General features: G+C 38.9%; 4 protein-coding genes and 1 pseudogene across 6 annotated transcripts in view; 2 read left to right on the top strand and 3 right to left on the bottom strand.

The window, feature by feature from the left end:
* The first annotated feature begins 7,465 nt into the window (after positions 1-7,465).
* On the top strand, positions 7,466-12,398 carry LOC121982493 (enolase). Its single transcript, XM_042535587.1, has 17 exons — positions 7,466-7,611; positions 7,777-7,840; positions 8,561-8,625; positions 8,828-8,875; positions 9,003-9,089; positions 9,202-9,282; positions 9,367-9,468; positions 9,543-9,623; positions 9,696-9,770; positions 10,801-10,863; positions 10,961-11,041; positions 11,141-11,335; positions 11,413-11,463; positions 11,537-11,625; positions 11,700-11,751; positions 11,823-11,879; positions 12,040-12,398. The coding sequence occupies exons 1-17, from the start codon at positions 7,546-7,548 to the stop codon at positions 12,118-12,120; spliced, it is 1,338 nt and encodes a 445-aa protein (XP_042391521.1). The 5' UTR covers positions 7,466-7,545; the 3' UTR covers positions 12,121-12,398.
* Positions 12,399-13,720: 1,322 nt separating this feature from the next.
* On the bottom strand, positions 13,721-19,449 carry LOC121982492 (uncharacterized protein At4g19900-like). The gene is made up of 5 exons (XM_042535586.1): positions 18,236-19,449; positions 17,391-17,540; positions 16,311-16,448; positions 15,225-15,419; positions 13,721-14,314 (listed from the first exon to the last, which is right to left on the bottom strand). Exons 1-5 carry the CDS (start codon positions 19,387-19,389, stop codon positions 14,128-14,130), a joined length of 1,824 nt encoding a protein of 607 aa, XP_042391520.1. The 5' UTR covers positions 19,390-19,449; the 3' UTR covers positions 13,721-14,127.
* Positions 19,450-19,748: 299 nt separating this feature from the next.
* Positions 19,749-23,244, bottom strand: LOC121982494 (sulfiredoxin, chloroplastic/mitochondrial-like). 3 transcript variants are annotated; one of them, XM_042535590.1, is made up of 5 exons: positions 23,122-23,244; positions 22,920-23,026; positions 20,521-20,554; positions 20,351-20,444; positions 19,749-20,058 (listed from the first exon to the last, which is right to left on the bottom strand). In XM_042535590.1, the coding sequence occupies exons 1-5, from the start codon at positions 23,198-23,200 to the stop codon at positions 20,043-20,045; spliced, it is 330 nt and encodes a 109-aa protein (XP_042391524.1). In that variant the 5' UTR covers positions 23,201-23,244; the 3' UTR covers positions 19,749-20,042. The 3 variants fall into 3 exon arrangements, with proteins under 3 accessions (XP_042391524.1, XP_042391523.1, XP_042391525.1); XM_042535589.1 differs by having other exon boundaries at positions 22,872-23,026; XM_042535591.1 differs by lacking the exon at positions 20,521-20,554 and having other exon boundaries at positions 22,872-23,026.
* A 43,907-nt stretch (positions 23,245-67,151) lies between these two features.
* Positions 67,152-69,938, top strand: LOC121980190 (annotated as a pseudogene).
* The window catches only part of LOC121982495 (LRR receptor-like serine/threonine-protein kinase RPK2), an 8,077-nt gene continuing 4,688 nt past the window's right edge, over positions 68,701-72,089 (bottom strand). The window contains exons 3-4 of the mRNA XM_042535592.1: positions 71,735-71,896; positions 68,701-69,847 (exon numbers count right to left, since the gene is read on the bottom strand). The gene's annotated coding sequence lies outside the window, so the exon portion shown is untranslated. The remainder of the gene's footprint in view (positions 69,848-71,734; positions 71,897-72,089) is intronic.

A 72,089-nucleotide genomic window follows, 5' to 3' on the forward strand; every position in this document is an offset into this window, starting at 1 on the left:
GACGAGCGGGAACGCGAAAGGGCACGCTTAAAGGTATACTTCTCAACACATAGATCTAGGAGTAGATCTAAAGTTTTGAAACTCATACTTGTATTTCATTCGGTTTTCCTTGCACGGATCTACGGCTTTGGGCGATTCGGGGTTTCCGCGACGCGAAAAGCGATTTTCGCGGCCCGAAGAACCCAACAGAGTGTCAAAGGTACTTTTCTGACAGGACCCTTCTCGGGACATATTGGAGAACGTGTCCATGCCTCGCAGAGCATGTACGTTGCCCACTAGGGCTCTATATATAGGGGGGCCATCACCGATGGAGATACGCGTTATTCACTGTTTGCGCCTACATTACTGGTGCTCTACTTTTCTTCTACACTTCTGGTAACTAACTTGAGTATCGGAGGACCAACGGCAGAGACTCCTTCCCTAGCTTGACACTGATGTTACTTGTTTTACAGAGCGGAGCGAGGTCTACAGCCGGTCAGCGAGGTCTACAGCCGATCAACATTTGATCCTTTGACACCTTAATGTTGATGACCTTGACTTTGACCTCCACATTGATAGTTGACCCCGTACCAGATGAGCTTCCCTATATCGCCATATCAGGTGTAAACAAGCTTTTGAACATATTAAACCTGTTACTCTTGTTTGATCTAATTTCTTCTTATTTTTGTGATCTTCTCTTTTTCTTGTTCTATGAGTTGCTTGCTATCATGTAATTTAGTTGGTGGTGCTGGTGTTTATAACAACAATTTCAGAAAAATATCATATCCTTAGCAACTCATATGTCAGTGGCATCACAATCTAAAAATCAAAACAAGAATGATTTTTCAACTTTTTATGTCATGACATCAAGTCTTTACCATAAGGATACTAGATCTTCCAATTAGTTATTCAATTTGACTAGGGAATGGAACTTGTATTAGGCACATTGGCAAGATTCCTAGCTTCAAGTTCTTTCTACCTCTTTCCTCTGGTTTAGAAATTCCCTCTACTTGAAACAAAGAGAGATTAATGGTTATTTACATCTTATGCTCACATAGAATTACTTGATTGAAATGTGAATAATGAACGGTTTGAATTTGCTATCGTAAACATGTTTACAATTCTTTTGGTAGATGAGATATTTAATTGAGAGATCAAAACCAAATCAGTCCATCAAACCATGCAAGAATGGAAGTAAATAATAAAACAACTTAAGCTAGCAAACCTCTGGTAGCTAATTTCCCAATCTAAAAGTTGGACATTTGCTTCAAAGAAACTATATAGTTTGATGAAAACTCCACCATGCTCAATATTTTTCTAGAGAATCAACTTGTAGCTACTACTTTAAGATGTCTTTGTTGGACCCCGTGGTAGTTTTGATGTGATCAACCAAGTTGGTTAGGTCATGCTGTGTTTGATCCCTGTGTCTGAGTGTGCAGGAGCTTAGGAGCACAGGAAGTCGAGCGGAAGACGCAGCTAGCGAGAAGGACGGCACGGGAAGGGAGCCGACGGGCTCGGTGCGTCTGAAGGACGAGAGAGCTGCGGAAGAGTACTCCGGTGGGCGTGAAGAGCGTGCGCGGCGTTCGAGGGGCGTTAAGCCGGGACGGAAGGCTGCTCGAGGAGAAGGTCGGGAATTGGGTTTGGGTGAGCCCTATTATGGTTGGCCGCAATCACCCAAAAGAACGGAGTTTCGGAAGCCAAAGCGAAGAAGAAAAGGAGTCAAAAGAAGCTGGAAATTACTGTAACAGAAAGTTACTGTAGCAGAAGTTACTGTAGCTTGAAGGCGCCTTAAACAAGCTTAAAGGCGCCCTTGAAGGCGCCTTCAAGTCTGTTCAAGGCGCCTTGAGCAGACCAGTTTGACCGTTTGCGTTGCGGATAAAGTTTTATCCGCAGATCGAGTTGGAGGCGCCTTGAACCCTGTTGGAGGCGCCTTGGACTCTCGGGATAAGATTTCCAGGGCCTATATAAAGGTCCCTGGAGCTAGGAATTCAACAACTCAAGCAATCAATCTGTAAGCAATTCCTAGCAGTAGTTCTGAGCAATTAGAGTGTAAAAGGCTTCTCCGCCTTCAGAGAAGGAGAATTTTCTTAGTGCGCTTTTCACTGCCCTGGATTAACAACCCTCTTGGTTGTAACCAGGTTAAATTTCTGTTTCTGTTTTTACTTTCTGTCTTTATTATTTTACTACTGCATTTATTCTGAGTTGATATCCGAAGAGGGTAGTTCTACTTTTTGTTTACAGCAATTCACCCCCCCTCTTGCCGGTCTCTGCTGCACCAACAGTCTCTCCATGCAAATGCATAGTATTAACAGGGTTGAAGATCATACATTTTCCAAAAAGGCGAGTGGGGAATGTTCGCGAGTGGGACGCCTTCCGAGGGGGGAAAGCCGCTAGGATTCTTCGCGAGGGGGGAAAGATGATAGAGTTCTTTGTGAGTGGTGAATCCCTCACGAGGGTGGAGAACACCTTAGCGAGAGGCAATGACACAGCTAGGGTGTTGCGAGTGGGGATGCCTTCACGACAGGAAAGAACATCACAAGATCACCGCGAGAGAGGATCGTCGCGCTAGGGTTTTCAGTGAGTCGAGAACATGGGTAATGTTGAACACGCTTGGGTTTTTGTGAGTGGCAGATTGATATTTGATAAATTTATAAGGTTATTTTTGTCTCAATGGGTAAAAATTGAAGGGTAATTTTGTCCAAAATTTTTTTATTAATCCCCAAATTAAGAAAACCTCACTTTTCTGGAGGTTTTTTGATTTTAGGTTATATGCCCAAATTATTGACATACTAGGCATGTTTCATGACTTGGGAATCACCGATTACCTAAACCAAATAAGGTTTTTGTTGATAACCTTGGATAGATAACCAAGGTTATCAACAATAACCTCAACCAAATGCACATGAACTTAGAGTTGTCAAAATTCCTACAGTACACCACAACTGAGGTTCAACCCTTAAATGTATGGTTAATCGCTTGAAGGGTCTAACTGCTGCACTCTTTGCCCCCGGAGCATAAGGAGTTCTAGTTCTTTCCAGTATGTAGGGTTATAAATAAGTCATACTTTTAGGATATTCAAACGTATTTGATAAGATAATCGAGTCAAGCTAAGTCAATCTTAAAATGAATCAAGTTGTTAAAATGATTGTTTAAATTTAGTTCGGTTTTTTTACAAGCTTGAACTTGGTTCGATTAAATATTATCAATTTCTAAATTTAAACTGTTGGTGCAATCAATCTTCAGGGTTTTGATGTTTGTTTGATAATATGTTTAATGAAGTCCAAGTGGTCAAGATGACTAAAGGCTTGATGGTGGTGAGTAGTTTATCAAGTGACTAGCAAGTCTAAGTAGTCAAGGTGATTGAAGACTTGGCAGTGGTGAGTAATCTACTGAGTAACTAGCAAGTCCAAGCGATCAAGTTAATTGAAGGCTTGATAGTGGTGAGTAGTTTACCGAGTGACTAACAAGTCTAAGTGGGCAAGGTAACTAAAGACTTGATAATGGTGAGAAATCTACTGAGTAATTAGTCCTAACTAGAGGTTATACATATGAAAAGTCTTGGAGGAGTAAACTTCAAGTAAGTGTGACCACAGTCGACCGGACCTGCAAATCTTGAATATTGTTAACACTATTTTTCTTTATGATTTTATATCTATTGATCTAATTAGTGTTGCAGGAAAGTCTTAATCAATTAGGTTGATCATACACTAAGCAGGATTAAAGAAAGTCCAAACAGATCCGAAGGACAAGATGTTTGACGAGTAAGATAATGTAAGCTCCTAGAGTGGAGTGGTGATGTCGTGTCCCAGTCAGTACAACCTTAGAGCACCCATGTCAGTTTCCCTATTACTATATCTAAACTTTAGGGTAAATAACTCACTTTATTAAATTTAGACAATCATTTTTCACTACACACTACATCAACTACCCTAAAATTTCTATTATTTTCAATTTTTTATTATTTTCTTCTCTTTCTTCTATTTTTTATTATTATATTTATGAAATGAGTAGAAGGAGAGAGATTGAAAAGAAATATTATTTTACTTTTTAAGATAGATGTTTCATTCCTTAAATTTAGACAATCACTATTCATCAAATCTAAATTTAGAGAATAGATAGGGCAGCTGATGTAAAAAATTTTTAGCTACTCTATCCAAAATTTAGGGTAAAATCTTTGGATATGATAGCTAATGTGGATGCTCTTAGGCGATAATCCGACTCAAGAAACTAAAGGAGATTTCTAAGTCGAGATGAAGACAGTTTTACCTGTCAAATTAATGCATGCATACTTATCTGTTTCTAACTCTATTTTGCAGGATCATTATTATTATACTGTACTAATTTTGTTTTGCATAAAAATGAAGTTTGGCATGATCCAAAAGTTCAATCAACTGAACCACTTGGTTCAATCGACCAATCATATCAGACTCAAATTGAGTCAAAGAAGGAAATATTGGTTCAGTTGACCGATAGAATGATCAGTCGACCAAACATTTTTGGTAACTAGAGATCAGATAAGATTGGATCACACGAGAATGGAATAACAGAGTTTAGTCGACTAAACATGTGATCGGTCGACCAAACACATTTGGTCAGAAAAGATCAAATTAGATGAATAACAAAAGGAAGTCAATCGAACAGGTATTCAGTCGACTGGTCCAAGCTAATTTCATGGAAGATACGATCTAGACAGATCGTGAACTTAGACCCGGTGGGAAAATTCTAAAAGTCAGTCAATCAAAAAAGGACCAGTCAACCGAATAAAAAAGTTATAAAAGAAGCCTCGAGGTTTGGGATTGATAATCAATTCTTTCAAGTCTCATACTTTGTTCTACTGCATCATCCATGCAAGTCTTGCTACTACTACGCTGATAGATTCTCCGACAACCTGTTCTTAAACTTCATCTTTCACTTGTTGGTATTTTTGTTACTTGCATTTACTATTAAAGGGATAGTAGTCTATTATTATCACCTTCATCTCTGCACGCTCTCCTCCTTTTCCGAAAGCTTTTCGGAGAGGAGATTTTAGTAATTGCTCATTTGGAATGATCAAAGAAATTGAGAGTCTTGGAATAGTAGTCACTGGAGTACAAACTAAATAAACCATTCGAGTTATTATTCTCTTATTTTATTTTCTGCTACCTATCTCTGTTTTCACAAAAAGAAAGGTTTTATGACAAGCGATATTGAATTCCCCTTCTATCACGCTTTTTGATCCTATCGTTTCTTTGTTTGACAATTTTTAAGTTGGTTAAAGGTTTTTTTTTTTATTGGCTATATTGATAATTATTTTATTGATGAATATTATTTACAAACGGTTCACAATCTCTATTTATAAATATTAATGAGAATATATATAAATTTTGAGTTTATTTATTTAGTTTAATAAAATATTCAAATTATTTTTATTTAATTGATTTATATGTACTGAATAAATATAAATAAATTCTTTTAAGATGAACACTAAAATTGTTCATCAACGTTTGATTTATTTACAAGTAATACGAAGTCTTAGTAAGGGTTTATGGTTTAAGACTAATTATATTTTAGTTTAAATATAGTTAAACGTTAAAAATATTAGGGCTAATTATTAGAAACGTTAATTAAAATCATTACTGTTGCGGCGATAAAGGGAAACCCACCTATCACGGGTCAATTGATACGGTATCGGTCAAAGTCAAGGCGGTCAACGTCGGGACTTATGGAAAGAGTCTCGGCCAAAGGTGATTGTCTGGTTATTCCAGTCGGCAAAGGAGTGGCCGAGTGGATCATCCGGCCGTTCAGACAAGTGGACATCATGGGCCGATTGGACGAATGGACAACCCGTAGTTGGTTGTTTCAGTCGACAGAAAAATGAGCCACTCGGACTGCCCGTCTAACAGGAAAGTGATCCGCTCAGACCGCCCGTCCGACACAAGAATGACACTACGCAGGAGGAGATGAGAAAACAAAATAGAACACTCCGTTTATTATCATTAAATATGAAGAAGTCAAAACTAAGAAGAACACTTCATTTATCATTAATGCACAAAAGTCAATACAAAGAAGTATTTCTTTGACAATTAATATTATTAAATAATGATAGATGAACGATGTGTAAAAAGATACGTCAAATATGAAAAAAAGATAAACTTTATTTATTTTCAAATACTTATTCTCTCTTCCTGATTCTAATTTAAGCATCGAAAGATCAACATTAAGAATTCCTTTCTTAATTTAATTTAATTTTATAGAATTAAGCTATTCATCCGGTCAGTAATCATTCTATCCCCGACTTCCGAGCATTCTTCGTTCGGACAAGATTAATTACTAAACTAAATATTCAATTTAAGCATCAACAATCTTGTAACATCAACTTTTGTTTGAAAGTGAATTTCTTATTACTTTTTCTAGATTATTAAGCTCAGTCATATTTAAGATTTTTTTGAAAAAAAAAAACAAAAGAGAAAAGACCAAAACCATTCACATTATTATATTCTCGTCTCTTCTATCTTGAAATTCATTCAAATTTCAATGTCAAATTGAAGTTTTTATCGACTTTAATTTATATTAATATTTTTTTAATGCTCGAAGATGTCCTACATCATATTAAATATTTTTTTAAGTCAGCGAAACGTCATGGAATATTATAAAACCACAAAAAAATATATAAAAAACAAAAAAGGCCTACGGCTTCAATTTAATTTGCCAAAGTCAATAGAAGTATATGCAACATTAAGCATGCAAGATGATCGAAGCCTTTTATCTGCCAATTTTATAGAAATTCATTTGTTTTATTTAATTAAGAGTTGTATATTATGTTTTTTTAATCAAGCATTTTATTAAATTTATTTAGCTTTATTTTAATAGGAGTGATAAATATCAAATTCTCTATTATTATTTTACCTCCTTTAAAATGGCTTTACTTACAATATAAACTATTTTAAGTTTTAACTCTATTTTAAAATTTTCATACTTTATTCCATTGCTCTATTAAAAATAGGACTGATGATTATACTTTTTTTTTTTATATTATTTTTTGATATTGATTATGACGATAAAAAATGAATATGTTCGTCCTGGTTGTCAATCTGTCCCAATATTAATACGGTGATTATTAACCTTTGGAATAATGATTAACACATAAGATTATCGAGATTCGATCTCTAGATCTCGTGATGATAACATCAACTTTAAATAGATTCCGATAATAATATATATTTTTTAATTATAGTAATTTGTATTATAGATATCGTTCCTTTATACATGTTTATATTTTAAAATCGTCAATTTTTTTTTCTAATAAGTGGGGCCCACTTCTCACTCATGCACGGTGGGATTATTGTGGCTCCGTTCTAATTGCCCAATTGAAAGGGAGGTACGAGAATTGGTAGGAATAGTACGTGATCGGCAAGAGACAGGAACTGAAGCGGAAGCAGGAAAACCCTGATTCCACGGGCAGAATTCAACGGCGGCGATTGGTTTTCGCGACCCACTGCTTTCTCCGCCCTTATAAAATGCAAACCCCGAGGAGATCCGAGTCACTTGTGCCCTGCGTTGCTCCCGACTAAGAGATTAGCGAGAGAGATGACGACGATCGCAAGCGTCAAGGCTCGTCAGATCTTCGACAGCCGAGGCAATCCCACTGTTGAGGTGATCCATACACGAGATCATGCATCATCTTTTGTGTTGATCTGCTGATATTGCTTTCTTCTTCATTGATCTATTCTGGATTGGTCGCCCTATGGTTTTTTTTTTAATAGAAAATTTGATTTTGTTGGAGATTGAATTAGTAGCTTGATCCGTTCTGCTCATCAGGTTGATGTTTGCCTATCTGACGGAACTTTTGCTAGAGCTGCTGTCCCTAGCGGCGCCTCAACAGGTACTGTGCCTTCGTGCTTTATTGCCCATGTTCTTAAAAGTTGAGCTTCAATTGCTTGCTCCTTGGACGATCCGTAATATGGTGTAGGTTGCTCCATTGCATGGATTTTACTGGCTTTTCATTTATTACTTTAACGAGGGTTGTCTTTGCTCCGAGATCTAAAGCTACTGCTTGTTGTGGCGTTAGACATCAACGATCTAACATAGTTGCTGGTTCTCTTGTTGCCCCTGATGCACTAAAAGTTTTTTTTTTCCTGTTTTGAAATTGGATTTCCATTTTATAATAGATATAGAAGGTAAAGTTGACCCTGAAACAAAGGGATTCAAAATCTCAAAGGGACTGCTTGATTGTTCTTCTGTTTCTCCAAAGTGTATGCTGTTATGTTGACATTTGGTTTCCATGATGGCGGTTAATCACTGATGTTGCCTAAAACGCACATATGGTTGACCACTTCTTGGTACCCTAGTAGTTGTTCAGTTAAGACTTCAGCTCTAAAAATTCACGTTAGGAAGTTCGCCCCAAGGACATTCGACGAACAAGTGTCTTAATCAGTTGCATCCTTTTCTGGCATTCCTTCTGGCGTTTTGTCATTTTACTGGCCAAAATTTAGTAGATTATGCAAATTGATTCAAACTACAGCTTATTTATATTCATTTACGTATGATCAGAGTACATTGCTTTATCATTTACTAACTCTGTGCTCCTCTACTGGTGGTTTAGGTGTATATGAAGCTCTAGAACTAAGAGATGGAGGATCAGATTATCTTGGCAAGGGTGTTCTCAAGGTTGGGTACCTATCATATAAATTATAGGGTTATAGCCTTTTCCAGATAAGCTTTTCACATATTGTATGTTTTTTTGTTCGAGTAAGTTTGTAGACTAGATATTCAATAGATTGAACAAGTAAGCCCTTTTGATTTTGGTCTTTTTTTATAGATTTTGAGGAAAACACAAACTGATTGTATATATTGATTGTTTATGCTCTAGGCCGTCGCAAATGTAAATGCTATCATTGGACCTGCTCTGATTGGGAAGGTGAGTGCTAAACAATGTTACTTTTCTTATCATGAAGGATAATGAAAGTTACCCTGAGATTGTGTAGTTAATGTGCTGCTTTTGGTACCAACAGTTCAGAAAATTCATACTGCTATTTCTTTCCCAGGATCCGACTGAGCAGGTCGAAATTGATAACTTCATGGTCCAAAACCTTGATGGAACCTCCAACGAGTGGGGCTGGTGCAAACAAAAGGTATTATTTGTTGGTATTTTCCTAGTGTTGTAAATCTTAACTATGGTATATCAAACGACAGTATCAGGCTTCAAATAATTGCTGATCATTCTCTCACTTAACATAATTACAGCTGGGAGCAAATGCTATCCTGGCTGTTTCTCTTGCTGTGTGCAAAGCCGGAGCTAATGTGAAGAAGATACCTCTCTACCAGGTTTTGTTGATTTTCCATTAATTTTTTTCTTTTTAGCAAACTGGTCCATGTTTCTGAAGATGTGCTCTCCAATCTTTTGATCAGCACATTGCTAATCTTGCCGGAAATAAAACTTTGGTCTTGCCTGTGCCTGCATTTAATGTTATCAATGGTGGATCACATGCTGGTAACAAGCTCGCTATGCAGGTAATTCTTCACGTGAATCTTCATTAGGGTAGATAAAAACCCACTTTTCATTATTCATTTTGACTTTTAATCAGGAATTTATGATCCTTCCTGTGGGAGCATCCTCATTTAAAGAAGCCATGAAAATGGGTGTAGAAGTTTATCACAATTTGAAGGTACATAATTGTGAGTTTGCTATATTTTATATACGTTTCTTGCATAATGTACCATGTGTAACTGTATTGCAGGCTGTGATCAAGAAAAAATATGGACAGGATGCTACAAATGTTGGGGACGAAGGTGGTTTTGCTCCAAACATTCAGGTGGTTTAATTTTTATGTGGACACTAGCAATTTACTCGCAAGATTTTTTACAAAACAGTCCCGAAATATCCATGAACTTTATGAATCAAACTAAATATCCCTATCTAGAATTTTTCTGTCAATTAACTTTGAATTTGAAAAAATGAACAAATTGTTAGGAAATCAATTTATATATTCAAAAACAAGAAAATTTACATGTTTGTATCTTCGAAATTAAAAAAAAATCATATATCCTACTATGAAAAGTAAAGTATTATATAATTGTCTTTATAAGTATTTAAAATTTTCACCTATGCCACTACCTATATTATTTGCCCCATAAATATCAGAATGCTTTTTATCAACTTGAGATATAGCAATATCATCTATAACATTGTAACTTGCATACATGTGGCCGTTGTTAATATCTGTTGGTGTCTTGCTCTTCCTGGCTTGGTAGGATTGGTGGTCTATACACATGTAACAACCTTTTTATCTTCAGAGCACATTATTTCTTGTATGTAGGATGAGATCCACAATGAGGAGGGCTTTATAGAGGCTTTCCATTGAAATTTTGTTTTGTCAATAAGGATTGTGTTTCCTGTTACCTAGAGATTATTGTCTTTATGATATTTTGTTCCATTCTTGCTTTGTTAGGTGGATTTCCAACCACTCCCTAAATTCTAAAACAAATTCCCCTATCAAACTACTTTTAGGATCCATTATTTTCCTATGTTCTGTGTTTTGTTAACTCCTAAAAGCTTCCTAGGATATAAAGTAGTTGATGCATTTGGATGCAGTTGCATAAAGCCAGTTGAGTTGTACAGTAGATTTAGTTGGTATTCTGAATCTGTCATCTATACAACCGTAACAAGCAATATTCTCTCAATATATCTGTCTCACTTATTTCTATTCTACCATTGTGTTCATTTGGCGTCACAATCCAAGCAATCCTTGACCATCGCTATGGAGCTTATTTAGCTAACTAATGGAACTTGACCTACTAACTTAAAGTTACTGACCTATAATTGTTTTCTCCTGAATCATATAGGAAAACAAAGAGGGACTTGAACTTTTGAAGACAGCTATAGAGAAAGCTGGATACACAGGGAAGGTACCTCAAATTTCTTTATTTCCATGTAGTTTGTTCTCAACTAAGATGCTATGTTTGCTTAAGGGACTAAAAATTTGTTTTTCCTGGCCTCTGTTAGGTTGTTATTGGGATGGATGTTGCAGCGTCGGAGTTTTACAATGACCAAGACAAGACTTATGACCTTAACTTCAAAGTGGAGGTAGTTCTAGTTTTTCTTTTGAGATATCTCATGGTGATACTCTGGGCTATATATCTCGTGTCTCAGTAAGCTTCACAAAGCTTGTTTTCTTCTCTGTAGAACAATGATGGATCACAGAAGATCTCAGGCGACAGTTTGAAAGATGTCTACAAGTCTTTTGCATCTGAATATCCCATCGTATCCATCGAAGATCCATTTGATCAGGATGATTGGATCCATTATAGCAAGATGACTGAAGAGATTGGGCAGCAGGTGCAGATTGTTGGAGATGATCTTCTTGTCACCAATCCCACGGTAACTGTCAATTGGTCTTGCAAATTAGAACTCTAATATGAAGATTAAAATCCTTACCATTTGATAAACTATTCCAGAGGGTTGCAAAGGCCATAAGTGAGAAGTCATGCAATGCCCTTCTACTGAAGGTAACATCAACGTCGCTGGGATTTCTAAATTTCACAGTTTGTTTATAATAACCCAATTTCTGATTGTTGTCAGGTTAATCAAATTGGATCGGTGACGGAGAGTATCGAAGCTGTCAAAATGTCCAAGCGTGCTGGCTGGGGCGTAATGGCAAGTCATCGAAGGTATGGCTTGTAACACACCTATATACATATGACCAAACCCTATTTTTTGACAAATCCTCCACTTTTAATTTTAGCGGTGAGACTGAGGACACCTTCATCGCCGATCTCTCTGTGGGTTTGGCAACCGTAAGTCTTTATTATCTTCGATTACACAGCCATAGCTAAAAACAGCCTTATGAAGCTGTTATTGTCTCCAGGGCCAAATCAAAACTGGAGCTCCATGCCGATCAGAGCGGCTTGCCAAGTACAACCAGGCAAGTGATTTTCGATATAGTTTCAAATTTCTTTGATCTAGTGGTAGTTTACACATTCAACCCATAAGAAAATTACTAACAAGTTAATACAATTTTCAATTTCCAACATTATTATATCATACATAGCACTTCAACACACACTCTGTCGCGCTGTTCGCAGCTTCTTAGGATCGAAGAGGAGCTTGGCGACGCAGCCGTTTATGCTGGCTTAAAGTTCCGGGCACCGGTGGAGCCTTACTAGGTGACGATGCTAAATCAGCCCTCCCTCTTCTGATTTCCCCAAGTTTTGTGGTGCCCTACTCCTACGTAGTGGGCAGAATAAGTGGTAATTTTCATAATCAAACTTGAAAGATCGCCAATGGTGGCGTTTTCTCAAGGTATGCATTTGAAGTTTCTCATCTCTTTTTTCGCTAATGTGAAAACAGAAGGGAAAATGCTGTTTAGAAATTAAAACAGGTAGCCGATGCAATTGTACACTGTCTTATTCTACTTTAGAAGAGACTGTTTTTATATTTCAAACCCATCAGGCAGCAAACTTTTTCGTCGACTATCCTTTTGAAAAATGTTGTTTAGAAATAACACGAGAACAAATTACAGCACACTTGTGGGAACTATTCCGATGTCAAATTCTTGTCAGTGTTGAGAGTAGCTAGAGATGAACAACAACGTGGGAGAGGAAGGTTTTAACTAGTACAGACGGCCAGGGGGTAGGGCAAGTTTCTACCTTGGAGGAGATTCGATCAGGATCCCAAAATTTTTATTATCAAAAAATGGAAAGGAAAAGAAAAGAACAAGAAAAAACGATTAAAATACAGAAGAAAAAACAAACCGATTAAATTAAAGCAAACCGGATGGTGGAGAAAGGCAAGGAGAGGAAGGAGAAGAAAATCATTGCGGGCGGTGTGAAGCAAGGAGAGGAAGGAGAAGAAAATCATTGCGGCGGTGTGAATATATGTATATAGTTCTTCTCATTGCGTGCGGGCGGTGTGAAGCAAGGAGAGGAAGGAGAAGAAAATCATTGCGGGCGGTGTGAATATATATATATATATATATATAGTTAGTGATTTAATTTAGTTTTTTTCTGTGGGTCGGTGGCCGAATTAATTAATAATTAATTTCTAATAATTTGAATGATTAATTCTTCCAATTAAGTGGACTAATTGAAATTAGGTTTGAAATAAACCTAGTGACCGAGTACCATTGGGAGTATGAAGGACACTGGAAGTATCTTTATTGTGACAAAAGACGAACACGTTCGCTCCAGCGCCCCTGCACTGAAAGTGTCTTCATGATCTATATAGATCACGATAATAGTTTATCATTGTATCAAAACTCTCTTCAGTTGACCTACATACCTATCATAAAATGGAAACTATTATCATTGTGTCAAAACTCTCCTCAGTTGACCTACATACCTATCATAAAATGGAACGAGAAGCAGCGCATTAGTTAAGTATGATCCAATCCTACTCTGTTTTGTCTCACCAGACCTCAATGAGCAGATGGGAGAGCGATCCAGCAGCAAGTGACCCGTCACAACCTTCAGTCCTGAAAAGACCGACATATTAGACACATCACACATTCAGTTGACACCTTCAGCAACTACCAACAGCCCCCACACGTTCAATTAACAAGATCTTCGAGTCTTTGTGCTCGAAAAGACACGTTGAGCATGACTTTGACATGATTGAGCAAACTCAATCGCGGAACAGAGGCTCCAATGCAGACCTGCCAAGGGATCTGCCCGGCCAGTTTCCATGCTGATCAGTGGCTACACATGTAAAAGGGGCATAAAAACTGTACAAGTAAAATGGGGCATAGTATAGGAGGAATAGTCCGAGTTACAAAAACATAAATTTTGTTGTTGAATTGAACATTCACATACAAAAATTACAAACCAAGAAATACATGGCTTACAGAGGCAGCATGGTTTTTAAGAAAATTATCACCAAAATAGATCTATCACGTTTAAACAATTATATCTAAACTTCCTCAAATGGATGTGATTGATGCATGTTACCCTGAGAAAAATTCTGTTTCGCTAATGCTCAAAAGGCTATATTTTTGGCTACCGTGATCTTATATTGTGTTATAACTTCTATCTTGATTTCAGCTACAAGACAGGTTTTTGGCTTCGGTATCGCTAATGAAAGCTCTAAGATGTCCATAATTCAAGCATAGCATGACAGTAAGTCTGCTAAAGCTTCAATCGGGAGTAATGTCTTTGTAAAACTAGATTTTTGTCAGATCATAACACGTCGAGGCAATGGAGACAGTACTGATTCAGAAGTCTCTCAACGAGACTGTTGGGTTCTGGAACCAGCGCCGATGTAAGGGCATTCCAGAAGTGAAATGTTAACGACTCGTTCACCATCCTTTTGAACAGATTATCTTGTTCAGCCTTTTCAAATTCATCAACTGGCTCTGCAAAGTACCTGCATGATCCCAACATATAGAAAGTGATTTGACCCAGCAAGAGAAGATTCGTAATGTTTTAAAGTTGAATAATTTTTTCAGAAGATTCGAAATGGAAGGAATTATCAAACACCCATTTTTATTCATAGAAGGTTCATGAAGAAAAAAAAACTAAATAGTTGGAACCAACGGTTGATAGAGATCTCATTACCAGTTTGGATAATTTATAACATCATCATACTATGCCAGTATTTTTTTTATTCATTTATTTTTTTTTTGGTAATCTAGCTATCCAGCTCTTACGATTTGATTAATCCAGGAGGTGACCACTGCCCCCACAGAAATTTCCCATTGGCCATTATATTGATCTATATGGCCTGGTGACCTTGCTTAAAATACAATTAAAGATATAAAAATCAAACCAAATTTCTTGTTCGATATAGATACTTACAATTAGTGAGGTGCCATTGTGGTGTATCAAGTTGGATACTTACAATTAGGGAGGTGCCATTGTGGTGTATCAAGTCAGAAATTAACACTGGATAAAGTATTCTATTAATGTGGATGGCAAATTGATATGGTTGGAATGGTAATTAAACATAAAATCATAAGAAAATATTGTGTTTTTCTTGAGTTGAATAAGTAAAGTAATCCACTTGATTTGCAAAATTAAGGACTTTCCATCACTAACCATGCTAATGATTATATACTTATTTGATCCTGCACGAAGCCCCCGTGATTTACTTGTCAGTATCTTAGCCGAGGGGCCAGTGATACTGGGTTGCGTAAGGTGATCGTTGTCACCTTTGCCACATTTATAATTACTACCCTGTTTTAGCTTGATCATGATTGATACTTTTACCAAGACAAATTACTAGGTAGTTCATTATCAACAACAAATGAGGATTGATGACAGTAAGAAAGAAGCACCTTGTAATATCTGAAGAACTGACGGGATGAATTGCAAATTGAGGTTTTACATTTATCTCATGCTGTAATGGCGACTTGTTACTTCTGTCAGATATCCTGTTTATCACTCTTGTCATGAGATCTGCCCCATTCCACCGTAGAAGGGCATCATCATATGTTGAATAAAATTCGTTTAAGCACTCCAGCATCAAAGAACTGCAGAAGATACATTACAGCCTTTGAGAGAACTAATACAGATTGATCATTTTGCAGAATTTAATGAGCAATGAGTAATCCAAAACCTCATGTAAAAAAAAACAAACATTTTGTTTATTGGGCAAAAACAGAAGATATCTAATCCAAAAAGAAGGGGCCAGAGTATTTTGTGATTACTGATCTTCTGCTGACCTGTTAAGTCTATGCATAAATACCATTGCTGAACACCGAAAGGGAGGAGCAAATCGAAGAGCAAAGGAATAATGTTGACTATGAAATATCTGAGCCTGGTCTACAAACAAGGCAATAACTGTTGTTGCTAAATTCTCAGTTTATCCTCAGTATAACATACAAGATTGGGTGGCAATCATCAACCCTCTGTATCATTGTAGAAACTAGAAACCACCCTTACTTGTAATTAGCTCCACTGATAGCAATATATGCTTCCCATAGCTGCTATGCTTTGGCAGTAGATAGAGCATTAGCTTCTTGTTCTAAGATAAAACTGATTTTCCACAAATCTTTATGGGATGCATCAGATACACTAGCGTGGGTACTCAACAGGTTTAACTAACAGAGTACTGTAATCTGGTATATTTTAATAGGCGTTTAGAAAATTGAAGAAAACACATGATCATGTTAAATTAGTGTTTATTTTCCTTTATGATGCCAGCTAAAGATTTCCTCATAACAGTCATGTGCCACATTCTTAGTCCAGAATATGAATTTGGACAAATTGAAATCTAAGCATGCGCCATATAGACCAGATAGCTGTAAACTTGCAACAGATCACATGAAATAATGAAGATCAGTACAAATAGATCATCCAGAATGACTAATCAATATGATTTAGTATTAAGCAATTATAACTTTTAGTAATAACTTGAGTACCTGTTCTTTTCAAATGCCATCACTGCACCATTAAAGGCTGGATTTCCGGATAAATTATCCTCAATCGAAATAAAATTCTTCACTGAATCAATCGGGTTTAAAACTATGATATCTGAATCAAGGTATATGCCACCATACCTAGATTAGCATAGAACAAGTACATGTTAAAGAGGCTAAACAAAACTTTGCGTGAAAGAGTTTACCTTCTAAGGACTACATAAAATGAAGTTTAGAGAGGAAAGAGATTGGACACCCAATCCATGTGCACTAAAGGACGGCTTGCTGTGAATGTGGGAGTTGTATATACATAGCAGGAAAGCAGATAAGTGAGATGTATAGGCAGTTGAGTCTACACATGAGTTCAAATTTAATTAATCTGGTCCAATCTAGACAATTAAAAAAATGGTTTAATATAGGTAGCCTATTTCCATGTTTAATGAGGAAAAAAAGTGAAGTGTGTGATGAGGAATTTAAACAAGTACGATGATCATATTTTCATTAGATAAATCCTCTGCTACAGGGGAATATTACTTGTGAATCTGAAGTGAAATACCAGACTCTTTTGAATGGAAGATGAAGAAATTTGAGATTGATTTCAGTATTATATCATATTCTAAAACCATGATAGATTTAACTATATGTCCAAATAAGGCAAGCATCGGATAGCCCGTGGCAATATCAACACTGATGTATGGAAAAGGAATAGGGGTTATACAAGGACAATAGTGTTAAAACAAATGTAACTAGACAATGCAAGTATAGTTAATGGCAGTTTCCAAGGAATCACATTTGATAATAGTGATTGGTTGAATATTGACTACTTACTATTGCAGGTTATTTTTAATGTCCAGAGAATATAATACTAACTGAAAATAGGTTCAAGGCAAAATGGCTTAGGAATGCTACTTTAACATGGTAAGAGAAAAAAAAATTAACTACTCCAATATCCCAGGTCTCTGCATAGAGCAACAATCTCCCGTGGAAGAGATAACCCCAAAGAGAATAAAGAACTTTTATAGTTGCAAAGGCACAAAAGGGGCACAACTAATAACAGCATAATTAATAGAATAAACCACTCACTTATAGAGAGCAGCAAGACGGATTAGCTCACTATAGTGAACAGGATAATGCTTTGTCTTTCTCCACTGATACCACACAGATGAAAAGATGCGAGTCGGAGTATCTTTTAGAAGTTCATCAAGATTGGGCATGGCCACTGCAACTCTATACCTGTAACCAAAACCATCCAGTTACAGAGTTTCTTTAAGCAACAATCATTAAATGTTTCAAATTGTGTTCAGTAACTGCTTGAGCTTGGAATATGTCAACCATGAAAATTCATAAATATCAGAAAGTAAAACAAGTAAAATGGTGAACATTGATATTATCAGAAACATGGAGAGAGATGGTTACAGAGCACAAATTCAACTAAATCAAAAAAAGAGGAAAAAATAATGGTCACCTTTGTTATCATTGAGACCAGACGATTCTGTAACCATGAGAAAAAGTGATATTCAATTGCATACAAAATTCAGTAAGCAAAATCTGGTCCTGGCCGTAAGGTACTTTTTGAACATTAATAGACAACATCAGTAAAATCTCACTAGCATCATTAAACTAGGCCAATAAACACTTCCCTGACTACTAACTCGGAACTAAGCAGCAACTTTAGTTGTATATATAGTTTGCATGATGCATGAGTAGTGTAACTGCTTTATTTGTTATAAACACAAGAAGTCATTAGTTTCAATTTGGTATAGAATGTGATTCCAATTGAGCTGTTGAATAAAAATGTGAGTCTTGTCACTTTGAAACTGAAGAAAGGACTAAAGGGTTGACAAAGTGAAGTAGAAACAGACAATTTCCAAATAGCAAACAAACAGATAGAACTAATTAAGTCACTAGTGGTTATTGGAGATGAGTACCCTTCCATTACTAGGTCATCAAAGAAATCAAGCTCCACTGTCTCTGAGAAAACAACCACACAAGCATCAAAATGATGATGCAAAAGACTCTCCAGGCCCCGTCGATGCCGGATGCCATAAGTCCATGGTGGACTGTTCCACACCATGAAAACTCTCATCCTGCATTTGCCACTATAAAGAAACTGATCCATGAAGTCAGAGAATCTCAGGCGAGCATCTAGGCCAGGAAAGTAAGCCCATCGCTGACCATCAGCATGCACTCGACCCTCCTTCAGCATAGTTACCATTTTTCGTCCTTCCAAAGCTCCAACTTCCCTCTTCTTTTCCTCTGCTTCCATAGCTTGTCTTGCCTCAGTTCTTTTAGCCTCAGCACCACCACCACCACCACCACCTAAACGGAAAGGAGAATTCTCCAACTCCTTCAAGAGCACCCTTTGCACCAGTCGATCCCCTTTGGTCAGTATAGTCAGCCCGGGTCCGTCTGGATCCTGAAGCAAAGGATGGCTCTTGGGATTCAACAGATCGAGGTTCGACCTGAGCATCCGATCCCGCCGAAGGTAGTCACCCTTCCCCTCCAGCCACTGTGACCACCCCTTCCGCAGCGGCGAGTCGCCGGAACCCACTTTGAGCAGAAGGGCATCCTCCACTTTCCGGATCGAGTCTAACTTCAGCCGGATGTCCTCGTCAACGGGCTGGTCGTCCGATCCGAACGCGATTTTGCCCCTGTAAGGATGCTCTTTGGGAAACGAGAGCAAACGATGGGCTTCTCCATCGCGATCGGGCCTGCCGAACTGCATCCTGGCGACGCCAAGGGCGTGGTCCCAGAAAAGCCCAGAGCCAGGATCCTGCTGGGGTATGGAATCACCCGCCTCTTCCTCGACGACGTCGAGCTCGTCGATCCGATCGTCATCGGTGGCGGTATTCTCGTCGATGTCATCTAAGTTAGCGTCTTCGAACAGGGCCGATGCGTCTCGTTCGGAGTGGGTTTGGCCAGTGGGGAGCCCAAGGCGGAGCGAGAAGCCTGAGGAGGAAGAGGGGGAGGAAGAGAGACGGGAGTAGAGGACGGAGAGGGAGAGGAAGAGGAGGATGAGAGCGGCGGCGGCGGCGCAGAGCTGGGGGCCGTAGCCGGGTCGCCGCCGCGCTTGGCGGAGCATGGCAGACGATTACAAGCCGAAGCCCGCGGTCCGGTCCAAAGAGCCTAGGCCGGAACTGCTTTTTATTATAAACAAAAACAGGGGCAAAAATGAGAAAACAATTTTTTTTTCTTCTGATTTTTTATCAGATAGCGTCGTTCTTTTCTAAAAATCAGCCCAGAATAATCCTTAAAAACTCCTCTAAACAGATCAGTTTATAATAAGATTTTTCATCATCATAAACTCTTTCGAATACGAAAAATAAAACATCATTGTTCCAGTTAAGGAATATAAAAAGTAATAATATTTAATTCTGAAGATAAAATGATTTATAGAAAATCTTGCATTTTAAAGTTAGCCATAAAATAAGAGTGTACATATATACACACGTAATAATCACTCGTGATTGGCATTAATTGGTGATTAATTTGAAGATTAAATGTTTACTTAACAACAAAATAAACATTTGTTAGCTGATCATTTACAATGACAAAGTGCCATAATTTTACAAGCAAGTGAATTGCCGATAAAAATGTTCTTCTCCGTTTAAATTATGAACTCGACCGGAGGAGTTATCGACAACAAATACTACACCTAATTTGAAGTGGCAGTGTGTAGTTTGTACCCGAATTCAATGCTTCCACAATGAACTCCTTCGGTGGTTCTCTTTTAGTTCACCTCATATGATGCCTGAACGAGAAAACAAGTCTCTTCTAGTTATCGTTAAATATAGAAGAATATGCTTAAAAGAATAAAGAACTTGGGCAAAATTTAACCATGAAGAGAGACTAAGCTTGGCTAATGTTCAAACTAATACTAGTGATGGCAATTATGATTTTAGTCAGTGAATTGCGGACTGATAAAAGTTTGTATCAATTTGGACTAAAATATTTCGGGCATGTCCTTTGGGCCTCACAAGTTAAGTGTTTAGTTCTCTCATCCAATCCAAGTGGATCGGAAGAACCATGAAGAAGCATCTAACCTTAATGTCTCCTTTGTTCCGCGACGGACTTTACAACGAATGGTTGGGAGGCCAAGTCGCTGATGAGCCTCGTAGCGGTGGCATCCAGAAAAACCTGCAAAAAATGTTCTCTTTGATTAATACTCAATTCATAGGAAGGTTGGTGAACTGCACTTTTGTGGGATGACCACCGTAGTAAACTCCTTCCACTTCTAGCACATCAATCTGCAAAATATACTTGTATTATCAGGCATTTAGCATGTCTGGTAATTGAATCAAGAGAACTCATTTTGAGAAACCAAGATATTAGGTGATCTATACTTACACCTTAGACTTGCTATAATTTCGAGAATTCTCTAATCAAAATCCTACAAGAATAGATCATCCAATTATTCTACCAAGTAGTGATTAAAACTGAATGCTAGTCATCACGTATAATCAAATCCTCGTTCATGGTACATGTTAGTTTGCTTAATCTAATCAAGCCATAATGTTAATTTAGTCTCACCAAGTACAGCTTGTGTTATAGTCCATGTTACTGATCTGAAAATTATGTTTTAGTAACTTACAACTGAAAATGATATCCTCCCTGTATAGGAGCATGTAAAAACTCCAAAGCTCATTGGATTTTTGGTAAATAACCCTCTAGATTATGATATAGTAGTGCATATTAACCTAATAGATTCCACTAATCTAACTTATCGATATATGTTTCTTCACCTACTATTTTTTTTTCAAGAAAGGAGTTCTTGAGATCGTAAATTCATCATTATAATAAGTCGTGTTTGTCCCAATTATTTGAGATCATCTATATGCATTCATCCTTTCATTTAGTATGATTATATCACTTATAATATTCAAATAGATTCAGGAGATGTTTGGTTAAATGATGGGAATGACTATGGGTATGGATTTGATAGTAGGGTGGAATGGGAATAGGAATGGAAATGAAACCCATCAAGTTATATGGGTTTGGTTGATTCCCATAAATCTAGTAATCATTCCCAAAATGTCATTCCCAAACCCACAATCCAAATACTATCTTTTACTATCATTTCATTCCCTCATTCCCAAACCCATCAACCAAACACCCCCTCAGTTCTCGTAACTATAGAGGCAATTAGTGGTCTTTAAATATGTTCATACCATCTCAACTTATTTTCTCTAATATAATCTTCCATTTGAGGTGCTCTTGGATATTAGTATTTTCAATCTATTCTCTCATTTAATCCTATGTTAACATATCACACATCCATCTTAGCATTTTCAACTATAAGAAAACCTCTCTCTCTCTCTCTCTCTTTTTTTAATATTTCGCTTCCAAAGTGCCAACCACTTTGATCCATAAACATAACAGGTAGTACCACACATTTTGATCATCGATTCTTCATCCTATGAATAATATTTACATTAATATCTGCTTTGTCTTGAATAATAAATGAGATATTGAGATATATAACCAAAGTGGATATCAAGTTTTATCTAATAGAGAAGGAACTAAATGCTGCTTCTACAGGCAAGTTATGTAGAAACAAAGAAACCTAGAAAGTAGAGGCTTAGGTCAAACCATCTTTATGCTTACCACTAAACCTAGGAAAAACAAAGTCTATCAGGGCAGGATCTAAGTTGTTTCTTTTCTCTCTTGGTTAACAATGATTAGTTTGAGGTATACACTTCAAATTCTTTATCAATTTCACGTTAGCTAGAACATAAATGTATAAATGTATGATAGATAGAGAGTCAGATAGACGTATCAAGGCTAAAAGGCAGTAATTCAAAATATTCAATTATCCCGCCAGCATAACTTTCTTATTTCATCTGATTGTACCATTGACTTTTTCTCAAGAAAATAACATAGTTATTATTTGAAATGTATATTTACACATTATATGGATTGGAAACATTTTCCTTCCACTACATATTGCTTCCTCCTATCACTCTAGCAAACTATATCTATACAAATATATCCTCTTCAAATGTTCAGGAAGGTGCCATGAAAAATCTAACTGATGACTAATGGGGGGCACACCTCTTTTCAAGTTTAGAATCAAGACATGCACTTGATCTTATTAATTGCAACAAATGAATCTACTCTTAGTTTATGTTCTCCACGATTACAACAATGTATGATGAGAAACACAAATATAAATTTAACTTGATTACAACTATACAGTCTATGCTAATGGTATTCCCTGACCATGGATTGTGCACAGTCTACATGATAATGATTATAAATAATGAAAACATGAGTCTGAGTAATATAACATGTAGAAATGATTCTACTTGATCAATAACTAATAACTCCAATGTCAAAAGCCTTAGCAAACACTCTGCCATTCTCTTGAAATCCTAAGTGAATAAGAAAGAACACTTCCCAAAATCTACAATGATCAGCAAATAATCCCAATCAAGCAGCTGTTAGCCCTAGCGAGTTTGTAGGAGTGGATCAACACCCCCAATAAATTTTATAATATTCAGCTAGCCATCTGGAGAGCCGCAAAAGGTTTGAAGAATTAGAAATATATTATGTATATATCCTTACAGGTTCCTGGAGACCAATTAATCTGATACTCTCCATGAGTTCCTTCACCTTTAGGGGGTCGTTCGCCCGCGTCCGCATCAGCGGCCGCCTAATCTTGTCAAGGGGTATCTCCAGGATCGTTGGCCCTCCCGATTTCGGCTTCAAGAACGGAACCCCTGTACCAGTTCGTTAATCCCATCACGTACAATCGGACAAAGGAAAAAAACGAAACCAAAATCCAGCACGAGTTGATGATGAGCAGAGAAGAAACCATTAGAGGAAGCTCTAATCGGGCGTAGGCAAAAGCTGCGGGGGCCTGCGTGCGGAATCGACAGGGCGAAGGTCGCCATGGCTGCGAAGGATCGGATCAAGACGAGGACTCGTTTGCTTTCAGTTATACAGGATTAAAAACCAGCCCCAGTAAGCGGTTCGATCGACTCGGGTTCTCGAATGGGGACGGTTCGGTCGGATTCATCATCTCTGGCGTGTCGGATGTTGGTCCATACACGCGATGGAGTGGCGAAGATGGCGTGGGGCCTACAGTTGACACTCTGATTCCGCGCAAGTAAGAGAGGGGAGTAAGAGAAGTGAGAGAAGCAAACGAACCGCGCAATCTTTATTGTGTTAACTATATTAAAAGTAAATATGACTGTGCACTGGTGAGAAATTTATTAGAGTCCAATACTTTTTGATTATGTCTTTTATTTTTTTAAAAAATTTAAATATTTGATGACAATTTGAATATTCTATTGTAATATCATGACGTCAAGAATTTACTAGTTTTCATATACATGATCATATAATCATGTCATAGAAAGAGGATCAACATTAGTCTGCTCGAAATATAATCCTCAGTACCACCCAGATCCAGTCAATAGAGAGAGGGCATGTTTTGCAACGTTTACATGATTGATTCATCTTCCTCACATATGCTGTAATAAAATGAGTTATCAAAACATCAGTTGCAAATTGATGCTTTCATATGATAAATAGGCATCCAAGAAATTTCGAGGTGGAAGTGAGGTGATCATGAGCGAGCAAAGAGAAGAGCATTCGGGAGCAACAGAGGTTTTGGTTTGTGGATCTTGAGAAGAGTTTTCCGAATCCATTTTGTGATCACTCTTCCAACGGCAAATGCTTAAAGACAGATGACCAAGTTTTTCTCGTGAGGTCATTGTAAGTTGTTGTCGATTTTATTCTGTGTTTGTTTCATGTTATCAAATATATAATAATGGTATCAGAGTCATTTTTGAAAGCATGGAGAAATCGCGACGTTGCGATTTCAGCTATCTCTGCCAGAATCGTTTTCCGAATCGCGATTTCCACCCGGCTACATGAGAATCGTACAGTCCTCGGCGGCGTAGAGTCATGACAGAGGAGCGCCGGCGATCACACTTAAATACAGGCGAAAGTTGATCGCGAGAAGTCTCGCGTTTGTCATGAGAAAGCTCGCATTTTGTTTGTCACGAGAAGAAGATGAACAATATTTATTATTCATCCATCAATTAAGAAATTTTTTAATTTTATTAAATATGCATGGAAAATGTTATTTTTTATATGAATTTTTAAAAAAAACTTGATTCTTGTTTTTTTAATTAAATGCATTTATTGATTAACAATTAATGTACAAAATGCATATTTAATTAAAAAAGGAAATTGAATTAAATTGTGGTCCAATTTGATCCCATCAAATCAGTTCTGATTCAAATTATTAGTTGGTTTAATCAAATTAGTTTGATTTAATAATATCTAGATCTGGTTCAAACCATTCGTTGGTTTAACTAGAATAGTTTATAATTGAATTAATTGGGATAATTTGATTACATGTGCAGGGCTAATCAAATCAGGCCAGATTCATTCCAAGAGGCCGGATTTGATAAAATAAGTCAAAATTGTCAAATGCGTCAAGATTTAAAATGTATTAGAAATAAATCAAAAGAAACGTAGATAAGATATCCCTATCTAATTGGATTAATTCTGATTGTAAAATAGTCCGAACACAACAGTTAGTCAACAAATTCAATGTGTTAGTCAACTGAGATTCCTTAAATAACGAAAATTTATTTTTTATATTGGCTTATGTATTCGATATATATTTGTTCCATGTATATGTGGGAATTGAATTAATCGATTTTTATTACTGGTATGTCGATTTTATACTGACATCATTATTTTTAATTCCAGATATCACGAACAATACACACGATGACTGATCATATCTCATTGATTTTTGGTACGCTCTAATCAACCTCTAAGAGGGATTTTCTTTGACATATCAGTTACTTTGTGCTTATATGTAATTTGATGGTCATATCTCATTGGTTTTTGCAGTAAATCTTTGGAGGAGTTTGTGCTACCAAGTTTTGATTATTTAAGACCTGCAGTAGAGCTGAAAACAGTACGAAGAGTGATTGTCTCATTGTAGGTCATAATGGCATTGGCAGCTTTGGTTTATGGTAGGTTGCTTAACGTTGTTACATGTTTAAAATAGTTAATTTATTAAACCATGTCTGTTAGTATTATATATTCGTTCCCCTATTTTTGAATAGTAGACTTTGTGATGCTTAAAATTTTCGATTGTGGGCATCATGAGTATATTGTGCTTTGATATTTTATATTTTTGTTCTTCAACATGATCGTCGATGTCAATTTTGTAGTAGTTTTTGTGTCAATTTCTTGCTCTTTTTATGTTTACTTTCATAAAGTCCTTTATTTTCCAATGTTTGTTATGTAACTCAATTTTCTTGTATTGTGAGCAAGTTTGTTTTCCCTTAGGAACATATCGAAGAGGGTACTCCTTTTCATATTTTTGAATCCAGGCAATTTGATCTTTCAGATTCTTCCAATTGGTATGTTCAATTTTCACGATGAGATCAACACTTCATCTTGTCAGAATATGAAGCTCATGCAAGAGACTTCACATCATCGTGTTGCTGAAGCTGCTGCAACTCCATTGCAAGATGATAATGCTATGTGGATACTGGTTTTTGCTGATACAGATTCAGATCCTCAGGTGGTTAATCACCCCAAAGGACGACATCCGACTTCAAATGCATCTTGGAGGCCAGCTCTTTTAGTGAGAAATATAGTAGTCATGGGGCACATGGTGGATTTTAGGTACTTCAAATTCCTTGCATCAAAATCAAACTCTTATTCTCTAAATGCCACCAATGAAATTGGAAAAGGGTTTTCACCTGTCAAATTTGCATTGCAAATGATTCTACTATGTGAACAATAACATGTTTGTTTGTCAGATCTGTTGTTGTTGATTCTACTATGAGAACAATAAAATGTTATTTTCATATCAAAGAAAGATTAGTTATTTGTTGTTTAAAATTGGTAGTGATTAGACTACATAAAAGTCCTGTAATATGCACTTGCATATCATTTATCCTATCAACCAATAGTTTCATCCTTGAACTGCTGTGTTACTAGCAATTTTTTTTCTTTCATAGTAGCAAATATTTGCTAAGAGTTTTATAGAGATGATTTCACAAACATGATTTTATGAGCTATATATTAAGAGGAATGCAATGGTGTGAGAGAGGATTGATAACAAATAAGAATAAGAGATCCATCAGAGATATGCTTTTCTTGTCCTGTCACATTTAATTTGGTTACAATAACAGAACTCTCTACCTTAATCAGCCTTGGGAGCAATGTGAATCATTTCCCAGTATTTAATTCTCAAGTGATATTAAGTGCATCAACAACATCAAGGATAGCTAATGTAGCACCAGGAACAATTCACAAGAGAAAGGACAGTTGGATTAATTGAAGAATGTCCATTACATGGGGATTTGAACCTCTTTGATAAACCAAAATGAAGGCTAATTTCCCAAAGGCTAAGACAAGGTAACCTAGTCTAACAAATATAAAATGCTTTTTAAGAACTTAAAACAACCTTTAAAAATTCGTTACTGAAAATAATTTAGACTCTAGCCTTTAATTGGAACTGGTTCAGCATTTTGTTTAATGAAAGACATTTGATTTTGTTTGCTTCAAAGGCTTCCAAATACATGATTTCTCAATCATACTAGTACAATCACCTTATTCTTATTGCTTAATAGAGGCTTTCATCCAATTCTTTATTGCTCTAAGGAAAAAGCTTGTATATTTGTTGGCTATTTTACTGAAGTCACACCTTGATTGATTTGCATAAAATCCCAAGCTAGAGCTTGTGCAAACTCAGTTACTTGATAAAACAGTGAATTATATATATTACACTGAGCGTATTTATTTATCAATATTGTATTATTGTTGCAGGGTTTCTTCTGTAGATGTATCTGACGGTTATGGATGTTAAGGCAGAAGATAATGTAAAACTGCTCAAAATTCAAAAGATTCAGTGATCGTCAATGCAATGCAGACTGGTGCAGTTGATGCAATTTTTCACTAGCTAACCTTTATGATGGTTCAGCAAAAATGCTTTATTTCAACAGATACTTCCAAATTAATTACATGGATAAAAAAATAAAGAATTGTGATTAATTATATTGATTAATTGACAAATGTGTCTCAGGTACAACAACGTTTTTAATGTTCATCTTGAGGTCTAGCTAATAATAAGAAAAAATGTTCTCGAGGAGGAGGTCCTCCTCGATATCTGCGGCGAATTCGTCGACCTCGGCGTCGATCATTCCATCATCTTGTGTCGAAGGGATCACTCTGAGGAGGTCCTCCTCGAGATCGGCGGCGAATTCTTCGACCTCGGCGTTGGTCACCCCATCATCTTGTGTCGAAGGGATCACTCTGAGGAGGTCCTTAAGATCGGCTTCGTAAGCTTGGAGTGCAGCATCTGTCATCAGATCATCCGAACAGATCTCGCTGAGGAAGTCCTCGATCTCGGCCAACTGGTCATGCTGCTGCAGCGGACGCATCTCCGACATAGTCTGAGTCATCTGCGGAATCGGAAAATCGTCTGGCTGCTCATGATATGACTGCGTCGGAAAATCATCTGACTGCTCATGATATGACTGCGTCTGAAAATCTGGCTGCTCATGATATGACTGCATCGGAAAATCGTCTGGCTGCTCATGATATGACTGCGTCTGAAAATCTGGCTGATCATGATATGGCTGCGCTGTCGTCGTCATCTGATGCCAATATTGCTGCTCCAGCGGTGGCTGATAGCTGCTGAGGAGGTCCTCCTGGAGATCGGCGGCGAATTCTTCGACCTCGGCGCCGGTCGTCCCATCATCTTGTGTCGAAGGGATCACTCTGAGGAGGTCCTTAAGATCGGATTCGTAATCTTGGACTGCAGCATCTGTCATCGTATCATCCGAACGGGTCTCGTTGAGGAAGTCCTCGATCTCGGCCAACTGGTCATGCTGCTGCAGCGGACTCATCTCCGACATAGTCTGAGTCATCTGTGGAATCGGAAAATCGTCTGGCTGCTCATGATACGACTGCGCTGTCATCGTCGTCAACTGAGGCATCTGATGCCAATATTGCTGCTCCACGGGTGGCTGATAGCTGGCGGCGGAAAATTGAGCCTCGTTGATCTCCTGAATGTCGCGTTCGATCTGAGCCCAATGCTGCTGCAGTAGATGAATGTAGCCGACGCATCCAAACTCAGGGTTACGTATGCGGGCCTCCGCCTCGAACGCCAACGACTCCGCCTTCCTCGTGCGCTTTTCGACTGGTGCGCTCTGTAGAATCTTCTTGATATTGTTGCACGAGTAGACTTGACTGATGTAGCCGAACGACGGGCTGGTCGCCGGGAAATACGGCGCGAATATGCAATTCGGCAGACATCTGTGGCGCATGTGATTGCACGCCGCACACCCTGCCGTCTGAGTCTTCTGCTGCCCCATTTCTAACGGAGACGGACGGAGGCTGGGACAGCGGCAGCGGCCACCGGTCGGACGGCGAGGCTGGGACAGCAGCAGCGGCCACCGGTCGGACGGCGGCAGCGGCGACGGCGACAGATCGAACGGCGGCGATACCGACAAACCTAGGGAGCGAAAAGCCTAACCGGAGCGCGGGAAGAAAAGCGAGAATAAAAAATTCTGACGGTATAGCTATATATATATATCAAGTTATATGCGGAATTCTGATATCCTGCGCGTCGCACAGTGCGTAACTGTGCGCGCGCAGGATATCCGCGCGCTCCTATTATTTTTTTTTAATTTTTTTATTTTTAAAAAATAATATTTCTTTAAATATAAATCTTAAATATATTATTATATTATGTAAACATATTATTATACCTGTAAATGTCTTATTTTTTTTAAATTTTTTTACTGAACACTATAAATTTAAGTTAAAAAATCTTAAGTTAGATGTAAAATTTTTAAAAAACTTTAAATATAAATTCTAAATATATTATTATACCCATAAATATAATATATTTTTAATATAAATCCTAAATATATTATTATATTCAATAAATATATTATTATACCCCGTAAATGTAAATTCCAAAATACATTATTTTATCCCATAAATATATTAGGTATATTTTTAATTTTTCTTTTATTTAAATATTATAACCTAATTAGAAAATTTGAATCATAAATATAAAATCTTAAAATTTTTTAATTTGAATATTATAATCTAATTGGGAATTGTGAAGTCGATAGAAAGTTAAAAAAATTATATTAAAAAAAATTAAAAAAGTGCTGCGTGGTGCACACGCGTGTATATATATATATATATATTATTTTTATTTTTTAAAAACAAATAACAATATATATATATATATATATATATATATATATATATATATATATATATATATATTGTTATTTGTTTTTAAAAAATAAAAATAATATTAAAATTAGGTAAAAAAATTAGATAATTTGAAAACATATAATTTCTGTTTAAAATTTTATTTAAAATTTAATGGAAAATTAAGACATAGAAAAAAATAATTTTAAATTTATATAAATTAAAGAGATTGTTTTTAAATGAAACTAAATTCGTTTCAGTTTTATATAATCATCCTTTGTCGAAGGGATCTTATTGAGGAACTCCTCGAGCACAGCGGCTGTCATCACCAACTTGTCATCCTACTACGGCGTCATCAAAGGGATCAAATGCATCTCCAATATAGACGGAAGCAAGATATGGCGGCGTCGTCAACTGACACTATAAGAAATTTTACATTTGGTGGCGTCGAAATACATCGCCAAATGTAAACAAAATGTGTTGTTGAACATTTGGCTACGCCAAAATGCGTCACCAAGACGCGTCGCAAATTGCTCATATAATCATTTTGCGATGCGTTAAGGAACACGTCGCTAAAGGTGTAGTCATTTGGTGACGTTTCCCGTATGCGTCGCCAAAGGGTATTAACCATTTGGCGACGCTTACCTTGTGTCGCGAAATATATTTCTCGACTCAATTTTTTAAAATTATTATAATCATTTGGTGATGCAAGAATATGTCATCAAAGATATTAGACATTTTGTGATGCACTTCAAGCGACATAATTCATTTATTTATTTTAATTTTTGTGATAATATGAAAGTGACATCAAATATGTCCTAAATAATTTTCTATTAAATATAAATATCAAATAAAATAATTACAGACAATCAAATTTAATAGATGTGTGACTTACTATTCACAAGTCAAATGTTTTTCCAAAAAATTAAACAACCAGTAAAATAATATCCAAAACATAATTAGTCAAATACTAATTAAAAATGTTTCAAAATAAAAGACTACATAGGCGTTACTGAATGCCAATGATATAAAGAAGGAGATCATGGGGAAGAGCTTGTTGACGGAGGTTGGAAAGAGAAATCGAGAATGACATGTTGAAGTTGTTGCAATAATGCATCAAATCTTTGTTGATGCTCAACTATCATCTTTTTCTGCTCACCTATAGTCTGTTTTTGTTCATTGATCATTTGTTGTATAGTCGTAATTTTTTCATCATCATCATTATGCTTTGAGCTGATGTTCGTGGCCCTAGAACCAACCTCTATAGATAGTTTAGTTAATGGACCTAAACTCTTCATGTAACGAGATCGTGAGCCTAAGACTTGCGTCATGATATCAACATCTTTAGGATGGTGCACATTATCGACTATACAGATAGAAACTTCATCTTCTAGCTGAATCGATTGAATTTCCACCATTTCAGCCTAAAAAGAAAATAAAATTTTAGTATGAAAATTAACTAGATATAATATGAATGTCACCTGGGGCAAATAAAACTAAAGAATACCTAAAAATTATACAAAGACATTTAAACCAAGGTTATGATATTTGATACAGTAAATAATTAGAATGGTACTTCGAATCTGAGTCACGCAAGAAATGTTAATGAATAGCACAACCTACCAAAGTTAACACCTAGCAATAAAAAAGAAACATCAAATAAAGAGCAAAACATATGAATACTGACTTTCTAGGTGAGTAAGATATAGTTATATTCAAATAAGGTAGATAAACTCCCTCAGTGTCTACGACAACAAAATACTGAAACCATTGAGTTGTATCCTTGATGTCCATGGAAAGCCATAAGAATGTTAGAACTTACAAGACATGGTAAAAAATAATGTCAAACATAAAGTATGAGATGTGTACGGTAAAAGATGATTTTGACAAATATAAGATCAGTAACTCAATTACATGAAAATATCCACTACTAAAAAAACTATTTTTAAGAACGAATATTAACGACGGTATCAAATATCGTCGTTATTGGTGGTTCAACGACGGGATTTAGTGCTCGTCGTTGATGTGTATGCATTAACGACGGTATTTATTCATGTCGTTGATGCTTTGGCATTAACGACCGTATTTGTTATTTTGGTCGTTAATGTCATGCCTTTAATGACGAAATTTCCTCCCGTCGTTATTGCAACATTCTAACTAGTTAAGAAAAAATTGTAATAAAAATTGACACAGTGGATAATATTAGTTTTGTTAATTCACACATGAATATAGAAGTGACATAAATATACCAAAAATAGAAAATTACTAAAAATAATAAAAAAAATCAAAAGCTTCGAAAAGAGACTTAAATTAAATTGAAGACACAAAACTATCTCCTAATCCAATAGTTGAGATAAATCAAATCAAAGATACTAAACTATCTTATAATCCAACTGTTGAGATAATTTTTGACTCAAATAAAGTAAATAGTATTAAACTCTACCCTCATCTAATCTCATGCGTTCAACCCCAATCCTAATCCAACCCACGCTCATTTTTTCTCCTAAATGCATCAACCCTTATTTTTGCCACCTATATGCGTCTAAGCCCCCAAACTCCCCCTGCTTCTTTGCACGCGTGACTCTTCATCTTCCTCGCCTTCTTCCATTGCCGTCGAGCTCAAGATATCAGCAGATCCGATAGGCAGTAGGGGCGCTCAAGTCCGACGGACAGCAGGGGAGCGCAGGTTCGGCGGGCAGCAGGGGCTTTCGCGATTCTTCATCTTCCTCGCTTTTTATCATTGCTGTTGAACTCGAGAGATCAGCTGGTCCGGTGGTTAGCAGGGCGCGCACGACTCTTCATCTTCCTTGGGTTCTATTGTTGTCGTCGAGCTTAAGAGATCAGCAGGTCCAGCAGGTAGGAAAACCCTATTCCTGCAGTGACATTGTTGGTTCCCTATAGTTCTGTGTCCCCTTCCACCTCTAGGGCTTTGAGCACTCAACGACGACTCCTCATTGCAGTTCCACCGTCGCAGAGAAAATCAAGAGATCAGCAGTCCGGCAACAATCTCCAAGCTCCTATTTTAGGTGAGATATTTTTCTTTCTTCCTTTCTATTACCTCTTCTATTTTCTCTTCATTTTCAATGACAGAGATCCTTAGAATGATTACTTGTATTTCCTCATCGTTTTCTACCATAGTGATCCTTAGAATATAATTACTTGTATTTTCTCTTTGTTTTCTATGTCAGAGAAGCTTAGAATCTGATTATTTGTATTTTCTCTTCGTTTTCTATGGTAGGGATCCTTAGAATCTGATTACTTATATTTCCTCTTCGTTTTCTACAGTAGGGATCCTTGGAATCTGATTTATAGTTAAATTTATCCACCTTTTTGAATATAGAATGACACCCGATAAGAAATGAATGGATCTTATTAATGATCAACTTGGTGAAACATATGGACAGAGGATTGAAAATTTTTTAGACTATGCTTTTGAAAGAACAAGGACAACAAATGAAATTCGATGCCCATGTGTTAAATGTGCAAATGCACATTTTGGGTCTAGGGAATCTGTTGAAATGCATTTGATTGTTTATGGAATACTTCAAAATTATAGATTTTGGTATCATCATGGAGAAAAGCCAGAGGATGATTTGGAACTACATAATTCGGAAACTGAAGCACCGGCGTCGACTTCTGTTCCATCGTTACCGCCTCCGCGTGCTTCATCGACTTCCTCGGCCTCCAGCGTTCCGACGATCTTCTACCTTCCTCTCCTTGGTCTCCTTTTGTAAGCTCTCTGATCCTCTCTTGTTTTCGCATTTGCTTCCCTTTGCTTTCCTTGGCGTCGCCTCTCTCGCTGCTCTTTCCGCTAATCTTTTTGATAAACCTTCTGTGTTTTCACTTTCCGATCATGGCCAGTTCTTCCGACCCCTCTCCTGGCCTCTGGTACCAAGCCATGGAGAGTTGGTTTGACTCGGGAGATGCCTCTAATCTGATTAATGCTTATGATATCCCTGCCGACCACAAGCTTACCCTGACCAAGCCGTCCGATTGACCCCATGACCCGTCGGTCTACACTGTTACTTTCTTTCGCGACCAATTCATAGCTGACCTTAGATTTCCCATCCACCCATTCATCATAGAAGTGTGTAACTACTTTCGTATAACGCTCGGCCAGCTTGTGTCCAACTCCTTTAGGCTACTGTGTGGCATAGTTGTGCTCTTCCGAGTGCACAACATCCCCCTCAAGCCTCAAAATTTTCATTATTTTTACTATCCCAAGCAGTTCGAGATAGACACCTTCTTGTTTCAATCTCGGATTGACTTGATTTTCTTTGATAAGATGTCTATCTCTAACAAACACTGGAAAGACTATTTTTTCTTTTTTGAGTCTTCCCGAGTCGCCACCTTTCTGAACCCAATGGCAAACTACTCTACCACCTCCCCCCGACCTTAAAAGGTATAGGACCGAGCCCGTTTTTCTACACGCGGCTAACCTGCTAGCCGGACTGAAGCTGGACATCCACAAGCTGCTGCCCGAAGGGATGCTGTATTTGTTTGGCTTAAGCCTGATTCGAACGCGGCTTCCGAACAACCCTGGTAAGAAATAACTTTCTCTCATTTTCTTTGGGTCTAACTGATTTCTTTTCTCTTTCTTGCAGCTGTGACCATGATGAAATCGGTGGTGCTCGCCATGCTAAAACGCAAGGCTGCTGAGATAGAGGCGGCTGCAGCGCAGGAGACGGAGAGACTCGGCATCGCCCCGGTCGGCTCTCATGAAAGCGAGAGCGAAGAGGCGCAGACGGCGGGCGATGCGTCTGCCACTCGAACCGTCACTACCGATGCAGCAGGAGAGATCGCTCCATCGGGTACTCAACCGGCCACTTGGCCCGAGGAAGTCGGGTCTTCCGGTGACGAACTTCCGCTGGTTGGACGCAAACGCCGCTGAACGGGCACACCTACCCGCTCGGCCACCTCAGTCGTACACGTGTCCGAGCAGATGGACGATCCTCCTCCATTGGCTCCGGCAACTATGGAAGCGTTATCTTCCGACCGAACCCCATCTCAAGGCGATTAGCCTTCCGACCCCATTGCTACTCAGCCCCTCAGCTCACTTCCTCCTGCTCAACGGACGATCAAACGATCTCTCATCCGTTCCAATCCGGTCAGCCAGTCCTCTGCCCCTTCAGCGCCTGCTCAGTCTACCCTGAGCCGGCGCAGGACTATCAAGGTCTTACTCCACCTATCGATAGAGGAATATCTGCAGGCGGCCGAACAGCCGATGAGCCCCGAACACCAAATAACCATTCGAGGACCCCTCGCGAAAGTTTGGGAGGACGCTCAAGCGTGCGTGGCTCTGATGTCCTCGGGGCTGCTCGGCAACAGCCACATACAACAAGCCACCGGGGTAATTGTTATTATAACCTTCTCTTTTTCCTTTCAGTTCGGCACTGATCCTTTCCCTTCCGATCTGGTTGCAGTATTGGGTGGAAAGCATTGCGGTAAGCAACCGCCTGCGCTCCTAGAAGAGGAGTTCAAAAAGCTCAAGGTCTCTGGTGAGGCTCCCCCTTAAGGCCCCCCTTACGTCGAGTTAAAGGCGGAGCTTAACAAGACCAAGAGACTGCTGGAGGCCGAGCAGCACAAATCCTCCGGCCTGCAGACTATGGTGGATCGGCTCCAGACCGAGGTTAAGACCTATGACAAAAAGATCGAGTAGGTCAACACTAGAAAGAATAGGGCCATCACCGACCTGGAGGCAAAGAATGTCGAGGCCCGAGCGCTCGAGTAGAAGGTCAAGGAGTTAACTGATCTGCTCACTGTCGAGAAAGCGGGCCGCTCGGCGGAGGTGATCGCTCACTAGGGCGACCTGAAGACCTTTCAGGATGCACTTGAGGCCACCCGAGCCGCCCTCAAAGAATATCAGGAGGTCGAGCCTAGCCGATTCACTGTCATGCAGCAGAACTACATCCGTTCAGAGAAATTTGCAGAGAAAGCCTGTGCTCGGCTTGTCCACGCGTTCGAGCTGGCCATCACTGTCATGGCTGACTATCTGAAGACAAAGGGCCGACTTCCTGAGGATTTCACCATTCCTGTCCGTGACCATGCCGAGCTTCATAACACGATTCCAGATGAGATTTTTGCTTATCCAGAGTGAAGTCGTGGATGTGTACTGGTCGTTCGGCCTATTTCACTGCATGTACTCATCGTTCGACCTATTTTGATTAATGAACTTTTTTGGCCTTTCATTGTTTGCTTGTTCTATCGTTGTGTATATTCGAGCGAGTTATCTGCTCCCTTGATCGCTACTGAATTCATGAGAGCCTTGTCTTTTAATCTCCGAGCCGCTGCTCGACAATCATATACAGGACCACATCTTTTCCCTAAGACCTGTCAGATCGAAACGATGTCAAGGCGGAGTTTTATAGTAGCCGTTCGACTCTGGCGTTTAACATCACCGCTCGACGGTCTTCGGGCTGGGAGTTTATAGTCGCCGGTTCGACTCTAGCATTTAATGTCGCCGCTCGACGGTCTTCGGGCCGGGGGGTTTATAGTCGCCAGTTCGACTCTAGAGTTTAACGTCGTCACTCGATGGTCTTCGGACCGGGGGGGGGGGGGGGGGGGGGGGTTTTAAGTCGCCGGTTCGACTCTAGAGTTTAACGTCGTCGCTCAACGGTCTTCAGGAGGGGGGGTTATAGTCGTCGGTTCGACTCTAGAGTTTGATGGAGCCTGGCTATTCAGTGCATACATTGTTTTTTGATTTCATTCCTGCATTCAAAGGGAGCCGAAGAACGGAATGTACATATAATGAATTACATTGGCCACCTTTCATCCAGCTCGGTATGACTGGTGATGGTTAGCGCTCCATGGTCGTTCTAGCTACCATCTGTCTTCATCTTCAAGATAATAGGCTCTCGATCGGAGCTTCTGGTTGATCTTGAAGGGCCCAGCCCAGTGTGCCTCCAGCTTGCTTACGTCGCCGACCGGCCTCACCTTCTTCCATATTAGGTCGCCAACTTGGAACGCTCTAGGAAATACTCGCCTGTTGTAATTCTGCTTCATCCTTTGCTGGTACGGCAATAACCGGACGGCTTCTTTGGCTCGCGCCTCATCTATCAAGTCCAACTCTAGCTGCCTCCGCTCGGCGCATACTGTTGCACCCGATCGGATTATATTCCGACCTCCACGGAAACGACAGCCTCCCCTCCGTACACCAAGTGGAAAGGAGTGACCCCCGTTCCCTCCTTAGGTGTCGTGCGGATCGCCCATAATACGCCTGGGAGCTCGTCCACCCAACTGCCTCTGACATGGTCGAGCCGAACTCGAAGAATCCGAATCTCCCGATTAGCGACTTTAGCTTGTCCGTTGCTTTGCGGGTAGGCCACGGAGGTGAAGTGCTGCTGAATGTTGTACCCCTCACACCATTCTCGGGGATGCTGGCCGAGAAACTGTCGCCCATTGTCGGACATGAGCCCACGTGGGATACCGAACTGACATATTATGTGTTGCTAGATGAACTTCTTGACCATCTGCTCGGTTATTTTTGTCAGTGGCTCGGCCTTGACCCATTTAGAGAAATAGTCCACCGCCACGAGTAAAAACTTCCGCTGCCCGGTCGCCATAGGGAATGATCCCACAATGTCCATGCTCCACTGGTTAAACGGGCAGGATACTGTATACGCCTTCATTTCCTCCATTGGCCGATGGGAGAAATTGTGATATTTTTGACAGGACAGACAGGTAGTGACGGTCCGAGCAACATCTTCCAGGAGAGTCGGCCAAAAATACCTGGCCAGCAGAATCTTCCTTGCCAGCGAGCGATTGCCTGGATGCCCTCCGCGGGATCCTTGATGCACTTCTTGTAAAATGTACTTCGCATCTTCCGAGCTGACACATCTTAGCAGCGGTATGGAAATTTTTGTAAAGCTAATCCCCGATGAGGGTGAACCGACCAGCTCTCTTTCTCAGCAACTGAGCTTCTTCTTGATCGGACGGCGTAGCTCCCGATCGCAAAAATTCCATTATGGTCATCCTTCAGTCGCTCGGATACGCGAGACCCTCCATCTTGTCAATGTGAGCTACTAAGGATACCCACTCGATCGGTTGTTGGATGACGATCGGTGATATCGAGCTTGCAGGTTTGGCCAATTCATCCGCTGTCTGGTTATCCGCTGGGGGAAGTTTCTGCAAACTGACTTCGTCAAAGTTGGCCTTGAGCTTTTTGAAGGCCTCCGCGTACAACTTTAGTCTTGCGTTGTTTATCTCGAAGGCTCCCAAGAGCTGTTGAGCGACCAACTGTGAGTCTGAATAAATTAGAACCTTGCTGGTTCCTACGTGCCGAGCGGCCTGCAAACCAGCTATGGGGGCTTCATACTTCGCCTCATTGTTAGTTGCGCGGTAGTCCAGCCGAACGGACAGATGCATATGCTCTTCTTATAGTGAAATTAACAGAATGCCGATGTCGCTTCTGTTGGGATTTTAGGGCCGCAAAAACTACTTTTTCGCGTCGCGGAAACCCCGAATCTCCTTAGCCAACGGATCCGTGCGAAGAATAAAATTCGAAAAAACTTACGAGTACGAGTTTCAAACTCTAGATCTACAGTAGATAAGAGTATTACCCTTGTAGCGAAGCCCTTCGCGTTCCCGCTCGTCCAAATGGTGCCGGATCTCGAAGTTGTCAATGTAGACAACTCTCTATACGTATTCACACGAACAACTCAATGGAGAGAGAGCCTTAGAGTGTGCTAGCACTCCAAAGGGTCTCGGCAATGGTAGAGGAGGAGAAGGAGAGGGAGAGCTTGAGGAAGAGGATGAAGTGAATGCATATGAATGAAAAATTCATTCTATTCCCTCACTATGTGTGACCCTATATGTTCTTGTAACGTTGGCAATACCCCTAAACCCATTTAGGAGCATAAGTAATGAGCGGTATCTAGCAGCACATCATTACTACCCAAGTTATAAGAATGTTGAGATCCAACATCACCTTGTGACTACCAATTGTGACTCCTCACAATATATGACAAGTGTCCTTCTATCCTAGACATCTAGATTGATCAATGTGAGGCATAGACTGTGTCATCCTCTAATCAATCTAAATCTTGAACTCCAAGTAGACTCACTAAAATAAATGAGCTCAATATCCTATATTGACTCATTTGCGCATGGTCATGCACTTCGTGGTCTCACTCTATCAAGAACATCGATGTCTCTCCCGTCATATAGGAGGGATAGATCTCATCTACATCACTCACATCCCTCCGCATAATTTGTTACATACCCAGTAATCACCTTTATAGTCCACCCAGTTACGGGTGACTTTTGACGAAACCAAAGTACATAACTCCTTATGTAGGGATCCATGGTGACTTCAGGTCTAAGGACTAGTAGTCATACTAATAGCCACATGAGAAAGTATATGACACTCATATAACGATCCATGATAGTTTCTCATGGCGGGTCATTCAGTATACATTCACCCATGTGTCAACTTGATATCTCCATATCCATGACTTGTGAGATCAAGTCATCGAGTTGACCTACATGCTAGTCTTATTGCATTAACATTGTCCTTAAATGTTAATACTCGACTAGGAATGATTAAGAGTAGTGTTCCCTATATCATCTCACTATCGGTTCAAGTAACCGATTGATATATGTGAGAACCCTTCTACTCAAGGACGCTATTATACTTAGTTTATTTGGCACCAATACAAGTAAGTATAATAACCAAAACAAATGCCTTTATTTATATAAGAATATGATACAACAAGTCCATAATACAATCATTAAATGATTGACTCTAGGGCTCTAACTAACAATCTCCCACTAGCACTAGTGCCAATCAGTGTAGGCTCTAAGCCCCAATGACCTAGTGTAACCATTATACTTCCTTTATGCCAAAGCCTTGGTCAAGGGATCTGCGATGTTAGCCTCTGTAGGTACTCTGCATATCTTCACATCTCCTCTCTCGATAATCTCTCGAATGAGATGGAAGCGCCGTAGTATGTGTTTGGTCCGCTGGTGTGAGCGAGGTTCCTTCGCCTGTGCTATAGCTCCATTGTTGTCACAATAGAGCTCAATAGGGTCAGCGATACTGGGAACCACCCCAAGTTCAGTGATGAACTTGCGGATCCAAACTGCCTCCTTTGCTGCCTCTGATGAAGCAATGTACTCGGCCTCTCTCGTAGAATCAGCTATTGTGTCCTGCTTCGAACTCTTCCAGCTCACAGCACCACCATTAATGCAAAACATAAACCCCGACTGTGATCTATAGTCATCCTGGTCGGTCTGGAAGCTAGCATCACTGTACCAATTACAGCTAGCTCATCATTGCCTTCATATATCAAGAAATATTCTTTAATCCTTCTTAAGTACTTAAGAATATTCTTGACCGCTATCCAGTGACTTTCACCTGGATCTGACTGGTATATGCTCGTCATGCTCAAAGCATACGAGACATCAGATTGAGTACATAGCATGACGTACATGATCGATCCTATGACTGAGGCATAAAGGATCTGATCCATGCGGTCTCTCTCCTCTCTAGAAGAGGGACCTTGAGTCTTCGAAAGACTCACGCCATGTGACATCGGCAGAAATTTCTTCTTGGAGTTCTGCATGGCAAACCGAAGGAGTATCTTGTCAATGTATGTACTCTGACTTAGGCCAAACAATCTCTTAGATATATCTCTATAGATCTGTATCCCTAGAATGCGGGATGCCTCACCTAAGTCCTTCATTGAGAAGCAACTCCCTAGCCAGGTCTTGACAGACTAAAGCAAAGGGATATCCTTCCCAATGAGTAATATGTCATCCACATACAATATGAGGAAGACAACTATATCCCCTACAACTTTCTTGTAGACACAAGGCTCATCTTCATTCTTGATAAAACCAAACTATTTGATTGCATCATCAAATCGAAGATTCTAGCTCTGAGAAGCTTGTTTTAGTCCATAAATGGACCTATGCTGCTTGCATACTCTGCTAGTATACTGTGGATCTACAAAACCCTCAGGTTGTGTCATGTACACATTCTCGAGTAGGTTTCCATTCAGAAACGCGGTTTTGACATCCATCTGCCATATCTCGTAGTCATGGTATACTGCAATAGCAAGCATGATCCGAATGGACATGAATATCGCTACTGGAGAAAAGGTTTCATCATAGTCAATACCATGAATTTGCTTGAAACCTTTAGCTACCAAGCGACCCTTATAGATAAGTCCATCCATGTCAGTCTTTCTCTTAAAGACCCACTTATACCCTATGAGTTTTACCCCTTCAGGTGGATCAACCAAAGTCCATACTTGGTTGGTGTACATGGATTCCATTTCGGATCTCATGGCCTCTAGCCATTTCTCGGAATTTGGTCTCATCACAGCTTCCTGATAGGTGGTAGGCTCATCCTCTATGAGCACAATGTCATCATAGTCAGACAAGAGAAATGAGTATCTCTCAGGCTAACGACGTACCCTATCAGACCTGCGAAGAGGTATCTCTACTTGAACTGGTTGTTGTTCCTCAACTCTTTGTGGAACAACATCATTCACAACACTTTGTGGTTCCAGTTCAACTTTCATCGAGGCATCAGTGCTATTGTTCGCATCTTGAACTTCTTCAAGATCGAATGTGCTCCCACTAGTTTTTCTAGAAACAAAGTCCCTTTCTAGAAAGAACCCAGTCTTTGCCACAACTACCTTGTGCTGACTGGGAATGTAGAAGTAATATCCCTTAGTTTCCTTAGGATATCCAATAAAATAGCACTTGTCAGATTTGGATCCTAACTTATATGAGACTTGACGTCGAACGTAAGCCTCACAACCCCAAATCCTCATGAAAGACACCTGGGCATCTCTCCCAGTCCATATCCTATATGGTGTCTTTATCACGGCCTTAGATGGAACTCGGTTGAGTATAAAAGCTGTCGTGTCTAGAGCATAGCCCCAAAGGTATGTCGGAAGATCTGTGTGACTCATCATAGATCGTACCATATCTAATAGGGTACGATTCCTCCTTTCGGATACACCATTCCACTGTGGTGTTCCAAGAGGAGTGAGTTGGGATAGAATCCCACACTCAGCTAGGTAGTCACGAAACTCATGGCTAAGGTATTCTCCACCTCGATCTGATCGAAGTATCTTAATACTCTTGCCAAGCTGGTTCTGTACTTCATTCTTGAATTCTTTAAACTTTCAAAGGATTCAGACTTATGTGTCATCAAGTACACATAACCATATCTACTGAAGTCATCAGTAAATGTGATAAAGTATCTATAACCGCCTCTAGCAGCGACATTGAAAGTGCCATATACATCACTATGAATGAGTCCTAACAAATCAGTCGCTCTTTCGCTGTGCCCACTAAAAGGAGTCTTGGTCATCTTGCCTAGTAGGCATGACTCGCACGTCTCATAAGATTCAAAATCAAATGAGTCCAGCAAACCATCCTTATGGAGCTGGGATAAGCGCTTGTCATTTATATGACCTAAGCGATAGTGCCAGAGATAGGTTTGGTTCAGGTCATTTGACTTGAACTTCTTGGTATTTATGTTATAGATAGGGCTTTCAAGGTCTAGAATATAGAATCCATTTATCAGAGGTGTACTACAATAGAACATATCGTTTAAATAGACGGAACAATATTTGTTCTTTATTGTAAACGAGAAACCTTTCTTGTCCAAACAAGAAACTGATATAATGTTCTTAGTTAATGCAGGTACATAACAACAATCGACTAACTCTAGTATAAGCCCAGAGGGCAGAGATAAAAAGTAAGTCCCTACAGCAACAGCAGCAACCCGTGCTCCATTGCCTACTCGTAGATCCACCTCGCCCTTTGTCAATGCCCTGCTATTTCTCAACGCCTGCACATCAGTACAAATGTGAGAAGCACATCCAGTATCTAATACCCATGATGTAGAAATAGATAGATTGACTTCTATAACATATATACCTGAAGTGGAAGTCTCACTTCGCTTCTTCTTAAGATCCTCCAAGTATACCTTGCAGTTCCTCTTCCAGTGCCCGGTCTGACCGTAGTGGAAGCAGGTAGCATCCTTGGCGACCCCTCCTTTAGGCTTCAGTGCCTTGCCTTTGCCCTTGGCTTGGAACTTTCCCTTGCCTTTGGGCTTGCCCTTGCCCTTATGTTTCTGAACCATCAGAACAGTGTTGGGCTTAGCTTTCTTAAGGTTCAGCTCAGCAGTTCTCAACATGCTAAGCAGCTCAGGCAGTGGCTTGTTAATCTCATTCATGTTGTAGTTTAAAATGAACTAACTATAGCTATCCGGCAAGGATTGCAAGATCAGGTCAGTGGCCAGCTCTTGGCCAAGTGGAAACCCCAACCTTTGTAGGTTCTCTATGTACCCAATCATTTTGAGTACATATGGGCCTACGGGAGCCCCATTTGACATCTTGCACTGAAACAGTGCTCTTGAGATCTCAAATCTCTCATGCCTCGCTTGTCCTTGATACAGTTGACGAAGATGTTCAACCATATCGTAAGCGCCCATTAACTCATGTTGCTTCTGAAGCTCAGAGTTCATGGTCGCGAGCATTAGACAAGACACATCTAATGCGTCTTCTTGATACTTCTTGAAAGCATCTCAGTCAGCTCGCGGGGCAGTGGCAGGAGGAGCCTCCTGAATGGGCTGCTCCAAAATGTACAGTTTACGTTCTTAGGTGAGAACTATTCTCAAGTTTCTGTACCAGTCCAGGAAATTTGCTCCGTTGAGCTTATCCTTCTCAAGAACAGATCGCAGAGAGAAAGTGTTCATATTTGAAGTCATGGTTATCTACAACAGAAAAATGTAGAAAATAAATATCATATTCTTTTAATCATTTAATTAGGCCTTTAACTAAATGATGCTCCCATTGAATTCTATAATTCATGTGGGACAAGATCCACATCATACTAACCCTTGAGTTAGCTTTGTCTAATACACCCAAGACTTAGTATGATTGGTAGGTAACGATTTACCAATTACATCTCTATGCAACTCTTGTTTATAGGATCATTATCCGCAGTTATATTAAAACTTGAGTTAGCTTTGGCTAATACGCCCAAGAATTAATATAAATGTGATTTATATCCTATCTTTCCAACCGTTGGAAGAATGCCTATAGTTGTACTCGATCCAACCGAGTTAACTAGTTACTCAATCTAATTGAGTTGTACTCACCCATGCGTTGATAAGTGGGACCAAGATTGTCCCTCCGTACCCTACCAAGATAATATGTGTTGCTCTGCTTTGGCAGATTCAACAACACATGTGATCGAGGTAGTGATAGGTATCACGGCACGGTAGGCATTAGAGTTGACGTAATTTAGATCTAATCTAAACGTCGATGTTGTATCATATACTCGATATAGATCTAATCTAATTGATAGGGTGCATCTTGTACACGATGTAGATCTAATCTAATCGTAAGGGTGCATCTTGTGCACGATTTAGATCTAATCTTAATCGTTAGGCACTAATTAATTACTTAATTAAACATGCATCACATACACAAGTAATTAACTAAATTTTGTGATTATGTCATGGCCCTACTACGATCTTCTCAAGCCAATGAGAAGATCGGATGGTCAACCTAAAGTCAACAGCTACTCAACCTCCTTCCTTTGACCACCTAAAGTCAACAGCTTCTCAACCTCCGAACAGACACTTTTGGGGATTTAGCATGATTCCGTACGCCCTTAGTATTTAGAAGGTCTCCTCTATATCTGCAGAAATGTTGGCCGCTCGGAGTTATTTAATAAGTATGTTATCAATATATACCTCCAAGTTCGCCCGATCTGCTTCCGGAACACCTTGTTCATGAGCCGCTGATATATAGTCCCGATGTTCTTCAGTCCGAATGACATCACATTGTAGCAGTAGGTGTCATCCTCTTCTCTATATCTGCAGAAAGGTCGGCCGCTCGGAGTGATTTAATAAGTATGTCATTAATATATACCTCCAAGTTCGCCCGATCTGCTTCCGGAACACCTTGTTCATGAGCCGCTGATATATAGCCCCGACGTTCTTCAGTCCGAATGGCATCACATTGTAGCAGTAGGTGTCATCCTCCGTGATGAAACTTACCTTCTCCTGATCACCTCTGGCGAGCGGGACTTGGTGGTATCCCTGATAGGCATCCATCATGCATATCAGTTCACACCTAGCGGTGGAGTCCACCATTTGGTCGATTCGAGGCAGAGGATAAAAGTCCTTTGGGCACGCCTTGTTCAGATTCCGGAAGTCGATGCAGACCCTCCACTTGTTACCTGGCTTAGAAACTAGCACCACATTCGCAAGCTAGCTCGGGAATTGCACCTCCCGTATATGGTCGGCCTCTAGAAGCTTCTCGACTTCCGCTCGGATGATGACGTTCTGCTCGGTATTGAAGTCCCTCTTCCTCTGCTTCACGGGTCGTGCGTCTGGCCGAACATGGAACTCATGCTGCGCGTCGCTAGGCAAGATGCTCGGTAGCTCATGTGTCGACCACGCAAAGACATCGTGGTTGCGCCGCAAGCACTTGATCAACTCTTCCTTCCGGCCCGCTTCCAGGTCGGATGCAATGAATGTGGTGGCCTCCAGTCGGCTCGTCTGGATCTGCACCTCCTCTTTTTCTTCATAAACTAAAGTCGGAGGCTTTTCGTTTTTGGTGTTTACCTCCAAGTGCGGCGCTTTCCGAGCAGACCTCGATTCTACTCGGATCATCTCTACATAGCATCGTCGGGCGGCCAGCTGATCTCCCCGGACTTCTCCCACCTCGTCCACCACGGGGAACTTGATCTTTTGACAAAAAGTGGAGACGACCGTCCAGAACTCATTGAGAGTCGGTCGCCCCAGTATCACATTGTAGGCGGAGGGGGCATCGACCACAATGAAGTTTGTGGTCCGCGTCCTCCGCAGCGGCTCCTCTCCTAGCGAGATGGCCAACCGGATTTGCCCGATTGGCAGAACCTCATTGTCAGTAAATCCGTACAGTGGGGTTGTCATGGGCAACAACTCGGCTCGGTTAATTTGCTGTTGATCAAACGCCTTCTTAAAAATAATGTTGACCGAGCTACCTGTATCAATGAATATGCGGTGCATAGTATAATTTGCTATTACCGCTCGGATGATGAGTGTGTCGTCATGTGGTACTTCAACTCCTTTATGTTGGTTACTACTCAGAAAACTTAATGGTTCCACTGTACAAAAATTTTGTACAAAGGTCTGAACCTTTTCCTAGCTACCATATGTTCTTTTAAATTAAATTTGGATCGCCTACAGAACTTAACACGTTTGATCCCAAATTAAATTTATTTGTTCTTTTACGTTTAGACTTGGATCTCCTGCGAAACTTAACACGTTCGATCCAAATCACCTAGGTTATTAATTTCATTAAATATTAATTTCCAAAATTGGCTTCCAGGACTGCATGGCGAGGCACATGACCTTCTTGGATATGGGAACAACCACCACCGCCTAGACAAAGCCTTTTAAGGAAAGCTAATATTTAATTTCCTTAAATAACTTTAGGTCAACCAAAAAGAACAATCAAATCACAAGAAAAAGAAAAACAAAAGAACACAACATCAAAAACTAATTCGAAATACTAGAATCGCATGCCTCTTGTATTTGGTATTTTTACATGAAGATAAAACTAGTATGATGCAGAAATTAAATACTAGTATACCTTTTCTTTTGCAAGCAAAAAACCTCTAGGTCTTCTACCGTATTCCTCTTCTAACCTCGGACGTTGTATGGGCAACGATCTTCCGAGATGAGAAACCACCAAAGCACCTTCTTCTCCTCCTTGCAAGGTTCGGCCACAACAAGAGCTTCTCCAAGGATGAAGAGAAAACACCACCAATGCTCCAAGGGATACAAGCTTTCTCTCATTCTTCTCCAAGCTAGAATCCAGCCACCTCTTGATCTCCAAGAGAGAAGAAAGTTTCGGCCACAATGATGGAGAGAAGAGAAAGGGAAGGGCCGGCCACACCAAGGAAGAAAAGAGGGAGAAAATAATAGAGGTTGTTCTCCTTGAAGGCTCCCACAACCCCCTCTTTTATAATCCTTAGCTTTAGCAAATAAGGAAATTTATTTACAATAAAATTTCCTTAACTTTTCTTGACATGAATTAATTAAGAAAAATTAAACAAAATTTCCTAATCCCTCATGTCATGGCCGACCACATCATTAAGAGCAAACAAGGCAATTTCAATCAACAATTAAAATTTCTTATTTGTCTTCGAAAATTTTTTTAAAAAATAAAATTTTCCTTTAAAATCCCTTCATGGTTGATAAAAAAAAATTTCTATAATTTTAATTTTTCAACATGTGAATAATTTACAAAGAAGAAAAATAAAATATCTTTCCAATCTACAAAATCTCTTTTCTTAATCTTTTGTAGAAGAGATATTTTAATTTTAAATCTCTCCAATAAATTATATCTTCCACATAAGAAAATTTTAAAATTAAAATTCTTTTCTAAATTAATGGGGCCGGCCACCTAAGCTTGGGTTCAAGCTAGGGCCGGCCACCCATGAACCAAGGCTTGGCCGACCCTAGCTTGATCCTTAAGCTAGCTTGGTCGGCCCCTACATCATGGGTATGAAGGTGGGTATAGGTGGATATAGTACTCTATAAATAAGAGGCTACGATAGGGACCGAGAGGAGGAATTAGTTTTGGTCTCCCGATAAAATTAAGCATCTCGTGTTCGCCCCGAACACACAACTTAATTTTATCAATAATAATTCATTCCACTAGAGAACTATTATTGAACTACTGCATCAATCCCAAATTATATTTTTGGGCTCCTTCTTATTATGAGTGTGTTAGTCTCCCTGTGTTTAAGATATCAAATGTCCACTAATTAAGTGAGTTACTAAGTCCACCTGCAGGGTTTAACATGACAATCCTTATGAGCTCCTCTTGGGGACATTATCAACCTAGATCACTAGGACACAGTTTCCTTCTATAATCAACAACACACACTATAAGTGATATCATTTCTCAACTTATCGGGCTTATTGATTTATCGAACTAAATCTCACCATTGATAAATTAAAGAAATAAATATCAAATATATGCGCTTGTTATTATATTAGGATTAAGAGCACACACTTCTATAACAACTAAGGTCTTGTTCCTTTATAAAGTCAGTATAAAAGAAACGACCTCTGATGGTCCTACTCAATACACTCTAAGTGTACTAGTGTAATTATATAGTTAAGATAAACTAATACCTAATTACACTACGACCTTCCAATGGTTTGTTCCTTTCCATTTTGGTCGTGAGCTACTGTTTATAATTTATAAGGTACTTATAACATTATCTTCTGTATGTGACACCACATACTATGTTATCTGCAATATAAATTAATTGAACGACTACAAACAAATGTAGATAATTTGACCAAATGTGATTCTTTATTCAAAATAAATGTTTACAAAAGCTTAGACTTTCAGTATACACTCTAACACTTTAAGGTCTTTGGGCCCGAAGCTGATCTCAGGGCCCTGTGCCCGCTCTTGACTGCAGCCTACTACATGGATCCTTAGCTGCCGAGCGTGTGACTTTCTGGCCCGGTTTGAGTCACCGCCTGTTGGTCCACCAACAATGATGCTGATCTCGCCCCGAGCAGTGTTGCTCTTGTTTTCTTCCTCCCGAGCGGACGGTCTCATTCGCTCCTGCGGGACTCGGGGATTAACCCTCGGCTGATGATGATGTTATCGTTCGGGGGACTCCCTAGCCATCCGTCGCCCGGTACTCTGGTGTCGATGGCGTCGATCGAGCGAAGGTGATCGACGTCGATAGCTTCTCGGCGCCGGGTGAGCAATCGGGCCGAGACTCTGACAATCGCAGATGTTGTGGGTTGTTGACTGGTGAAGCGAACAAAACATGGGAGTCCATATCTTTCCTTTTTGCTTGGGTCGATCGGCAGCCACATGTTGGACAACGTGTGACCTTGTTTCCTGATGAGGGTGCATTCCCTCAGCGCGGGGCCCTCTTAGCGGCTGATGGTTGGCCAGCGGCCTCCGCTCGGCCGGAGCTGAAGGCTCGGATGGGGCTTCTTTCCTCTTGGCCGCCTGAGCTTCTTCTATGTTGATATATTCGTTTGTCTTCTTCACCATGTGGTCGTAGTCGCGGGGCGACTTTCGGATGAACGAGCGGAAGAAATCCCCGTCAACTAAGCCCTGAGTGAAGGCATGCATCATTGTCTCGGATGAGACCGTAGGGATATCCATGGCTGCCTGGTTAAAACGTTGGATGTAGGCTCGGAGGGTCTCTCTCGACCCTTGCTTCATAGAAAATAAGCTTACGCTGGTCTTCTGATAGCGTCGACTGCTAGCGAAGTGGTGGAGGAATGTCGTTCGGAAGTCTTTGAAGCTTCAAATTGACCCGTCCGGTAGTCTTCGGAACCAACGTTGGGCCTAGCCGGATAGCGTGGTAAGGAAGACTCGACACTTAACCCCGTCAGTATATTGGTGGAGAGTAGCAGCATTGTCGAACTTACCGAGATGGTCGTCCGGGTCGGTTACGCCGCTGTACTCCCCGATCGCCAGTGGGGCGTAGTGCCTCGTGAGTGGGTCCTGCAAGATTGCGTCGGAAAATTGGCGATTAATCCGCTCGGGAGATGACTCGGTCTGAGGTGTCTTGCCCTTTTTAACATCCCGGGCAGGGGCTTCATCAGATGACCCTTGGTTGGCTTGAGCTAACTCTGACGGAGTCTGGAACATGGCCCGATAGAACGGAATAGGGGCGGGCGGCGCGTCTCCTGGTGTGCCAATCTGTCCTTTATTCTGTGCCCAAGTGGAGTATTGCTCCGGTCGATCTTCTTGAGCCGCTCGGCCGCCTGATGCCAAGGTCGTCTGCTACGCCATCCGCTCGGCTAACGCTTTTTGTTGTTGTTGTTCCACTATTTTTGCTGCTCTCGCCTCGATAAGAGCGTCGAGCTCCTCTTGAGAGAGTGTCACGGCGTGCATTCGTCTAGCTCCTTCCATCTTCTCCGCTCGGATTCAGGTGCGTTCCCACAGACGATGCCAATTTGATCCTGTCCGAGAGTCGAGTCGACGGACGCTGGGGACGTGGCGCTCTATGCTGTCTTCGGATGACCTCCAAGATGACGTGAACCTCTGGCGAACCTGCAGCAAAGCCGAGCCGGGAAGGGTTCTCGGCGACGACCCTCCGACACTCAAGTCAAGCAACGGCGAGAGGAAGTAGAAGCAGAGTAACGAGACTGTAGCTACAGTGAAGATTATCGCATACCTCCGTTGAAGTCTAGGGGTCCTTATATAGGATCCCCGGGGGTAGGGGGAGGCGCGTGCACGCTCGTCGAGGATTACACGCTTCCCAAAGCATACCTCAAAATGGACGTGTCGGAAAAGTGTGTCTGACGCCATACCGCAATCGTCCGAGCATATCTCCGACATGACAGTGAAAACTTCCACCGTACGCTCTTCTGTACGGTCTGGTCGTCGACCATGCCGTCTGTCGGCGGCGCATGTCTCGAGAAGGATATCGCCAGCTATCCATTTTGTCCTCTTCTCTCTTGTCCGTTACTAGGCTGAGCGGGAGAGCCGCTCGGTCGCATACTCGGACGGGCATGCAGCTTTAGTTGTTTTGTAGTTTAGTCGAGCGGCATGTCCGCTCGGCGCATCGGCTCTTTAATACGAAAACCCCTGAGCATCGGAAACCCGACCTACGATCGAGCTATCTTCGCACCGGCCTGGGCGCTATTGCGTCCGATCGACGAGGTGACCTCCTCGCTCGGCAAGACCATCGTGCTGACCCTCTTGACTTTGACTTTCACGTGTCGTTGATCCCTGTACGATCGGACCTCCTTCTTCACCACCAGATCAGATTATAAAGTAAAGTTGAGGTCCTATGACTTTTGTAAAAAAAATCTATTTAAAATTTATTTTAAATTTGAGATAAAAAATCTGTTTCATAGATTTGTCATGAGAATACAAATTTAAGAACATAATGTCTAAAAAGTATTTATGACCAAATAGGAAAATAAATTAAATAATATTTCATATAAATTTATAAAAAAATAATGAATAAATATAAATTATTTTATTTTCCTTTTAAATTTGTTAATTCTTAATTGTAATATCTTCTCGTGGATATTTTTTAAGATACTCTTACAAGTATGTTATAATTATAATTATAAGAAATTATTATTTTAAATTAAAAAAAAAAGAATCATATTAGACTATTTTAAAATCATAATTTTAACATATTAGAGTATCAAGCTTGGTATTGTCCCTTATTGTTCTTTTGTTTATTCAAAGAAATCTTGTGTTGTCCTACTGTGTAACGATATATTAGTTCCAGATGAAATCTAAGAACGCTGACCATTTCGTCTAGCTTCTCATGATATGACTGCACTGTCATCATCGTCAACTGAGGCATCTTATGCCAGTTTTTTTAACTGTAGCACCGCTTCATCAAACATTAAAAAAATCCTAAACCCTTCCTTCGTCCTCTCCTTTCCCTCTCAAAAACTGAAACAGTTCAAACTCTTCGCCTCTCCTTTTTCTCTCAAAAAGTAAACATTTCGAACTCTTCTCCTTCGAGCTCCTTCACATCTCCCTTCATCATCTTCGTCGATCAACTCTCTCAATGTCGTCTCACCTCGACTCACTTCACTTGCATATGACTATTTATCTATATATACAGACTCATATTTTACTATCTTTTAACTCTCTACTTAGACTCGTCCTAGAATTTAAAGTTTAACACGTTGTAGTAGCTATAATTTGATAGATACTATAATATTCTTATTCTGGAATGTTCTGGTGTACAATTAAAGTCACAATAATCATGAAAATATTTAAATTTTGATAAATTAATTAAAAAAATTGCTTAAGTATGTAAATTTATAAAATTTAAAATCTGAAAGTTGTAGTAGCTATAAGGTTCTTACATTACAAGAAAATTAGGATTATATAACATTTAAAAGACTATTTTTAAAAAAAGTATTATTTTTTACCACACTTTTAGTGGAAATCATTGTCTATATTTTATATTTCTTATTAAAGATAATATTTTTTCAAATAATTATTGTTTATTATTGGTTTTTTTTGGTAGAAAATATTTTCCAAACAACAAAAATTTGTGAATATCTATAGCAATGAACTCCACATAGGGTTATAGACGAGTCGAGCCGAGCTTTGGAATGTTCAAGGTTCTTTGATAAGGCAACCGAGCCAGCTTAAAATGAACCAACCTTTTGAAATGATTGTTCAAGCTTGACTTGATTTATTTGTTATAAGCTTGAGCTTATTTGAAGTTTGGCTTGAGTTTCATTCATTTAGATGCTATCGAGCTCTCAATTCAAGGTTGGCTTGAGCTTCGTTCGTTTATATGTTATCGAGCTCTCAATTCAAGATTGACTTGAGTTTAGTTCAAGATTGGCTTGAGTTTGGTTCGTTTAGATGTTATCGAGCTCTGCATTTAAGTTTGTTTGATTGTTTAAACTTTTAGTTGTTTGATTGATTATTGAGTTTGATAATTCAAACTTATTTTATTTATTTTATTTTATTTTATTATTTATTTAACATATTAAAAAGAGTTTTATTAATGAATATAATTTGTGAATATTGTTCACGAATATTATTCACAAACGTTAACGAGCTAAACACATATGTGTTCAAACTTACTTGTTTAGTTTAACGAGCTGTTCAAGTTTGTTTGTTTAATTAATCTTATGTATATTAAACGAACATAAGCAAGCTCTTACCAAATTGAACATCATGATTGTTCAAGAACACTTGGTTCATTTACATCCCTAACTCCACTAAACTCTTTCGCGAAAACTCCTTCACCGTCCGCACCTAGCCTCCACCACTCTTCCAATGATGTCATTTCTATTGCTTAGGGTTGTCCGGTTGTGCGACCAATAGCGAATCCTTTCCTTTGCAAGGTTAGCAGCAAGGTGAGTCTTCAGAAGGATTACCCTAGCTTCTATCTACATCTACATTGAGCCCTTAATTCAATTTCTCATCTCTACATTTGGCTGCGACTTGAGGTGTTTAGGACAGCCGACGCTATTGTAAACGCCTCTTCCCCTGCAGGCAGTGAGTCGCACATCTTTCCCATCAAGCAGTGGATACTACAAGTAGCAGTAAAGCTAAGCCATCCCTTCTAGTTTCTTAAGATGTGCATCAGAGAATTGTTGTGCTAGATTAAAAATTGACAAAAATAGTGATGTTGCAAGAGGCAAAATCTTATATACAATTGAACAACATGATAAGCATTCACCCCAAAGCCCTACGAAAATAAGCACAGTAAAGTTTGTTGCTCCTAGCCACCTCCAGCAATTATCAATTGTTTTCTTGATGGAAGGCAACCAATTCCTCAAGCACACCTCCAGGATGATAATAACCACCACATAATAAAATGTCCCAGGTAGTAGGAACACCAGATAATAAAGTGATCACTAAAAGGAAAAATAGTGATGTTTATCATATTACAAATATGTTTATCATATTATTTGAATCACTGTAATATTTTACTTAAGACTTAAATTTGTTTGTTTGTTATGCTTAACACTGTTGGTGTGAGAAGCATCCGAAGATCGAACCTGAGTTTTGATAATGGTAAAGGATTTAAAGTTAAGGTTTATGGTGATCTAACATGTTGAATAAGTGTTTCAGGAAAGTCCTAGCTGCGATTAGGCAAAGGGAAAATCCTAAAGGGTGGTAACCTTAGGTCATAGGGGGCGGTAACCCTAGGTGAGGGAAAATCCTAAGGGGCGGTAACCCTAGGTGAAGGAAAGCCCTAAGGGGCGGCAACCTTAGGTCCCAGGGGGTGGCAACCCTAGATGGAGAAAAACCCTAGGGGGTGGTAACCCTAGGTCCTAGGGGGTGGTAACCCTAGGCGGAAAGTCCAGTCGGTCTGGAGGACCGGACTGACATCGGGTAATCTCTTCTGAGGGGAGTAGGTGAGGACGCGTTCCCCGTAGAGGGAACAGTAGGCGTCGGGTCGACCTAGGGTTTCCGGTTGGAAATCCGAAGTCAAACTCGGACAGTCCGAAGACTGTCAGTTCTTCTTTACTATGATTTATCAGATTCTAACACTGTCTTGCAGGGTATTTGCTCGGACTAACCTTGTTTTGCAGGAGAGGAACCTGCTGGAAAAAGGTGGTCCGGGCGCCCGGAGGTCCAGGCGCCCGGAACAGGTCCGGGCGCCCGGGACCAAGTTTTATCCCTGCCACGACTTCACCACGTGGAGCATCCTGGTTGGTTGGCCACGTCACACTCCAGGCGCCCGGAAATGATCCAGGCGCCCGGAATGTCATATAAAAAGAGGGTCGAGGGAGCAGCTAATATACAAGATTTTTCTAAGCTTTCTTCTGTGAAGTGCTACCATCGAAACGACCTTGAAGTGCTACGACTCGACACCGACGACCCGAAGCTCAGACTTTTCGATCTTTCGTTGTCGGTATTAGTTTTCGCTTTACATAATTGCAATCTCTACTATATTCCAGTTGTAATATTTTACGAGCTTATAGTTGTTGCCCACGGAAAGCGATCAAGGATCGCGGGCCTTCGAGTAGGAGTCGTCCCAGGCTCCGAACGAAGTAAACTCCCTGTGTCGTTCTGTGCTTGCTTTACTTTTTCCGTTGCATTACTTAATTTTACGATTCCGATATTTCGAAAAACGAAATAGTCACGAGCGCTATTCACCCCCCCTCTAGCGCTTTCGATCCATCAATTGGTATCAGAGCGGGGTCATTTTGAATCGGTGCAACCATCATCCAAAATATTTTTCGTGGTATTTTCAGATTTTTCGGAGCCGATTAGAATTTAGCTTCATAGCTATATTCTAATTCTTTTTCTCGAATCGATTTTTTGCTCGGAGTTGGTGCAGCACCACCCGAGTTCGTGATCCATTTTCTTCCTTCCGCACTACTAAGCCAGGACCAAGTCCTGGAACATCTTGTCAGTTGTTTTCTTTTTAGGTTGATCTGAAATGACCCTTCAAGAATGCTACAGTACAGCCCGCCCTATGCTATTCATCGGAGACGACTTCGGGTACTGGAAGGGTCGGATGAAGGCATATCTCCAGACTCACTTTGAAGTCTGGATGATTGTCAAAACCAGACTCCAACTGCCAACTGATAGCGCCAGCAAACCACTACCATACGAGGATTGGGACGCATCTCTTATTAAGAAAGTAGAAGCTAATGCCAAGGCAACGTGCACCCTCTAGTGTGGCCTATCAAAAGAAGAACTTAACCGCGTCGGTCCCTTCAACAGTGCCAAAGAGTTGTGGGAGAAGCTCATTGAACTTCACGAAGGGACATCCGACACCAAAGTAAGTAAAAGAGACTTAATTTTCAATAAATTATTTAACATCAAATTGCAGGAAGGTGAATCAGCTGCCCAACTCCATGCTCGGATTCAATATCTGCTCAATGGTCTTCATGTAATTGGACAGAAGGTAGACAACCGGGACATCATAAGGTATTCTTTAAATGCTTTTCCAAGGAACACCTTGTGGGCATCCATGGTAGATGCCTACAAGGTCTCCAAGGACTTATCTACCATTAAGTTAGATGAACTTTTTGCAGAATTTGAACTTCACGAACAGACTAATGCACGCCCGACCGAGAAAGGATTGGCTTTGGTTGCAGGAACAGGGAGAACGCGCGAATCAAAAAGCAAGCACAGAACCGAACCTGAGTCAGAAGAAGAACCAGATTCAGAAGACAACGATGAACTTACAATCGAAATAGTCAACTTGGTAAAGAAGCTCTGCAAAAAGAAAGGCTTCAACAAAAAGGATGTCAGAAAGGCCATCCAGTCTAAAGAAGCCCAACCAAGCTCGAAGGTTAAATTCAAAGTGACCTGCTACGGGTGCAATCAGAAGGGGGCACATCAAGGCAAACTGCCCGAACCAGAAGGATCCAAAGAAACCAAAAAGAAAGAAGGCATTGAAGGCAACATGAGATGAGTCTTCTTCCGAGGAATCCGACGACGAAGAACTAGAGCAGACTAACTTTCTCGCATTGACAGCCCGGGACTACACCAACGAATCCGGAAGCGAGGACGAATCGGAAGCTGAGTCCGAGAGAAGCCACGGATCCGCATCCGTTTCCGAAGGGCCAAACCCCTCTGAATTGGATCAATGGATGTTGGACAGTGGATGCTCCAGACATATGATTGGAGATATGTTGAAGTTCACTAAGCTAAAACTAAAGAACCTAGGATCAGTTGCATTCGGCAACGATGAAAAACTGAAAGTAATCGGAAAAGGTAATATCGAACTTAACTCTGATTTCATTATTCAAAAAGTATTATTAGTTGAAGATTTTAATTTCAATTTATTAAGTATAAGTCAATTATGCGATACTGGTTACTCAGTCAATTTTACCAAGTCCAAATGTATAGTCAAACATGTTGATAATCCAAAAATCATACTTAAGGGTACTAGGAAAGATAATGTCTACACCGTTTGTCTACCAACATCCTCAATAAAGTGTTTTTTAACACAACAAGAGGAAACTGAGCTGTGGCACAGAATACTCGGTCACACTCATACAAAACTCATTTCAAAAATGAGTCAAAATGGACTAGTTAGAGGGTTGCCCAAATTAAAAGTTATTGAAAACTCAATCTGTAATGCATGTCAACAAGGAAAACAAACCAAGTCCACCCACAAGTCAACCAATTCAGTTAGAACTACCTATCTACTTGAGCTCCTTCACCTAGATCTATTTGATTCACATGGAGCCAAGTCACTAAGCAAGAACCAGTATTGCTTAGTCATAATTGATGACTACTCCAGGTTCACCTGGGTAAAGTTTCTAAAAACAAAAGATGAAACCTTTGAAATATTTAGTAATTTTTGCAAATTAATAGAAAATGAAAAAGATACCAAAATCAAAAGAATAAGGAGTGACCATGGAGGAGAATTTGAGAATCACAACTTCACTAAATTTTGTGAGATAAATGGATACAAACATGAATACTCCTGCCCTAGAACCCCCCAACAAAATGGTTTAGTAGAACGTAAAAACAGAACCCTACAAGAAGCTGCTAGAACCATGTTAAATGAATATAAACTATCTAATCAATTCTGGGCTGAAGCAGTTAGTACAGCATACTACATTCAAAATAGGATTTTAATTAACAAATTTATAAAACACCCTATGAAATTTATTATAATAAAATTCCTAACTTAATTATTTAAAGGTATTTGGGTGTAAAGTTTTCATTTTAAACACTAAAGACTACTTAGGAAAATTTACATCAAAAACAACCCCGGGAATATTTTTAGGGTACTCAACCACTAGTAGAGCATATATAGTATATAACAAAAATACCCTAAAAGTAGAAGAAACAACAAATATAAAATTTGATGAAGACACTATAAATGAAACTGAAAATACAGAAAATGCTAATCCAATAAACAAAGAAGATGACGAAATTCAACTTGAACCTATTGAATTTGAAGAACAAATCATTAATTCAAATGACACACGACCAACCAGAACAAGTACAAATCACCCATCTAACCAAATCTTGGGTGATCCAACTGTAGGAGTCAGAACTAGGTCATCCTATAGAAACCAGAGTCAAATAGCCCTAATTTCAAAAATTGAACCCAAAACTATAAAAGAAGCCCTACCAGACCCAGATTGGACTATAGCAATGCAAGAAGAATTGGCCAAATTCGAAAGAAATCAGGTATGGGAATTAGTGCCTAAACCCATTAACAAAACCATAATTGACATTAAATGAATTTTTAGAAACAAATTAAGTGATCAAGGTGAAATAGTCAGAAATAAAGCCAGGTTAGTAGCCAAAGGATTCAATCAAATAGAAGGGCTAGACTATGATGAGACCTATGCTCCTGTAGCAAGACTTGAATCCATTAGGATGTTGTTGGCCTATGCAGCACACAAAGGATTCAAGCTATTCCAAATGGATGTAAAATCCGCATTCTTAAACGGATTTATTAAAGAAGAAGTATACGTAGGTCAACCCCCAGGATTTGAGGACATAGAACATCCAAATTATGTCTTTAGATTAAAAAAGGCCCTGTATGGACTAAAACAAGCACCTAGGGCTTGGTATGAACGACTGTCCAACTATCTAATATCAAAAGGGTTCAACCAAGGTCAAATAGACCCAACCCTTTTTGTAAAAACCTTTGAAAACGACATCTTTATAGCCCAAATTTACGTCGACGATATTATTTTTGGATCAACCAACTCAAAATTTCTAAAAGAATTTACCAAACTAATGGAAAATGAATTTGAAATGAGTCTAGTAGGTGAACTTAACTTCTTTTTAGGGTTACAAATTAAGCAAACCAAAGATGAAATTTATATTTATCAAACCAAATATGCTAAGGAATTAATTAGTAAATTTGGAATGGAAAACTCAAAAATCATTAATACACCAATGGCTACTAATTCTAAAATTGACTCAGACTTAGAAGGTAAACCAGTAGACTTGAAATACTATCGAAGTGCGATAGGAAGTCTACTGTACCTAACTGCAAGTCGACCAGACATCATCTTTGCAGTAGGTATGTGTGCAAGATACCAATCTTGTGCAAAAGAGTCTCACTTAACCCTAGTAAAAAGAATCCTTAGGTATGTTAAGGGAACCCTAAACGTAGGACTTTGGTACCCTAGATCTTGCACCCTTGATCTAACCGGCTACTCTGACTCTGACTATGTTGGATGCAAGCTAGATAGAAAAAGTACAAGTGGCAGTTGTCAATTTTTAGGGCACTGCCTAGTAAGTTGGTCAAGTAGAAATCAACACTGTGTTGCCTTATCTACCACTGAAGCTGAATATATAGCACTAGGTGAATGCACATCTCAATTACTATGGATGATGCATACCCTTAAAGACTATCAACTTGAATATCAAAAAACAAAAATCTCAATTGATAACATCAGTTCAATAAATCTAACAAAAAACCCGATTAATCACTCAAGGACTAAACATATAGAAGTGAAGCACCACTTTGTAAGGGATCATGTAGCTAAGGGTGATATTGTACTCAACTACGTTGAGTCCAAATCAAACCTAGCTGACATCTTTACAAAACCTTTACCTGAACTTGAGTTCAGTACACTCAGAAGACAAATAGAAATGTGTTGGGTAGAATAAGTATCTTCAAATCAGTCCTCTTAATGCTTTTTGGTTTAAAATTACATTTCTAAAATTCTAGGCAAAATTTTGATTTTTCAAAATCCCTACTTTACTAGACTTTCTAAATTTGGACTTAGCCTAGGCTTTTTCCTAGAAATCATGTTCCCCCAGGACTCAGCCAGAGCATCTCACGAACACCTAGGTTTACCTTGGTTGTGTTTGTAAAACATAGAACGGTGTGAGATGCATAGGGTACAGCCTGGACTCAAGAATGCTTATTTCTGTGCATCAATATGAGTCTGGGCGTTAAAAACTTTATTAACAGTAATCAAATCAAGTCTTCCAGCCCTAGTCAAATCTAACTGGATCAATTGACTTGACTTGACTAACCAAGTGAACACTGTTGCTGTCTAGGCAATCAGCAAGTAGCTAAAGGTTAGACAGTTGGTGAAGGAAATAATAAGTTCAAGCATGCTTGTACTTAAGGGATCTGATACCTGATCAAAACAAATCTCAACTCATGCTTGGACCTTAGGGCTCTGATACCTTACTAAAACAAAATTTGTAAACTATTAAACACTAAGGTTAACGCTTCTCCTTTATCTTAAATATCTTTGAAATTCATTTATCTCAAACAGCTTTTCAAAAACTTTTTCAAATTGACGACTTTCAAGTCTCTTCTAGTTAAAAAAAAATTTTCTGTTAGAAAATTCACTAAGTTAAAAAGAGCTGAATATATCACAAAGAAAAATATCCTCTAGCAAAATCAATGGTTTAAAGTTCTTTTTGCACTTACACTATTTTCCTTAGCCAAATTTTCCTTCAAAAATGTTGCTATTAAAACCAATTCTAAGATGTTGCTTTTCACTTATTTTTTTGCCTCTTGCCTAAGTTAAGATTTTTAAACAAATTCTGCTAAGTTTTGTCTTGAAAAGTTAAGTTTTTTCAAAACTAGAGTATTTTTGATATATGGCAAAGGGGGAGAGTAGAGAAATTCAAAGAGAACAAAAATCCAAAGGGGAGGTTATATTAAGGGGGAGTTTGGAATGCAATTTTTTTCCTTGTACTTAAACCTTACTGCATATTATTACTTAACTTTGAATTTCGGTTGCCATAATCAAAAAGGGGGAGATTGTTGGTGCGGGAAGCATCCGACGATCGAACCTGAGTTTTGATAATGGAAAAGGATTCAAAGTTAAGGTTTGTGGTGATCTAACATGTTGAATAAGTGTTTCAGGAAAGTCCTAGCTGCGGTTAGGCAAAGGGAAAATCCTAAGGGGTGGTAACCTTAGGTCCTAGGGGGCGGTAACCCTAGGTGAGGGAAAATCCTAAGGGGCGGCAACCTTAGGTCCTAGGGGGCGGTAACCCTAGGTGAAGGAAAACCCTAAGGGGCGGCAACCTTAGGTCCTAGGGGGTGGCAACCCTAGGTGGAGAAAAACCCTAGGGGGTGGTAACCCTAGGCGGAAAGTCCAGTCGGTCTGGAGGACCGGACTGGCATCGGGTAATCTCTCCTGAGGGGAGTAGGTGAGGACGCGTTTCCCGTAGAGGGAACAGTAGGCGTCGGGCCGACCTAGGTTTTCCGGTTGGAAATCCGAAGTCAGACTCGGACAGTCCGAAGACTGTCAGTTCTTCTTTACTATGATTTATCAGATTCTAACACTGTCTTGCAGGGTATTTGCTCGGACTAACCTTGTTTTGCAGGAGAGGAACCTGCTGGAAAAAGGTGGTCCGGGCACCCGGGATGGATCCGAGCGTCCGGAGGTCCAGGCGCCCGGAACAGGTCCAGGCGCCCAGAACAGGTCCGGGCGCCCGGGACCAAGTTTTATCCCTGTCACGACTTCGCCACGTGGAGCATCTTGGTTGGTTGGTCACGTCACACTCCAGGCGCCCGGAAAGGATCCAGGCGCCCGGAATGTCATATAAAAAGAGGGTCGAGGGAGCAGCTAATATACAAGATTTTTCTAAGCTTTCTTCTGTGAAGTGCTGCCATCGAAACGACCTTGAAGTGCTACGACTCGACACCGACGACCCGAAGCTCAGACTCTTCGATCTTTCGTTGTCGGTATTAGTTTTCGCTTTACATAATTGCAATCTCTACTATATTCCAGTTGTAATATTTTACGAGCTTATAGTTGTTGCCCACGGAAAGCGATCAAGGATCGCGGGCCTTCGAGTAGGAGTTGTCCCAGGCTCCGAACGAAGTAAACTCCCTGTGTCGTTCTGTGCTTGCTTTATTTTTTCCGCTGCGTTACTTAATTTTATGATTCCGATATTTCGAAAAATGAAATAGCCACGAGTGCTATTCACCCCCCCTTTAACGTTTTCGATCCATCAAACACATGAATCATAGTTTACTGATTACATTAAATGATTTTAGTCTAATCATGCACCACAACAATGTAAAGCAAAGGCCAGGCATTCAAATCCACTCCATTGGAACTACCTGATTCTTTGAATTATTTTTTCTACTTCTCTGTTTTTTATTTACAGATTTGATATTTGCAAATTTTAGTTTCATAAATTTTATTGGTTTTGATTCAACTATGCATTTATCATTTTGGATTGGGAAACTATACCATTGGCAGGGGAGAGTTCTCACTACTTCATTTTCCCTCATTGCTTCCTATTAGCATTACTTTATTACCCATTGCACTCATAACTGTCTCTACTCGATCATATGGATTATATTGAAGAACTTTATTTTATTTAAGTGCAGCAGTAAGGGCCTTAATGTTAATGGAAAAAGATTGAAAATTTTACAAGAGCATAGAAATTTACCTTTTCTTTTCCCCTTTTTAGGCTTGTATTAAATTTCATGGACCAGACTAATACACTTGAATTTGTTAATACTAATTAATTTTTCCCTGTGTAGTCATATGAGGTAAACTCAAGAGTCATTGGTTTCTGGAACATTGTAGATTAAAGGGCCTTTTTATTTTTGTCATGGCTATGGAGATACTTGGACTCCGGATCTTCTGGACTACGAATTCCTGATCCCTCCCTGAATCACAAATCTCATATAAAATCCTTCCTCACATGCAAAGCGTGTGCACACGCAACACCAAAAAAAAGCCCTAGCCTCCCTCCCTCCAGCGTCGCCTCCCTCCCTCCAGTGCCGCTTCCCTCCCCGACACCCGTTGCCCTCCCTCGTCGCCTGCGGCCTCCCTCCAGCGCCGTCTCCATCGCCGACTCCAGCAACGCTGCCTCCCTCTAGTGTCGCCTCCAGCCAGCATTGCCGGCCTACAACGCCGCCCCCAACCAGCATCGCTGCCTCCAGCCAGCATCGCCGCCTCCAGCCAGCATCGCCGACCTCCCGTCCTCCTCGAGCCAACATCGCCGACCTCCTGCGAAGAAGCTTAGAGAAGCTTAGAAGGAAGGAAAATAGACACCAACATCTTCATTGCGAATATTCTACATCCAGCAAATATTCTACATCCAGCGAATATTCTGGCTGGAGGAGGATGGGAGGTCGGCGATGCTTGTTGGAGGCGGCATTGGAGGTCAGCAATGCTGGCTGGAGGCGGCGCTGTAGGCCGGTGATGCTGGCTGGAGGCGGTCGGCGCTAGAGGGAGGCGGCGCTGCTGGAGTCGGCGATGGTGACGGCGCTGGAGGGAGGCCGTAGGCGACGAGGGAGGGCAACGGGTGCCGGGGAGGGAAGCGGCGCTGGAGGGAGGGAGGCGACACTGGAGGGAGGGAGGGAGGCTAGGGCTTTCTTTTTTTTTGGGTGTTGCATGTGCACGCGCTTTGTATGTGAGAAAGGATTTTATATAAGATTTGTGATCCAGGGAAGGACCAAGAATTCTGATCCAGAAGATCAGGAGTCAAATACTTGTATATTTTTTTTTGGAAAGTATTTTATCTATTGTAGACTTGCTAGTATTAGCAAAGAATATAATCGTAAGTTGTGATTTTAGCACACAAATTCATCCGTTTTCATATTAGAGAATGCTAAATTTTTACCATGAAAAATGTGCCGGAAGGTTTCCTAAAGCTTAATTAGGTGGACAAATACGAAATCAAATCATCTGTCCTCAAATCTCCCTGTACCCGTGTCCTACACATGGTCCCAGCCCACCATTGGCGGCCTCGAGTCGCTATCCCGATCAATACTATAACCCTTGGGAAAGGTGAACCCAAGGGGGTCGTCATCGGCATGATTAACGTCGGAATTCGGCCGGATCAGAACAGGGGCTTAGATCGACGGTAGAGGAAAGTTTGCTCAGATTCGACCGAATTCTGGCGCCGATCGTGCCGATGGCGACCCCCTTGGGTTCACCTTCCCCAAGGATTATAATATTGATCTGGGCCGCGACCGGAGGCTGCCAGCAGTGGGTTGGGACGATGAGTGAGATACGGAAATAGGTGATATTTGGGGACAGAAGATTTAAACTGGGACAAATACATATCCTTCGTTAAATTAGGTTTCATGTATTGATTATACAAGCTACTTCATCTTAATTGTAATAATTTTTTATTATATGAGCTACTTCAACTTAATTGCAATATAATAAATTTTGTATGAATGTGAAAAAAAAATTGAAAATGAGAGATTTTTTTTTATCAATAAGAGATACTATATATGAGAAGATGAAATATTATCCAAATTCAATATAAGAAATTTTTTTAATTTTATATAGACTTAACATGAATCTAAAGTTTTAAGAATTATGTGTATATATTTTTTATTTAAATTATATGGCACATTTATTTTTTTACTAAATCATAATTTTTATAGACACATTTACTTTTTTACTAAATTAGAATTTTTTATTATGATGAATTGAACCAATCGAGAATAAACTGGGAGTATTGTCCAGGAAAAATGATCTGAGTCTTGAGAGGTCGGACGATGTTGGGATCGATTAGGAATAGATTGGGAGTTTTATCTATGATAAGTGATTTGAGTCTTAAAAGATTGGACGACTCTGAGATCGTTCGAAAATAAATTGAGAGTCTTGTCCAGAAAAAATGATCTGAATCCGGAGAGATTGATCGGCGCTAGCTAACCGGGGATGATTGATTTGGGCATGTAGCCCTTGACTTTGACCATTCCTTATTTTGATTTTTAACTTTTATATTATCTTGATCACTGGACGACGTATACTATCCTTAGGCCGTACCACTCACTCACGCTTTTGTAACTTCGTGATAATTGAATGAACAACTGTAGCTTCATTATTATTGAATACAGTTGGTACAATTTAATTTGAATGAAGACATATTTTAAATACTAATTAAACGGCTATTTAAGTAAATTTCATACGATGATTATTTTGTTACAAATAATAATAAAAATTATGATGATTTCTTACGATAGAAATTTCTTATGATTCGTCCGATATAAATTTCTTAATATGGTTATTCATATTTAAAATTTGAACGAGAGCTATAAATATTTTTTTTAAATAAATATTGATGTTCATCCATATTAATATTAGTGTTCAATGTATATCTATCCCAACTATCCCAATCACTAGGGTAAATTATGAAATATTTGCATTGGCTCATCTAAGCAATCAAGTGCTAGTAAAAAGGTTCATCTGAACTGTCAGTATTCTTAGATTTGTCAATATATTGAAAAAAAAAATTCTTAAAATGAATAGGATAATTTAGGAAGTGCTCGCATAAGTTCATTTAAGCGGTGTACTTGTAAAGATTTATTTAAATGATCAACGTTCTTAAATTTCATCTAGAAAAAAATCTCAATAATACATCATAAGTGAAATTTAAAACTTAAATATCTGATTAATTACTTGAAGGATCTAATTGCTATGCCGTAGTACAGAGGACAACATAAGATTTCTTTGAATAAACAATAGGACAACTTGTAAGGGACAATGATACTCTAATATGTTAGAATTACGATTCTAAAATAGTCTAATATGATTCTTTTTTATTTTAAAATAATAATTTCTAATAATTATAATTATAACATGTAAGAATTTAGAATTAACAAATTTAAAAGAAAAATAAATTTAAAATGAAAATAAAATAATTTATATTTATTCATTAGTTTTTCTATAAATTTATATGAAATATTATTTAATTTATTTTCACATTTGTTCTTAAATTCTTTTTAGAAATTATGTATTTAAATTTGTATTTCCATGGCAAATTTATGAAATATATTTTTTTATCTCAAATTTAAATTAAATTTTAAATAGATTTGTTTTTACAAAAATCATAGGACCTAACTTTATTTTATAATCTAATTTTTTAAATTTATATACAATTTCATCTCAAATTAATTTCAAATTTTATCTTAAATTCCTTTTATAATATTATATTTTATAAATGGATTATCAATTTTATAATAAATCTATAACATAATTTATATAAAATTGAAACGAATTTTATTTTCATTAAAAAAAAATCAGTCTCTAATTTATATAAATTTAAAATTAATTATTTTCTATGTCTTAATTTTCTATTAAATTTTAATAAAAATTTAAACAGAAATTATATGTTTTCAAATTATCTGTGTTTTTCGCATCTAATTTTAATACTAGTTTTTAATTTTTTATAAACAGATAACAAAATATAAATATATATATACTCTGATTCATTTGACTAATCGAATCAAATCGAAATTTTACTCAAACTAAATTAATCGAATCAAATTAAAAATTAATTATTTTTAATTAACATCGAATTAATTGAATTTATTTTAAAAAATAATAAAAATATTATATAAAATTAATATTGAATTAACAGAATGTTCTTCCCTATTCACGGCACCTGATTATTACCGGGTACGTACCTTGACCAGATATTAGAATTAGGTGTGGAAAAAACGCCGTATATAATTCTGTGCACATGTTGCTTCCAACTAACTGTGGTAAAAAAAATAAATTATAAATTATAAATTGATAAATAAATGATATTAATTTTGTGAAGTATTTTTTTTTATTTTAGAAAAAAAAACACATTTAGATCCTATTTTGTTGGAAGATATTAATTATAAATTGATGTTTTTTTAACATCAAATCCACTATCCTTTGCATCACTATATCTTCTTTCAATTAATTGGAGGATCATGATTTTATTATAATAAGATAAAGGGTCAATTTTAATATATATCCTAGAAAAAAAATTGATAAGCACAACCAACTTTTGTTATAACTATGGCTTCGCATTTTCTCCCAATGAAATTAATGCATAAAATTAATTTTAGATATAATAATGACATTGCAGTGTATATTAATCTTAAATTAATTTTATATATACAGTATTAATATAAAACTGGAATCGTTAAACCTTGAAAAAATAAAATTATTCTTGATCCGGAATTAACAAAATTATTTAATTAAAAATATTCTTCGATATTTATACTTAGAGATAAAAATACCCCTAACTTTTTTATAACAAAAATTTTATTTTAAATTCTAAAAACTAAATAAAAAAATAAAAATATGTGATATTTTATTTTAAAACTAAAGTTGCTTTTTTAAAAAAATATTATATCTATAGATATGAAAGTTAAAAAAAAATCTTAAAAAACGTAAAGTTTATTATTATTATTATTATTATTATTATGTATGGTATCTAGGTCGAATTAAAAACTATTAGATTATATTTTATTTTTCATAATCTTAATTATATAATTATCAAATAATTATTATATTATTATTCTTACTAGTATTTCACAATTATTATTTGCTTCGCATAATAGATAATGCTAAATTTTATCAAAGTAATAAGATCCAAAGCATTTAATCTTCTTAAGGATAATAAAGTTAATTCTCTAATGAAAACGAACCTAAAGCTTTAATTACTAATTCTAAATCTTAAACTTTGGCATTAAATTGAGAGGGAATTAGGAGACTATTAAATTGTTGTGGCTCAAACAAGGCCGTGATAAGCATTATAGAACAAGTTGTGCCTTCACTTTTCTTTAATTTCCCCTTAAATAATATAGAAAACAGCTCCAACATCATGTGGTCCTTTTGCGTGGTGATGCAGCACTGCATGTTCTTTGTATCAAATTATTAGGGTTCTTGTCGTGTAGATTAGAAACAATATCGTAGAAACTAAAGTGAAAGATGAATCTCTATTGATGAGGACTGTTCTTCTTGCAGATTGCAAGGACATTGCTTGTACCTTTGCTTAAAAGTGAAATGTGATAGGGACCAGAAAAAAATTAATTTTCAGCTAAAAATCCTTCTTTTTTTCCAACTGCCATCAAAAGGGCATTGGTTTCCTTACCATTAGCGAAGATTGGAGAAGGTGGAACTGGCCGGTTGCAGCTTTTGGCTACAAGGCAAGATTCTAATGCAGATGATACAGTTGCTGGGTGACGAGGGAAAGGAATGCTTCTGGTTATGCCGGTGGTCAAACCGTTGTAAAGAAACACTTTGCTGATCCTATCGGGAGCTTGGAAGTGGAGCCTTGATTTCCTTGGGGGAGAGTTCTTGATCCTTGGTGGTGTCAGGATTGAACAAACATGTCAGAGCATTCCTTTGGTGATGAGAACCAAGAGCTGCAGAGGCAAATCGGGTGCATGACGAGGATCTTACAGATGTTCGATCGTCAGCATCTCTTGATCAGCATGAACCACATTGGACGCAGTCGCAAGAGCCTTTCTTCAGCTAAAACATCAACTTCTTTCATCAAGTTTTTCAGTATGGTGATGAGCTTTGTCAACCATTGTACTTTCTCATGAAAAGGTTTCAATGGAACAAATGAAACCAACACTGCAAGTTTATCAGTTTTTACACACAGAACTCCCAAGGTTGTCATTAGATAAGAGGGAAAGGACCATAAGAAGTTCTAAATTCGACTTAAAACCTAACACAAACTTGATGGATTTTGATGGTAGCAGTATTAATAGAAGAGCTGATATGAAATTAGTGCATCGGCAAGCAGTGGGAGGCAATAACCGGCTTCATAGCATTGTCACAAAGCTAATGGGATTGGAAGCAATGCCAAAGTTGAGCACAGAGAAGAAGGTGAAAGATAATAACATTAACAAGAAAATTTATACAGTCGAAAAGAAGAATATTGGTTTCATCTCGACAAGATCAACAGCTAGCAAAGGTACTGCTCCACGATTGAAAAAGACTCATTCAATCGTCAAACCCATCTCTCATTTGAAGGTTCCAATTGAACCAGCTCCATGGAGTCACCCTGATAAGATCCGTGCTCGCCAAAAGATTAAACTTGAATCAAGGGAAGTCCAAATGAATGACATGGAGACTAAGTTGAAACATGTCGAGTTTGAGAAATCGATCAAGGATCTAAGGTCACTCAAGCACATATTGGATGTCATGCATGCAGAAGGGCTATTGGAGACCAAAAAGATAACGATATACCTTTGAAACATCTGTTCAAGTAATTCCATCTGGACATTTGCAGAAAATAGGCTTGTCCAACAATCAAAATACGCCTTGTTCTCATCAGTCATTGATAAAAAAGAGTCCAAGATCAATCAACCCTCAAATTGTAATTACGAAGTCTGCAAAGCATATTAACAGTTTAGACACTTCTGCATCCACAGTCGTTCCGTTAGAAGGCTTATCAGATCTCCAAGGAATAAAGATGCATAGGAAAAAGGCTCCAATTAGCACCAAAATGGACAAGGACCCAACTACCAAGGGCAGAACCAAATGCACAACAGAAGAAAATGAGATGCACACAAGTCAGTTCAAAGATATCTCAGATGGCTGGTAGGCTTCCGAAGTCACCTCGAGAAGACCATGAAAATTCAGTTAAGGCATCGACTTCTGTCAGTCCAAGATTACAACAGAAAAAACTTGAAATAGAAAATAGATCTTGTCCTCCAGTTTCATCTTGTGAGTTGAATAAACAGGCTTCTATTATAAATTCTTCAGAGTCAGTGTCACCAAGACGCTCTCTTAGACATAAACCAGGCTCAAGCAAAACAGAATGAGAAACCGAGTGATATCAGTAGTGAAGCAAGAAGTCAGAAACACCATGTTGACAAAATATGTTTCAGGACCGATACATGTATTAGTTTGGCATCACAGATTGATCTAGAAGCAAGAAGCCCCAACTGTAGCCAAAGTTCATCTGGTAGGGCATCTAAAAGTGTTTCTTCAGTCTCAAACCAGAAGTATGTCCTTGCCTAAATAATATTAAATTGACTAGTAAGAAATATAAATATTTTGAACATCAAGTTTAACTTATTGTTCTTGCCAATTGCATTCACTGAAGCACTGATCATATTGCATACATTTTTCCAGAAAAAAAAATCACATAATGCAAAAGAAGACATGTTAGCCATGGATCCAAAAATTGCTATTTCCAAGCAACCAAGGCCAACATCTATTCTAGATGATTCACATTATGGGGACGATCTTCCTTCTGTGAGAATATCTTCAGATTCACTTGAAGGTCAGGGTTACATGGGCATCTTTGCTTATATACATTACTCGTCCATATTAGAAATGGTAAGTTAATTCAATGTATCAGCCAATGAAGTGAGGGAATCTATCCTTTTCTTCCGGATTTCTTTTACCTGGTGTTTCTCAAACATTCCCCCATGCATGGACATTTTTTTCTTGCATTACTAAATGCATACTTTTGTGCACTATACTCAGCAAAACATGACGAGAAAATGGTAGTCTGAATCTCAATACAATTATTATTTATCAGATTAGGCACCAGCATGAAGCAAATAATGATAGTATTTTCTATTAAATTTCCAGATGATAAAATTGAAGCCTCACTTAGTGTCACCACTCGTTGTGACCCATTGCTTAAATCGAGCTCTTTGTTCCACCATCCCAAGAAGCTCACTAACATCAAACACCAAATCCAGAAGCTGAGCAATCTAAGCTCTGGTGTTGCTAAACCTCCAGCAAGTGATCAAGTGGCTATGGATCACCAGTATGTGGCTGAAATACTCCAGGCATCAGGTCTTCTGATGAGAGATCTAACATTGAGACAAATTAACACAATGGCCAACCAGCTTCATCCTTCAGGCATCTGATAAATCCTGATTGGCTACCTTGTCGAACCAGAGGCCGTTAATAAAAGTAGCAACCAGTTCAAGTCAGATACCGAGAAACTCAACCGCAAGCTGGTGTTTGATGTAGTGAATGAGCTTCTACTACGTAAGTTGGAGTTAGATGCATCGTCGTTACATGTTTGCCCCAAGGTATTGGTTCAATGGATGAAAGGGACGTTCCCCAGCAGACGTCAATTGCTAAAAGTTTTGTGCTCTGACATTGATCATCTCAAAGCTGAGAGCCTCAATGAAGGTGATGACAACTTGATGTCAAGTGAAGATTTGCTCCAGCTAATGGAGCGTGAGACTGATACCTGCAAAGAGTCGCAAGCCGCAATATTAGAAATTGAGATGTTAATACTCAAAGATTTGATTGATGGGGTTGTTAATAAGGAAGACACATGAGGTTTTCAAACAAAGGCAAGCAGAAGCCATGAAGAGTAGTAGATGCAAAGCTGTTGTGCCATAATCAATCTATTGATAAGATTATGCAAGTTAACAAGTGGAATAAGTATGTTGAAGCATCATACATCATGTGCATCAATGGAACTAATAATATATTTACAACTTGAGATATGTGTAGTAATTTAACTAAAAAAAATGTTGGTCTCAGGGCAGTTCATCACTCAAAAATGTTGGTTATTTTTTGTGATGTTTAACATTTTTTTAATGCGAAAATTTGACATTAAAAGAGCATTTCATTATTTGCTTGTAGAGGCTTACCTTATTTCTATGAAATAGACTTGGACTAAACCACATTGTATTGTTCTTTCTTTCTTTATATTCTTGTATTTTTCTCTACGATGAGAGACAAGTTTCATGATGGATCAACAAGTAAAGGTGGGGGTGATATCATATTCTAGGAGCACCAAATTCAAATCTTCAAAAACTAATTTAAGATTGCAAATTAGCAATTTAATGATCCTTTTAGGAAAATTGATTGTAGCAAACACTGCAACAGTGTGTTAATCAATTAGAGATCAGCCCTTGTGATCCCAATAAGAAAATTCATGTTTCAGAATTGTGAATAAACAATGTCATTAAAGATAATATAAAATTAAGAGATACCATCACAAAAGCTAATATATGATTTTGAAATGTGAAGACATTAAAGTACAACTTATTATATATTGCCATCAAATTGTATTTGTCCAGATATTAGGACTAATTACATGACTCATCCCTTTGTTAATCGTATGGAGATGTAAAACCTATCATATATGAAGAACAAACTTTCTAAAAAATTAAAGCATATCCTTCATTTTTTAATACCTTTATGAATTTAGAAAATTATTAAAAAGGATCCTGATACACAGGAAACATTCAATCTCGTGAGAGAATTCTGGCTAACTTAATTTTTTTTCAAAATCACGAGTTCTTATAATAATAATCCCATAAGAATTCCCCTGCTCTTCTCCCTTCCAACCAATCAGAATGTCAATCTTCTCCAACTAGACTTTTCTTCCGCTTCACTTGTTCTTGGATTAACTAGATTGGAACCCTTTAGGGACCTTCTCCAGCTTCTGCAGTTGGTGTCATCACACAACATATCCTAGTAAGAGCCATATTACTTAGATGAGTGGCCTTTGCTCTCCACTGAAACCAAGTTGGCATTAGCAAATGTTACAGCACTATGAAGATTCAAGGTTTCTTCTGCTTGGGTCCTCACTAAATTCTCACAAGATGCAGAACTACTTTACAGAAGAACAAACAAAAAATGATAAAAGAAACGACGACTTTATATTCTTCATGAATTATGTCTAGAGCGTTCACAATAAGTTCCTAGTTGTCATCCGCAAGAGAAATATTGCACAAAAAAGGCCATATCATTTCCATTGTGAACCCTCCCAGATCTTCTGCAGGAACAAACAACGAAGTCATCCATATCTCTAGACAATTTAGCTTTAAATGGCATATGTGTTACCAGAGAAGCATCGGTGTTCATTCTAGTTTCCAGGATCAGTATCGAAAAACTACCAACTAAAGGTTTGCCACGAGTTTATCACACAATCACTGTTGGTTTTATATGGGTTTTGCACCTTTGCCACATGTTTAATCGTAGAATATCCAGTTTAAAGTCATTCCATGGGTGTATTGAAAACAAATCGAGTAACTGAGTGAAAAAGAAAATAGATGGCTCAAGCCACAAAACGAATCCAGAATTTTTATAAACGTAGCCAAACAAATAGCTTTGTACCTACCTGTCACAGATAAGAGCACAGGTTCTCATGAGTGTATTGGAGCAACCATGGGTCTCTCCATATGAACTGATAATCAGCAATAGCATTGCCTTTCACTCACTGAGGTAGGTATTTCTTATTCACACATCAAAAATCCAGGGGCTCTCCAACACTTCAATTATGCTGTAACACCAGAACAATACCGTATATTGCAACATTCAGTTGGCAAAAAACATCAAAAATGCACAATAACAGTAATAGGCAACTTACTGGAAACCCTTCTGTCATCCCACACATACAACGGAACCCCATTAGAAAATTGTCAGACTTGAAGTTACATCAAAAATAACAGAAAACTATTCAATTGATAAAACCT

Source organism: Zingiber officinale, chromosome 5A, assembly GCF_018446385.1.
Source record: "Zingiber officinale cultivar Zhangliang chromosome 5A, Zo_v1.1, whole genome shotgun sequence".
NCBI classification, from domain to species: domain Eukaryota; kingdom Viridiplantae; phylum Streptophyta; class Magnoliopsida; order Zingiberales; family Zingiberaceae; genus Zingiber; species Zingiber officinale.

Bases quoted from the DNA above. Each gene is read 5' to 3' on its own strand.
- LOC121982492 (XM_042535586.1), bottom strand. From the start codon at position 19,389: ATGCTCCGCCAAGCGCGGCGGCGACCCGGCTACGGCCCCCAGCTCTGC. The intron at 17,541-18,235 runs GTACTCATCTCC...TTTTGGTTACAG, and splicing joins GATGACCTAGTAATGGAAGG to GTATAGAGTTGCAGTGGCCA. The intron at 14,315-15,224 runs GTGCTTCTTTCT...GGGATCATGCAG, and splicing joins AGTTCTTCAGATATTACAAG to GTACTTTGCAGAGCCAGTTG.
- LOC121982494 (XM_042535589.1), bottom strand. From the start codon at position 23,200: ATGGCGACCTTCGCCCTGTCGATTCCGCACGCAGGCCCCCGCAGCTTT. The intron at 20,555-22,871 runs GTAAGGATATAT...TATATTTTGCAG, and splicing joins TAATTGGTCTCCAGGAACCT to ATTGATGTGCTAGAAGTGGA. The intron at 20,445-20,520 runs GTGGTCATCCCA...CATTTTTTGCAG, and splicing joins AGTGGAAGGAGTTTACTACG to GTTTTTCTGGATGCCACCGC.
- LOC121982493 (XM_042535587.1), top strand. From the start codon at position 7,546: ATGACGACGATCGCAAGCGTCAAGGCTCGTCAGATCTTCGACAGCCGA. The intron at 9,624-9,695 runs GTACATAATTGT...ACTGTATTGCAG, and splicing joins AAGTTTATCACAATTTGAAG to GCTGTGATCAAGAAAAAATA. The intron at 11,752-11,822 runs GTAAGTCTTTAT...TATTGTCTCCAG, and splicing joins TCTCTGTGGGTTTGGCAACC to GGCCAAATCAAAACTGGAGC.